Source organism: Bidens hawaiensis, unplaced genomic scaffold, assembly GCF_021521415.1.
Source record: "Bidens hawaiensis isolate Kalapana, Puna unplaced genomic scaffold, B.hawaiensis_p1.1 tig00040406_1, whole genome shotgun sequence".
Classification (NCBI taxonomy): domain Eukaryota; kingdom Viridiplantae; phylum Streptophyta; class Magnoliopsida; order Asterales; family Asteraceae; genus Bidens; species Bidens hawaiensis.
Window position 1 is genome coordinate 70,425 of NW_027497127.1, and position 66,524 is coordinate 136,948.

Below are 66,524 nucleotides of genomic sequence, written 5' to 3' on the forward strand. Positions count from 1 at the left end.
ATCTCATCTCTAACTTTAATTAATTCATCAATATCTGCAACATAACTATTGATAAGGTATTCACCGGCATACTTTATTTCTCTTGAAATTTCTTTTATCTTCCTATACTGATCATTACCAAACTCTGACATTGGAACTGTTCTGATATTCACCACAGCCTCCTTCCTCCATCGATCATTTTAAGGGAATTTCTTGACTTGATACATATTCATGACGTAGAAAATATGCCGACACAACAAACCATATTGTTCGAATCTTTTGCAGGAGCATATTGCAATAGACTCTTCCCCAAACTCACCATCCTTCTTAAACACAAACTAAAAAAGTAAACGCTTATTAAACGCTTGTTATTTAACTTAAGCTTAAACAACTTTAAACTAAACGCTTAATAAATGCTCATAATTACCTCCAAAATACCTGGAACATACGCATTAAAATCCATTATTTTACACCTCAAAAACCCTCATTCTTCTTCATAAGAACTGAATTGTGAACACCACCAACAATTTCATTCATTTCATCTTGAAGATCATTAAATATATCTCTTGTATATATCCTAATCGCTTCCCTTTCAAGATAACTTCTGGTTTCTAACTGTGGATACGTGTACCTACTGTCATGATCACACCGTCTGCCATTGTATCTCTGTATCTCCATACAAAAATCAAAATGGTTGAAAAACTCAAGTAATGTTAATTGAGAATTTGTAGCTTTTCCAAAAAAATGGTTTTCGCTCTCTGATCTTGATCTTGTACGCATCAATCCAAACAAAAGTTCATCTCTATAAAAAGCATGTATCCAGTCAAATCTGATTTCATACATATCAGTAAGCCATTTATTCTTGTCAAGCTCAAACTCAACCATTATAGCCTGCCATTTTTTCTCAACTTCTAAAGGACTAATTGAATCGGTCCACACAATGTTACATAGCCTACTCTTAAAATCTTCTTTGTTACATAAATCAGCCCCCACCTGATACACAAAAAACCATGTTAAGATGTCACACCCCGACTTAGGGCCTAGGCGTGTGACCACAAGTTGGTACCTATTTTGTAAATATATCAGAGTTTATGGGTTAATTTTAGCGGAAGACTTTAGGTTAAATATAATATTAATTTACATTGAAAATTTACTCGGTAATTAAATACCCGAGTATTGGTTTACAAAAGATATGTTTTCATATTACAAGGATTTTATATAAAAAACGGAGCCATCTTGTACGCACTTCTATCTTCAATAAGACTCCAATCCTTGTTAACGCTACTTATGCTTAATTACCTGCATTGGGTTGGAAAAATACGTCAGCTATATGCTGGTGAACACGTATGACTCAATAAAACATTTGAATGACAATATAATACAAATATAGTTTTCTCTACAAGCTCAGCAGAAACATTTCTACTTCTGGTCTATGTACCACTGCCTTACACACGCAATTGTTCCCGAGCCACGTAGCCCTTACTAGGAGACTAGTTATGACCATTAGCCCGCGGCCACGTAGCCTTAGAATGATTAGGCTAAACGGTTATGTTTGGATCCAGACACGTGTGTATTCGGTCTGAGTTGACTTTATTTTCTACTTTGTATTATATAGTTTTAGAGATTTCTCGATCTCATATAGACATTTGATTGACTCGTTAAGACATACACCTGTTCGTCTTATTGAGTATAAATATGTTTTGACTGATTTAAAAAGGTTAAAGTATTCACCTGTATCGTCGGTGTTGTAAACCTTGACTGATCGATTGATTGATTGTGAATGATATTAACCTATACACAATAGGTTTGTATAAATACTTGAATGATGTTTTGATTAAGCTATTATTGCTAAGCTTAACCTTGAAATCGTTGTGAATGAAAACACTTGTTTTATGTGACGTTTGATATAGCATGCTTTGGCCTAATAGGTTCTATCATGTTGGTAGTTTCTCCAGGTAAGTAAACAGGTCCCTCGGTTGATTGGGATTTATGCGAATTACTTTTCCTTAAGCAAGAAACTTACTACTAGTGATATCCCCCTTCCAGTTACTACATGCCCGTCAAAATATATCTTTGGTTTAACATTACTTAATCATGAAGTAACATTTTATGAAAAATTGATTGTGAATGAATGTTTGTAAAATAGGATCAAGGTTAAAGGCCATAGCCTCGATTGATAGTCTAAGCTATAATTCAAATAACTTAAACATAACTCCTACCTTTATTCGGATGCTTAGATTGATAGTAAGAAAAAGGCAGGATCTTGATCTACTCGCTTAAGCGATTGCTACTTGCTTATAACTTCGTTTCTTGCACAAAATACGAGAAATCAGCACGTCGGCTCGTTACGGCAACGGGGCACACTTTCCAATGCTATGTGTGTGTAAATAGAGGTGTAATTTGGGATGAATGGGTTCAATTCCGTAGCCCTCTATTTATAGGCTGGAATCGGACCCCGTCACTGTACGCGATGGGTTCCTTGGGACCCGTCGCGTACCGCGGCGCCGCACTTTTACGCCGCCATATGCGGTGGTGACACGTGGCCTGCCATATTGCGCCACGTGTTGACACGGTGTTGGACACGTGTCCAGTGACTCACCAAGCCCGTTGCGCTATGCGCTGGGTTGAGTGTTACCCCGTCGCGTACCGTGGTGGGATAATATTTTCAGAATTTACACTTTTGGTCCCTATACTTTCTAAGTTAGTATATTTAGGCTTAAATTAAAGAGGGTAAAAGACGCGGTGTTACATAAGACGCTTGTGTAAACGCTCGTTGACACAATATATAATCATGTCATGCTCATAAAGCGCTCACATATTAAACCACTCATTATTCAAACTGCCTAAAACATAATTAAGAAGTTACCTTGTCGGCAACTTTCTTCATGATATGCCACATACATAACATATGCCTTGTATTTGGAAACACAGCTGCAATATCTTGCTTCATAACAGGGTCTTGATCAGTAACAACAACCTTCGGTGCATGACAAACGACTTAGGTAACATTTGCAATAACCATGTGTACGATTCAATAGTTTCAGGAGCTAGTAATCCAGTACCGACAGTAACACTATGACAATGGTTATCAATTGCCGTGAACAGGACAAAAACTATCTTGTACCTGTACATAGAAAATCATATAAAATATACACAAAAACATATACATACAGACAATCCTACACATACACACAAACTTACTTGTTAGTCTTAAATGTAGCATCAAAAGATATAATATCCCCAAATGCAAGATAATTACTCTTTGAAGTCTCATCAGCTCAAAACATACGAATTAACTCACGATCATCATTGACATCATATTCAAAAGAACAATCAGATGAAAATGTTTTCTTCGCACACAATCTCTGAACAATCATTTCAGCATCATACTCTCCAATATAACAATTCAAACCTTGTTTAAAATTCTTAGAATCATCTTTAGTTGCACCTAGCTTTTCAAAACCACCGTACTGTGTTCTCATAAGGTTAAACGCTTTAACAGGTCCCAAGTTCATATTAGAAAGCTCATAAATAGCTTCCTCTTGGACATGTGTTAACTTCCTCACATAACGAACAAACTGCATATCAGAATCTGCAACCATTCTATGATTATGGCCTTCAACAAAATCATCTACCTCAAAAAAATCACCTTCAACAAATTTCAACTGTATATGTGCTCTACAACCACATCTGATTGTCGGTCTCTTCCTCCTTTTGTAATATGGTTTGCTTGATTCATTACAATAACCTTTTGAATCATACATTTTAGCTGGCTTGTGACCTTCTTTACAACATGTAAAGTACTTAGTCTTTAGTACACCACCATGCACGTAATATCCATCTTTACGAGCCCCAAATCCAGTTTTTTTAGCATATTCATAATAAAAATCAAATGCTTGATCAATTGACGAAAATCTCATTCCTTTAACAGGTTTGTATGAAGAAGCAACTTCAGGAATGATATCAACCCCTTGACCTTCAACCAAAACACTTGATACATCTACACAAAACATCAAAAAAAAATTATAATCCATACACACTCAAAAATTATAATCAAACCATTTTAACAATCCTAATAGTAACACGCTCATATGACGCTCATATTATACAACGTTATAATCAGCTCATAATCAAATATAGTAGCACGCTCATGATACGTTCATATTATGAAACATCACAAATCAAAGACAATCCTAATATGAACACGCTCACAAACTAGACTAATCAATTATCACATGATTCTCATAAGAACTAAAATACAGGTTTACTATTACGCTAATCCTAATAGTAAACACGCTCATGAGACGCTCAGATTATACAACAATATAATCAGCTCATAATCAGATATAGTAACACGCTCATGATACGTTCATATTATGAAACATCATAAAATCAAACTAGACTAATCAATTATCTACAGTTGATTAATTCAAACACAGCAAAAACTTACATTCGTGATCGTCTTCCATTTCAAACCTCCCCTAAAATCACAAAAATCGCTTGAAAACCTTATTCGTGTACTCAAGAGAGCTCAATTGATAGTTTTTGGTACAAAAATTGTTTCGTAAAAAAAAGAAATTGGTTTTGATTAAGCTAAATATCAGGATCGTAACCATTTATACGAAAATTACCAAATTTAAATGAGGAATCAAAAAGACAATCGTACCCTTCTCGCTTAAAAATACAAGGGATCTCCTCAACCGCTTTCAACTGAATGATAAGTGTAGATCGACGCTTGCTGTTGTCGCGTACGGTTTTGTACGATAGGTATTAGCGTATTCCATCTTTTCTCTCTCTCTCTCTTTCTCTATATATATATATATATATTAGTAAAGACTTCTTTTAGATTAATTCTGTAAATAATAAATAACAGGTGACAGATAATAACCCCCCTATATGATAAAAGAAAATCTCCACAGCCACGTGTCCCTTTAATATTCAACAAGATTACGTGTCAATCATATAACTCATTTGCTGATGTGTCAAATTTACATTCAACCTCCAAAAAAAACCCGGTTTACTATCATCTATCCAATTTTGAATAACCCTAAAACATATCAAACACATCCGCTCTCTTCCTCTTTTCTGCATCTTCTTCTTTCTTCTCAACCAACCCTAATCAGTTCGCCTTTCCCTACCACCTCCTTCCTATAATCGTTGACGACACATCGGAAACTCAATTTCAGATTCAGGTCCTATTTCCGGCGTTCCTCTTGCCTCCCGTAATCTCCGGCGGCACATCTCTATGCCTTCTCAATCGGCCAAAATCGGAAAGAGGTTCATTCCTTTTTCCGCTCCATCGTTCTTCAGGTGATTTGTGTTTAGATCTGTATTGTTTGTTTTTGGTATCTAAGGGTTTTTAGTTTTTTCTTTACTTGATTTTGATTTGTTATTGTGTTAGAATATTAAGACCGAAAGAAATGATAAAAGCAAGGCTTCTTTGGTTGATGTTAACCATGCTACTGCTGTACTTCTTTCTGTCAAATTAACCTAGCTTATTGAATAATCTACTATTGATTTACTTGACGAACCCCTAATTTTCAAGGTACAAGTCTTTCGTTAAACTTTAGATCTGGTTACTTTGTTCAATTTTGTTGAAATACATTAGTATAGTTACTTTGATTTTCTTATGAATTCCATTGGTTTTCCCTTTTTTTATAGGTTTGACAACAACTAAAGGCCATGCTCATCGAATCAATCGGTCAAACCTAACTAAGTGAACTTTATGAACCACTAATTTCAAGGTATGAGTATTTTGTCAAACTTTAGATCTGATTAATGATTGATGATGCTTCTAATTATGATATATGATGTGTATATATATGTGTTTGTTGATACGGATTTTAATATTGAGAGTTTGCTGTTAGTTTTTTTTGTTATTCGCTGACGAATTAATTGATACTTGTTGTCTTAATAAAATTAAGTTTTTTTTGTTATACACAAACTGGAGTTGTTAATTTTGTTGAAAACAAGATATTGTTTGATTGTTTTAGCCTACTTTTTGGAGGAAAACTTGTGAATCTTTACTTATAAGGCTTTCGTTAATTAATACAATTGTGGATCTTGTGTTATGTTTTTAGTATTGGTTGTATATTGATCAGGTAAGTGTAGAGATCTTATAAAAAGCTGATATTTAAAGTAATTTAGGAATTAGGATTCTTTGGTTTGTAAAAATTCGTGAGTTAACTAATTCAACCAAGTTATGGACTTCTTACATTTTTCATCATATGCATTTTTGTTTCTCATCTAATGTATTTATAATCTTAGGACTTGCTACTGAATGTGGTTTTGGTCACAAGGGTATGCTTCTCATGTTTATTTGTGAAATTTTCAGAATCCTAAAACCAAAACCATATGGAAGCTGATGTTTGGAATCACCAAAAACTGTTATAGATGCAGATTATGCTGCTATTTTAGCTATAATTGACCACAAGGTATGTATCTGTCTATTTTCTTATTTGATTTTGTATTGTTGTTTAAATTTTAATTACATTTAGTATTTGAGGTTTCTACTTCTATAAATTTCATATGGTCAACCATTTATTTATCTTGACACATTTCCATTTTTTAAACTTTTTCAAGACTTTACACCAAAAAAGTATAAAACTTTATACACTAAACACTTAAACTTTCTTCACGTGTTCAGTCCTCTTTAAAATAGCTTACACTATTTCTAGATTTAAAAAATAAAGTGGCAAAAAATTCCATCAAATTTGCATTCTTTCTTAAAGTTAGTTTTAAACACATATTTGAAATTTTCCATTTGTTCATTATATACAATTCAACTTTAGCATTAGTCTCAAAAGTTTACATAAATCTGAATCTGAATTGACCACACAAATAAGATTATCTTGAATTTCATCTTATACAAGATTATCTTTAAATTTCATCTTATATAAGATTATAATTTGAAATTTTCCTTACTTTTCATATGGTCAACGATTCACATATTCATCATTTTTCAAACTTTTTCAAGACTTTACACCAAAAAAGTATAAAAGGTTTTACCCTAAACGCTTAAACTTTCTTCATATGTTCAGTCCTTCTTAAAATAGCTTTAAAATTCAGCTTTTCAAAATCTGCCTTTTCTTTTGTTATACCCTATATTTTTTATTTGACCTTACATATTTTTATCGAGAACAAAGTTTTCAAACATTTTCACCAAACAATTAACTAGCACGGTTACCAACACAGATTCAACTTTTTGTATTTTTGTACATACCTAAAATAGATTTTTTGCTTTACTCTTCAACATTATAAATGCCGCCCATGCTCCAACAGATTTCCACACACCATCTGAACCCTTCTTTGTGTTTATTTAGTTCTTACACTAACAAATACCACTCAACTAATGTAATTCAAGTACTATCTTCTCTTCATATTTTGTTTTCTTTTTCATGTTTCATATCATCAACATAGTTCATACATTGTTAAACATTTATTGATAAACATTTATATTTGTTTACAGCTTGCCTGCACTCGGTAACATCACTTGCCTGAAGGATCTCGATTTTTCATGCCGTGATTATACGGTCAAGGTTCATGTAACAACCCGAGAACTACAATTCTCAAAAGTGGTACTCCATTGAAATGATCGTTGTTGACGAGCAGGTATATGTTTCTTCGTTACTTATATATTATAATTTACTAGATTTAATAAAACATGAAACCTTTTCATTTATCTTTACATCGTACGACTATGCAAGCAAATATTCTTCGTCGATGGTATACAAAGAAGTATTCAGAAATCTGTAATAAGTTTGTAATTAATTTAGCATCTTTTATGTAATATTTAACTCATAAGTTTGTAAATACTTTTTGATCATTTATGAATTATTAAATATACTTGGTTACATATTTAGTTGATACTCAATGTTGCATATTTATTTGATATCCAATTTTTCATATGTAATCTATATGAACATGGTACAAAAATAATTTTAAACATATATAACCAAAAACAACAAAAATATTTCGTGCTTTTCTTAATGTAGATCTTATCATTGTTATTTTTGCTTTTTTTAATGCATCTGCTTCAATGTTCACCTTCAAGTAAAACAAACGATTGCATTTTTAATAACAAAGGTAAAACGTAAACATAGCATTATTATACAACTTTGACGAATCTTCTTATTAGTGACTTCATTTATGATTTATTTATTGTCTTAACATAAACCCTTAGTAAAGTATAATATCAAGTTTAATGTATTATGTTATATTTTTATTTTTTTGCATTTTCTGTTTTTTACCCGTGTATCACACGGGCATTTAGCCTAGTATTTTTATAAATCAACATCTTTTATAAAGTACCTGACTTATTATATATTTCAATATAAATTAACGGGATATTCTAAATATATCTATTCTTTTTTATAAAATTAAAACATTTACTATTTAATACAAAATAAATAATCACATATATATACTTATATATATAGTTTTAACATAGATTCGGAAGAGTGATTCGTTAATTGTTGGGCCTAGTTTTGTATGGTTTGTACTTAGTCTATATATGTTTGATTTAAGCTTGTAATGTGGGCTGGGCTATGGGCTAATATGTAAACCGAGATCTCAAGGAGATCTCTCGGTGGGCTTTTGGCCAGTTTGGGCTTAGGTGTTTGGTTCCCTATATATAATGCATGTATTGTATAGGGTTTTGGTTGTTCATTCTTTTGTGTTTTGGTCGTCTACGAGTTACTAGACGTGCGAGTATTGTAAGTGCTTAAGCACCCGACGTATATTAATAATACGTGTGTTTTGAAGCAATCCCGGTGTTACGTTCTTGTGTTTACTTGTGTTCTTGATTCACCAAGTGTTGGTATTCCGCACCAATACTTGTTTGTTGATATCATAATTGTAGTGATCCAGATTCAGGACTTACAATTGGTATCAGAGCCTTAGACCTTATTCAGAACCAAAATAGGAGGAAAGGACAGATTCGTCTTCTTCCAAATCTAAAACACCGGAGGTTACGACAATCATTCGTACTTATAATGCCAAGTCATACAGACATAAATGGTTGCCTAAACCTCCGGCAAAAGCATCCACAAAATCTATGTTTGACGATCAAAAGGACATGTCATGGCAATCCGTGACAACTGTAGATGAGTCAGGGTCACCCAGTGTAACTATGGACTGGGTACCAAAATCTAACTAATCCCGCGCTTTATGCAGGGACAGCTATGGAGGAATATCATCAGACCTTGGTATGTTGATAGTGGCTGTTCCAGGCACATAACAGGGGACATTACCCAACTTCACGACATTCAGACATTTAATGGTGGGTATGTGTCCTTTGCGGGAGGAGAGAAAGGAAAGATCACTAAGAAGGGTACTGTAAGTAACGGTGTTCTAAAGTTTGAAAATGTTAATTTTGTTCCAGAATTGAAGCACAGTCTTTTGAGCGTGTCACAAATTTGTGACAAAAATTTCTCAACTCATTTTACTAAAAAGGAGTGTTTGATTCTGAAACCTGGTATAATCATACCAGAAGATTGGATTCTTATTCGATCACAACGAAAAGATAATGCTTATATGATCGACATGAATAAAAATGTTCCTGATGAAATAACTTGTTTGTTTTCAAAAGTGTTAGAACATAATGTCATGCTATGACATCGTCGTCTTGGTCATGCAAATTCTAAAAACCTTAATCGTCTTGCTAAAAATAATTTGGTACGTGGACTACCCATTAAGGATTTTGTGACTATTGAAAAATGTGTGGCTTGTGCTTTGGGTAAACATCATCGAAAATCTCACAAGCCAAAGTTGATTAATACCATATCATCAGTTTTTCAATTACTTCATATGGACCTTTTTGGACCAGCTCATGTTTTGAGTCTTTCTCGTATCTCTTATTGTCTTGTTATTACTGATGATTACTCACGTTTTACATGGGTATTTTTCTTGTCAAATAAGAGTGAAACTGCAGATTTAATTAAGTAGTTCGTAATACTCATGGAGAACCAACTGAACTTGAAGCTGAAGGGAATTCGTTGTGACAATGGAACGGAATTCAAGAATGCATCATTGAATCATTTTTGTTCAGAAAAGGGGGTACTACGTCAGTTTAGCGCCGTAAGAACACCACAGCAAAATGGTGTAGCTGAAAGGAGAAACAGAACTCTTATAGAGGCGGCAAGAACTATGTTGTGTGATTCTAAACTGCCCTTGTTCTTCTGGGAAGAAGCTATTAATACGACATGTTATGTTTAGAATAGGGTGATAATTAACAAGTCTAAAATGAAGACTCCATATGAGATTGTTTATGGTCACAAACCCACTGTTGCACATTTCAGAGCGTTTGGCTATCCCTGCACACTGTTAAATCTTGAGACTACTCCAAAATTCGGGGCCGCAGCCGATGAGTGCTATTTTGTTGGTTGCGCGGGTAATACAGCCTACAGGGTATACAACAAATCAACCAAACAGATTCTAGAGTCCTATGAAGTTCGTTGGTTAGAAGAAAATGAGACTGACGCTCGTGTTAGTCCCGATTGGTTATTTGACTACAACGAACTTTTCAAACCATTCAACGTGTTTCCAGTCATCAACACAGAACCTTTATGTGGTCCCACCGTGGAGGCTGCAAAAGATAATTCACAGGCAGTGTCTCACATATCTCCACTACTGGATAATGATGTCGCTGAGTTAAGTAATGATTCACCTGCAACTGACACTCAGCCCAAGGAAACCTCAGAAACTGATTGTTCGCCAAACACGTCTGAAGATGCTGGAACTGTTGAGGGGGAGATTTCCATCCGTCAGATCTTCGGGAGCATAATGTTTCCTGATGCCATTCCAAATGAATATGTTGTCGGCACTTCATACTCACAACGACATCTGGCTGGAAGAATCCCCTTGCTGATCTTAGTGAGAACTTGTCAAATCTGCAACCTAACGATGATGTTTCTGATCATTTAATTCCATCGAGAATCCAGAAGAATCATCCGATTGAGAATGTCATAGGTCCCATTGAAGCGGGAGTGTCCACCAGAAGTCATACAGGACACATTAACATCTGTATGTTTTCCTGCTTCATTTCTCAAATTGAACCAAAACCAGTAGAAATGGCTCTTCAAGAACCTAGTTGGGTTGATGCTATGCACGAAGAATTAAATCAGTTTGATAAGTTGAAGGTTTGGAGATTGGTTAAGTTACCGGATGGAAAGAAATCTCTTGACACAAGATGGGTTTTCCGAAAAAAGCAAGATGACACGGGGGTTATTGTTTGAAATAAGGCACGATTGGTAGTTCGTGGTTTTCGTCAGGTTGAGGGATTAGATTATACTAAAGTCTATGCCCCAGTGGCTAGACTTGAGGCCATTAGAATTTTTCTGGCCTATGCATCATACATGGGGTTCACAGTATATCAGATGGATGTTAAGACCGCATTTCTGTATGGGAAGTCAAGGAAGAGATTTATGTTGATCAGCCACCGGGTTTTGTTGATTCTAAGAATCCAAATCACGTCTACAAGCTAGACAAAGCATTATACGGGTTACATCAGGCTCCTCGAGCGTGGTAAGCTACATTGACTGCGCATCTTCTTGATCATGGCAATAAGTGTGGAACCATCGACCAAACCTTGTTCCGGAAAACTATCGGAAAAGATTTGATTCTCGTCCAGATCTATGTCGATGATATCATTTTTGGATCCACCAGCACTGAGTTGTGCACATAATTTGAAGGTGTAATGAAGAAGAGATTTGAGATGAGTTCGTTGGGTGAAAGGACAACGTTTCTGGGGCTACAGGTTTGCCAAAGCTCGACAGGAATTTTACTGCATCAAGGGAAGTATGTTGAAGATATGCTAGCAAAGTTTGAACTTCAAGATTCCAAGAGTGCCAACACTCCCATGGCATAAAGGCCACTTTTGTCATCTGATCCTGAAGGAAGTCCCGTAGATCAAACGTACTATCGATCGATGATCGGGTCTCTGATGTATCTCACAGCCAGTCGTCCTGACATCATGTTTGCAGTCTGCCAATGTGCTCGTTTCCAGGCTAATCCTAAACTTTCTCATTTAATTGATGTTAAACGTATCTTTAGATATCTGAAGGGACAACCAAAGTTAGGTCTTTGGTATCCCAAACTATCAGAATTTGATCTTTATGCTTTTGCTGATAGCAATTATGGTGGAGATGAAATTGACAGGAAATCCACGTCAGCTGGTTTCCAGTTCTTAGGAGAGCATCTCATTTCATGGCAGTGTAGGAAACAACAGACGGTGTCTACCTCGACCGCCGAAGCAGAGTATGTTGCCGCATCTGCTTGCTGCTCTCAGGTCATCTGGATGCAAAACCAATTGCTGGATTACGGTTTGGAATTTCTTGACACTCCTATTTTTTGTGATAATGATGCGGCCATTGCAATTGTGAAAAACCCTGTTCAACACTCTAAAACCAAGCACATCGATATTAAAATTCATTTTATTCATGACTGTTTCGATCGAAAATTGATTCATCTTGAACAAGTCCACACTGACAACAATGTGGCGGACTTATTTACAAAACCGGTCGGAACAACAAAATTTAATGTGCTTGTGGGTTTTCTTAAAATGCTTCGTTTCGAGGATTGAGTCTTTTTGGGTATAAATTTGTACATATTTGTTTATTTTTGCACAAATTTAGGGGAGAAAAATCAAAAAGACAATAATAGTGTGTGTGCGTTGTCTTTATTATTAAAAAAATTAAAAAAGTTGCTTCTCAAGATTCATTCTCGCTTAAAATTATGTCGGTTGCTCAAGTTTGATGAACATATACTTGTATATGGTTGGTCCGGTGTTCTACTTGTAGTTTCACAGGATAGCCATTTACCCAACGACTAAAAGCACTCGGGGCGATTATGATGTGTTTTGTGTTCTTTCACTTAAAACTATGTCGATAACTCTGAGCTGGAAGGACATGTATCTTCACACATGTTTGGTCCGGTTAACCACTTGTGGTCATAAAGGATAGCCATTTACCTAAAGCTTAACAGTGACCGGGGTGACTGAACTCTTAACATGTGTTTTTTTTTGTAACTCCCTGGGAAGTGATATTATTATTCAGTTAACAGCTTTTTAGAAGTTTCAAAATATTTTCAAATGAAAATTGATTCAACCTTTAGAAAATGATAGATAAATTATTTTTGTGTGCCTAACGGGTGAAGTTACTAAGCTTAAAAGGCTCTAGAACAGTCATTGATTTGTATGGTAGCTTTTCATGATGCGTAAAAGTTGAAGTGATATAAACTAAATTTGCTAAACTTACCGTGAAGAGTCATTTTGAAGAAATGTGTTTGTCTTCAAATACATCTCTCCGAAGGATAGGCGGAAAAGCAATTACCGAGTCATACACGAGCCCGTTAGTGTCTTGATCACCAAAAATATTGTGTTGATAAGTTATTATTTTTATTTAAAAAAAACTACAAAAGAGTTTATTTTATTCTATTAATTTTTGTGATAAAAGCTTAAAGGATCTAACTAGAACTACAGTGATGGGGGCACACAAGTAAGTCCTGTCATGTCTCGAATAAAAGGCCTGTAAGTCCGGATGGCTTGTAAGTCCAACGTTCAAACTTAAAGCTTAAATTTGATTTTATATAAAATCTTTTGATCAAGCACTAGGGGGTTGAAGTCAAATTGGGGTGATATGGGGAAAGCCAAATACGCTTTGAGAAGAGATAGGAGGCATCACAGGTCCATGAATGATGTCCATCTAAACTTTATGCCGAACTGAACCTTAACCATATCACTGATACAATGAAAATCATGCTAAGTATGTTATACCTGCTATCAACCTTTCTCTTTATGTCATAATAACGCTGAACATGAATCCCTGTGACATCCTCTTATACGATATGATTCCATGTTCGGATTTTTTCATAAAAATGCGGTATTTTTACAGAAACTGAAATTTGATCCCGATCTTACAAAATTCAAGGGAGTTTTATACATTGATTGGTTTTATTTTATTCAGTTTAATTATAATTTTACTTTTTATTTTGTTTTGTTTATTTTATCTCAAAACTACTCTCCTCGGAATGTTTGAATTAACTGAGTTTGTTCTTAATATGGGTTTTAGAAGGGTGTTGGGCTGCCTAATTTTTGGGTCATTTTGAATCTGGGCTGAATTCGTGTTTTTGAGCCCATTGTGGGTTCTCGGCTCATGTTGGGTGGGGTTTAAGTAAAACCCCAAAACCTTTTATCTTCTACCTTTCATTATTTCCTACTTCTTCATCTCTCTCAAACTACTCTGGCAACCGAAAGCTCTATTGCATAAGATTGATTAACCTTATTGATTTGTTGGTACTCATTGATTATTTCACAGGTAAATGGGTAAAAGGATTCGATCTAATCTTTATGAGGCTTGTGCTCTTCTAGGTTTTGACACATGAAATAGCCGAGTGCTATGGACTAATGGATGAATTGGAATCATGGACTATTAGGATCCGCGATTAATTTGTTGGTTGATTTCTTAGGGTTAATGGAAGTTTTCGGTTACAATCTTAATGGATTTTTGCAGGTTTAATGGAGATCTCGGCCACTTAAAGAAGATGACACTCTTTCCAAGAAGGAAATCAAAGGATTTTCTGTCAATAGCTGTCAAGGTGTTCTCGGTTGACTTTCGTTGACCGAGATCACATAGACTTGACCGAGAACTCCTGTTCTCAGTTAGGTGTTTACCGAGAACTCCTGTTCTCGGTTGATTTTTGTTGACTTTCGTTGACCGAAAACTCAGATATTGACCGAGAACCCACCTCATTGACCGAGATCTCTCCAGTTGGGCCTCAAGGTCACTGATTGGGCTTGACCAATACTGTTATTATTTTTAATGGGCCATATTTTGATTTTTTGGGCTAATTCTTGAATCTTAAAGCCCAAATCAACTAATGATTTCATTTTTACTAACTTGATTCATTTGGTGCAGTAATGGCTGATCAGACTCCATTAAAGTTTATTGATACGCACAATATTGCTGGACACCTATATGATCCACCACTGGCCCACAAAGAATTCAAGTCTATGATTGTCAGTCTCAACACGTGCATGATTTCTCACACACTACGAGAAAATCCTGTTATATGCAAGAAGATAATCACGGAGTTTTGGAACAATGCCTCAATCAACCAACGAGGGCAAGATGGAGTCATGTCTATAGACTTCAAAGTTCAAAAGAAGCCAGTTAGTATCACCAAGGCTATCATCAGAGAGGTGTTGCTGTTTGGTGATCAACCTGATTACTCGACTGAGTATTCCACTGCTGATGTTACTGAGATACTCACCAGAATGGGTTACGAGGGCACTTATCCTCCGGCAATCAAGAAGCTATTTCACCCGTACTGGAGATTCTTAATTCACACTTTCACTTGCGTGTCGGGTAGGAAAGGGGGCTCTGATGAGATAAGTCATATCCAGATGTCTGTTGTCACTGCTCTGATCATGGATTGGAATTACAATTATTCCAAGTTTGTTTTCAATGAAATGATGAGCAATCTGAAAGGGAAGAAGAAAGAGATGTTCCTTATGTATCCAACATTTTTGCATATGATCTTCGATTCTCATTACACCGATCTCGTCAAGTCTGTTGATACTTTGGATATGATGTCAATGGGACCCAACACCTTTGGGTTAATGAAACAGTCCCAGAAAAGGATCCAAGATTGTATATCATGGTCTCAATGCTTTGGTAAAATTCAGGCGATTTGCTGAAACATAGGTTGAACCAATTGTAGCTCAGGTTGCTGATGAGCATGTGGCACCAGCTCAACCACGTGTTGCGACCTTTGAGATCTCTGATGATGAAAATGAAGAGACAGAACATCGTAACTTGAAGACTGCTCCGAGTGCCCAACAGTTAGAAGATTTTGAAAGATTTAAAGAGCAACTTCAGTCAGCTGCTCTGACGCCTCCTCAGACAGCTGCTGAAATCATTAAAGAAGAGATTACTGAAGACCCAGCCGCCGACCTTGCTCCACGCAAACGAAGAAAGAAAGATCCGAGGCCTGGCGTGCTGGTTAGTGAAGATGAAACAACCACAACACCAACACCAACATATTTTGCTACCACTAGCCCACAACAACAAACTCACCAACAAGAATTTCAAGCTCCAGAAACCCATGTTGAACCAAGTGCACCCACTGCTGAGACACTGATTCAAGATCAGGCGTTTGATGACTTTGTTCGCAATTTTGACTTTGAGTCAGATATTCCTCACACCGGTGAGGCTGATGCACTGATCAATGTTGTTCCTCCAGTTCATCAGGCCCAAAAAAACAAGGTCAGTCAAGTTCAAGTGTTTCTAATAAAGTTTCCCAAATTCTTGCCATGCAAGAAAATTTTATGCAGAATAAAGGCAAGGGCATTGTGTTAGAAGATGCTCTGGTTGATGTGCAAGCTCTCCAACGTCGAGTTTTTGAGCTCGAACAAGATTCAGTTGTTAAAGATGTCTGTATTCAAGAGCTGGAAGTAGGTAACTCTGAAAAGATACCAAGATTAAAGAACTACAGTCCAACATTGGAGAATTAACGGCTTTGTATCTTGACCTCCAACAAAAACTGTTTCAGAAGTTTGGAGATGAGTTTAAAGGCAGTGATGATGTGGCCTCTAAAACTCCCAACGTTGATCAAGGTGGCAGCTCTACTACACGCCATGTAGAGAATATCGATGAGTCTGAGACACTTAAACAATATATGGACGCACCACAAATTTCCAAAGAAAAGTCCGATAGAATTCAGAAAAGGTTGCTGGTAATGAAGAACTCAAATCAAAATGTCCAATCATCAGATCATCCAGACAGATTCATTGTCACTTTCCCAAAAGGCTTCTCAGACAAATATGGTGATCGTTCGGGAGTTGTGTCATGGGGCTTCGATGCCGAAAAGAACATGTGGTGGGTTAAGAGGAAGACCGGGACCATCGAGTATTACAAGAAGATGAAAGATTTCAGTTCTTGGACTAAAGTAGGTCTAAGTGACTTGATAAATTCTCCTTTTACCAACCCAACCAATGATAAGCGTGGTACAAATTTTTGAAACTTTTTGAGAAGTCAGGTTGATAGAGGATTTCCTAATATGACAACTACCGAATCCTTTTTGAAGAAAGCTAAGGGGGTCAAGGATCCAAGGACAGGGAAGACAATGGTCAACGTTATGTGTGTCACACCCCGAATTAGGGCCTAGGCGTGTGACCAATAGTTGGTTCCTGTTTTGTAAATATATCAGAGTTGCGATTTGATTTAGCGGAAGCCTTTTAATATAAAATATTCATTTATAAATTTTGGATTAAAATATCCATTTAATGTTAACAAAGTATGTTTGAAAAAACAAGTTCTTTTCAACGGAAGTCTTTAAATATTATTATATTTGAAAACTCGGAATTTAATACCCGTTTGATATTTCAAATACATTTCATTTAGAAAACATAACTCTTTATAATATTTTGAAATAAAATACATGAGCCACCAGTTAGCATCTAATGACTATAACTCCAATCTTCTATTCCTTCTTGCTTGTCTATTCTAACCTTTCTTGTTTTCCTGTAAAATGGTTAGAAAATACGTCAGCACACAGCTGGTGAATGACGCTGACTCTTTGTAAAAATCTTTTCAATACCTTTGTGAAACCAACAATAATACCTTTGTGACTACTCATTAGGCACCCAACTAAATTGGGATCAAATTACCCTAAGTACCTTGTACAATCAATTATATACACAAATCATTTCTCATTAAGCTTCCGGAGACATGTTGATGATTTGCATGGCCTCGGGAAAATGCCGAGTCACCATGTATGATGGATCCAGACACATGTATACTCCTAATCAGAGTGTCCGTTTCTTATTATTGTAACACAAAGTTTTAAGGATTCGTAAATCCTATGCAAACATTCTGACTATAAAAGAGTTTGTAAAAGGTTTGGGGCGTATTCACCTTTTCTGTTTATAATCAGTTTCTGATTCTGATAATGATGTTTTCTGCTTCTTCTTCTTGTTTTGTTATCTCGGACCTATAGTACGAGAATAACCTTTGTATAAATAACTAGATCATCGATCTAGCTTCAGACCTTTAGTCCGTTTTGTATAGCTTTAACCTTGATAAAAACATTTGTTTGTATAAAACATTTGGACCTTTAGTCCTCTTGTTTATTTACCAATCATATACTACGTTTCTTCTTTAGGAAGAAACATCTATACTGAGTTTCTTCTTCAAGAAGAAACATTAATTTAACTATATTCTTTGAATATTATATTTCTTAGAGAAATACTATTTTAATTATACCCTTTGTATATACTTTCTTATGTTTCTTAATCAAGAAGAAACAATATTTTGACTATAACCTTTGCTTAATAAAAGTTATATAATATTGTAATCAAGGTTCGACTATATCTCCGACTATGGTCTAAGCCATTTATAACAATATAATAATAACTTAGGCAGAACCCCTACCTTGCACGGGTATTCGGAGTTAGATATTCCTAAGTTTATACGGGCAGCACTTCTACTCTATGCACGTTTATCGAGGCGTTATTGATCCACCTTTCTTGGCACGCAAATTGAGGCGATATTCAAGTGTCACCGGGTCATGCACGTACTACGAGACAGAATGTTGGGTTACTTTTGGGTGGCATGCACTTCGAGGAAAACAGCGGGTATTTGGCACGGATTACGAGGTGATGATTGTCAGGTCGGTGGCACGCAAAACGGTGCTTGTCACATAAAACGAGTTAGAGAGAGAATGGAATTCTATAGAGAAAGTGTGGGAGGTGTGAGGGGAATGACCGTGAGGCTCCCCTTTTATACTTGATTTTGAGTCACGTCGCGGTACGCGATGGGCTCCTCTTTTAGCTGCGTCGCGTATCGCGACGCCGCCATTTCTGCATGAATGCCACGTGTTGACATGTGGCCCGCCACGTGTCCTGCCCTGCTGCCACGTGTCACCAGAGTGTGGCACGTGTCCTTGTTGTCAGGCCACGTCATCGCGTATCACGATGACGTTGTGGCTTGGGTGATCGCGTATCGCCACATCGCCCAAACTTTGGGTTCTGTGAGGCTCCATCGCGTTACGTGATGGTTTCTTGGTCTTGCTGTCGCGTATCGCGATGGGTTAAATTATCAGATTTTTCACTTTTAGTCCTTTGTCTTTAGAAGCTTGTCAAATTTGGATCGAAATTTTGTGGATGTTACAATGTGGCTTGCTACTAACAAGGCCACTCACATTCTTGTACTTGATGCAATTCCAGATGGCACCTTAGACAACATGAAGTTCTGGATGTATGGCAGTGTAACTGCCACCGTGGTTGTCAAATTACAAGATGGTTAAGGGCAGTATAGATTTGTTGAGCCAAGAGATTTGTTGAAGTTTGGAGAAAGGGATATTAAGATTCTCAGCACGTTTCAGATAATCGCTGATCCAATTTTTGAAGTGGCTGCTAAGGAATACACGAGTATGGTTGCGTCTATTATCAGATGCAAGTTTTGGGTCGGTGCATTGAAAGATGCCGACATCGATTACATGGAGCATGATTAAAGACCAAGCTACAAACCAAGGGGGAGATTGTTGGGCCTAGTTTTGTATGGTTTGTACTTAGTCTATATATGTTTGATTTAAGCTTGTAATGTGGGCTGGGCTACGGGCTAATATGTAAGCCGAGATCTCCTTGAGATCTCGGTGGGCTTTTGGTCAGTTTGGGCTTAGGTGTTTGGTTCCCTATATATAGTGCCTGTATTGTATAGGGTTTTGGTTGTTCATTCTTTTGTGTTTTGGCCGTCTACGAGTTACTAGACGTGCGAGTATTGTAACTGCTTAAGCACCCGACGTATATTAATAATACGTGTGTTTAGAAGCAATCCCGGTGTTACGTTCTTGTGTTTACTTGTGTTCTTGATTCACCAAGTGTTGGTATTCCGCACCAATACTTGTTTCTTGATATCATAATTGTAGTGATCCAGATTCGAGACTTACATTAATATGTTGGTTTTAGCAAAAATATAAGTTATTTAATGTATTTATAATATAGCTTAAATACTAAATATATTAATAAAAATGATTAAATTCTTAATTACTAAAAACCGTTAAAAAAAGAAAACGGGCTGGGGTGAAACTTGAACTCGCGCCCCAACGTCTCAAACCTAAACCACCCATACAACAGCCAACTGGGCTGGTGTATTAAACATTATAAAACTCGTCCAGTTAATTTTATAAACAGAACAATCATAATCCCACAAAAACAAAAGAACCCTAATTATTAAATTGTTCAATCCGTAAAGTGTTAATCCAATTAACGTTAGGGTTAATGTAGAATGAAGGACGACGATTCTAGATATATAATCAATTACCTATTACGCGACTACTTTGGAGGTTAATCTGATCCTGTTCATTCGGCCAGAAACGAGATCCAGAAGAAACAGTTGCAGGTAGTTGGAATCAAATTAAAGATGGGGGAATTGAAGGCGATGCATAGGAGGTTATAAATCTCACTTTAATTGTACTAATATGATCCCTATCTTGAATAACACGTTTAGGTTAAGGTCGGCTCTTATAAAAGGAAGAACGGATCCAACATACTGATTTAGCATAATTAGATTGTCGGTTTGGCCGATCTTGGCTTGCACAATAAAGATTTTGATTCAATTTCCAATTTTATAGCGAGAATTTTGGTCCAAGCATCTTGATTATAACCGGTTATATGAAGAAACGGGTTTGGGTTAGGGACGCATATTGGGTTATCCAGGTTAGGAAATGGGTTATAAGTCAAAGTTACAAACCAGCCCCTGAAGTTTGAAAGTGGGTATATTACAAGTTAATAGTTCAAGTTTGGGTTGAATTTGCTAATTTATGAAAGTTATAAATATATAATATTAAATAATTAAAAAATAACATAATAATAATAATAATAATAATAATAATAATAATTAATCTTCTTGACACACGCGATACAAATAACCCAAACGTAAGAGCGGGTCGGGTTTAAGAGTCCGAGTTGTTACACGTGTGACCACAAGTTGGTACCTGTTTTGTAAATATATCAGAGTTATGGGTCAATTTTAACGGAAGACTTTATGTTTGAATATAATATTAATTTACATTGAAAATTTACTTAGGAATTAAATACCCAAGTATTAGTTTACAAAATATATGTTTCATATTACAAGGATTTTAGTTATAAAAAACGGAGCCATCTCGTATGCTTCTATCTTCATTAAGACTTCAATCCTTGCTAATGCTACTTATGCTTAATAACCTGCAATGGGTTGGAAAAATACGTCAGCTATATGCTAGTAAACACGTATGACTCTATAAAACATTTGAATGACATTACAATACAATTATAGTATTCTGTACACTCAGCAGAAGTATTACTACTTCTAGGTTTTGTACCACTACCCTACACACACACAAGTGTTACCCGAGCCATGGTAGCCCCTGAAAGAAGAACTAGTTATGATTGTTAGTCCGCGGCCACTTAGCCTTTGATTGTTTAGACTGAACAGTTATGTATGGATCCAGACACATGTGTAATTGGTCTGAGTTGCTTTTTATTTTCTATCTTGTATTATAATGTTTTAGAGATCACAATATCTCATGTAAACGTTGACTGACTCGTTAAGACAAATACCCGTTCATCTTATCGATTATAAATATGTTTTGACTGATTGAAAAGGTTAACGTATTCACCTGTACCGTCGGTGTTGGAAAACCTTGACTGTGATTGATTGAGAATGATATTTAACCTATACATAAATAGGTTTGTATAAATACCTGAATGGTGTTTTGATTAAGCTATACCTCTTAAGCTTAACCTTGAAATTGTTTGTCTTTGATTGTGAATGAAAACACTTTGTTTTTATGTGACGTTTGATGTAGCATGCTTTGGCTTAATAGGTTATAACACGTTGGTAAGTTTCTTCAGGTAAGTAAACGGGTCCTTCGGTTGATTGGGATTTGTACGAATTACTTTCCTTAGGCAAGAAACTTACTACTAGTGATATCGCCCTTACAGTTACTACATGCCCGTCAAAATATATCTTTGGTTAACATTACTTTGTTATGAAGTAACGTTTATAAAATACTCGTTTATGAATGTGAATGTTTAGAAAATACTTTCATGGTTAAAGGCCATAGCCTCGATTGATTGTCTAAGCTATAATTTGAATAACTTAAACACAAATCCTACCTTAGTATGGATACTTAGAATGATAATAAGAAAAAGGCAGGATCTTGATTTACTCGCTTATATGATTGCTACTCATTTATAACTTCAAAACTTGCATGAATTACTAGAAAAGAGGACGTCGGCTTGACACAGCAATAGGGCACGCCTTTCTAGGTTAAGTGTGTGAATGTGGAGGTGTTTTGGGATGAGAATAGCTCTAAAACCATCACCCCCTTTTATAGGCGATTTCTGGGACCTGCCGCGACACGCGGTGGGTTTTCTCACACCCGTCGCGTATCGCGACGCCGCATTTTGACAACACCTTTTCTGATCGTGACACGTGGCCTGTCATATCGTGCCACGTGTTGACACGTGGTTGGACACGTGTCCACGGTTACTTAACTTAGTCATCGCGCTACATTGTCCTATACGGTGTGTCATCGCGAATCGCTACGTCGCCCAAAACTGGGTTTGTGTGCAAGACCAGTGCGCTACGATGGGCTTCATGCCTGCCCCCATCACGTATCGCAATGGATGAAGGTTTCAGATTTTTACATTTTGGTCCCTATACTTTATAAGTTAGTTATTTTTGGTAAATTCTTATAGGGTTAAAGACGCGGTGTTACATCCTCCCCACCTTTTGAATGATCTCATCCTCGAGATTTATTGAAATAGATAAGGATACTTCTTCTTTATTTCTGACTCGAGCTCGCACGTATACTCGTGCCCTCGTCTTGAATCCCACTTGACTTTCACGAGCTTGAGTCGTTTATGCTTGAGGAAATTGATCATGCTATCTGCTATTTGAATCGGTTGTTCTACAAACTTAAGATTCTCATTGACTTTAACATCTTTCAATGGCATAGCAAGAGTTTCTTCGGCTAAACACTTGCGTAGGTTAGATACGTGAAACACATCATGAATACCTTTCATTTCATCGGGTAACTCTAGCCAGTAAGCAACTGGTTCGATTCTATCAAGTATCTTGAATGGTCCAACAAAGCGTGGACTCAGTTTTCCCTTCTTTCTTGTAAGGCCCCGTTACCGGTAGCCCTACTTTCGTGTTGGATTTACTCATAAAAGCAGTTCTAATATCAGAGTTAATTAAAAACATTCGCGGAATATAAAAACTTTAATAAAACATTTCATAACAATTCAAAACTTGTCTTAAACAACCAACTTGTCTTTCGAAAACTAAGTAATTAGAACATAACACGCCCTGAGCCTTCCGATGCCAGTCTCTTATTCAACGCCACGTGTCCCCTCAAGCGAGCTGCCTCATCCTACTCACCTGCGTGCATACTAAAAGTCAGCTACGCTGAGTGAGTTCTAGTTAAACATACATTATACAATACACACAAACTTATATTCTTTCATTCATACTTTCATACTTTCATACTTTCTTTTATACTAACTTGCTTTCATATCTTACGTTATAAAGAGCATTACGCCCTACATTCCTCGAGTATTATCAGGGCTCGGTACCCTCCTTCCTCGAGTATTATTAGGGCTCGGTACTCTCCCTCCTCGAGTATTATTAGGGCTCGGTACCCTCCTTCCTCGAGTATTATTAGGGCTCGGTACCCTCCTTCCTCGAGTATTATTAGGGCTCGGTACCCTCTTTCCTCGAATATTAGTAGGGTTCGGTTCCCTAGTTATCGAATATTAGTAGGGTTCGATTCCCTCTTCGTTACCATACAACCATACATCATACCTCGAGTATTATTAGGGCTTGGTACCCTTTTCGTAACCATACAACCATACAACCATCCTTTCCTTCTTTTATTAACTTTATCGCGTTCATACACATAAGCATACATATCATACTTACCTTATATATAGCGTTACAACCTGATAGTACGTGCAATATCCGAATATCGTTCACGTACCATCAAGCAATCATTCAGACATTTCACATTATTCACATAAGGCATACACTTATCGCTTAGGATAAGCGTATTAACAAACATATTGAGTATGCACACAGCCCCGAAAACATAACACATAAATGGGGCTAGAAACTCACCTGAATGCGGTTACGTTCACCGTTAATCGTAATCCCTTTCTTCAGTTGTGCACGGCTGACTGTATAATAAGTACACGTATCAATTAACTATCACTACTCATATCATCTTTCTAGTCTTAGCTACTACCCACAACGAACGGGGGTCCGGGGGCAGCGCCCCTGGCAGCGGGGTCTAGGGGCGGCAGCCCCTAGCAGGGTCCAAGGGGCAGAGCCCCTGGCTGGGGTCGAGCTGCCAGGTCAGCTTGGAAAAATTTTATTTACATTAACTGTCTTAACAATAAGCGAACTTAACATTAAGCGAATTTACTGTAAGCGAACTTAACGTCATGCGAACTTATCATCAGCGAACTTGTATTAGGCGAAGTTAGTGTTCGGCGAAGTTAACCCTAAGCGAACATATGCCAGGCGAAGTTGTTGCTAGGCGAAGTTATCATCCAGCGAACTTAGCTTTGCAGGCGAAGTTGCCTATCATGAACCTGCTTACAGCGAAGTTATCCAGTAACGGCCACTGGTTTGGTTTTAACTCCGCTAATCGGCTATATTTCAACGTATAAACCTTTTAACCGTCCTCGTAAACATTCCCATAGCCAACCTCGGACAAGACTTGACTCGGATAAGTGTAAAGTTTGGACCTTTAAGCTAGAACGTTTAACACTAGATCTTAGGGTTCCATTTTAACGAGCCGTTTATGTTCTTGGGTTCGTTCGGTTCGTTTTAACATCAAGTTTATAACTTTACATTTTGTTTACACTAGATCTATCTCTGCTCTAAGTTTCAAGGTTAAATGTTAATAAAAAAGTAATCTTTAAGGTAAAAGACGTACCTTTAATGCTCGTTTGGATTTCTAAGCTTGGTTATGAACTCTAGATCTTGTATATAGCTCGTGTGGTAAAGATCTACTACAAGCTAGCGTTCGTTTGGTCTCAAATCCCTCTCGTCTCTCTCTCGGCCGTAATATGGTGAAGAATGTGTGTGTTTTTGAGTGTGTAGAGATTAGGATGGAAAGAAATGAGGGTTTAGGGTTTTAGGTTGGTTTAAGGGATATTTATATCCCTTAAAGCCCATGGACCTAAGGCCCATTCCCTTTAATCCATCTTAATTAATCTAAGTCCATGATCCGTTCCTTACTCGATATTAATTAGTTAATAACGCGAAATCACTTAAACGTAACTTTCTTTATTTAACGTTATAATATTTTAGGATGTTACATTTCTGAATCTTACTACACCTTTCCAATGTGATACTTTCAACAAAACTCTATCACCTTCCTTAAACTCCAATGGCTAGCGACGAACATCCGCATAGCTCTTTTTTCTATCTCTAGCTGCCTTCAATTGTTCCCGGATTTGTATTACTTGATCAGTGGTTCTTTGAACAATTTCGGGTCCAGATAACTGACTATCACCTGTTTCAGACCAACATACAGGTGTCTTACACTTCCTTCCATATAATGCTTCAAATGGTGCCATTTGGATACTCATATGACAACTATTGTTGTACGAGAATTCCATTAAAGCAAGATGAGTGTCCCAACTTCCTCCCAAGTCGATGACACATGCACGAAGCATATCTTCTAAGGTTTGAATTGTGCGTTCACTTTGGCCATCAGTTTGGGGATGGTATGTGGTACTTAAGTTTAGTTGAGTCCCCATTGCTTTTTGAAAGCTTGACCAAAAATTTGAAGTGAAACGGCTATCTCTATCGGAAATGATGGATAATGGAACACCATGCAAAGATACTATGTTTTCAACGTATAATTGTACTAACTTATCCATGCTAAACGTTTCTTGTATCGGAATAAAATGGGCAAACTTGGTAAGTCTATCTACAATAACCCAGATTGCATCATTCTGGCGAGAAGTTTTAGGTAACTTCATGATGAAATCCATGGTTATCATATCCCACTTCCATATCAGTATTTCAGGTTGTTGTAGTAATCCTAACGGCTTTTGATGTTCGGCTTTTACTTTTGAACACGTCAAGCACTTAGCAACATACAGAGCAATATCTTTCTTCATACCGATCCACCAATAATCATCTTTCAAATTGTGATACATCTTTCGCTTCCTGGATGCATCATATACTTGGACTTATGAGCTTCTTCAAGTATCTTGTCTCTTAAATTTCCGACCATTGGTTCCCAAATCCTTGTACCAATTCTTAGTATCTCGTCATTTCCTTTAATCAGTTGATCGATTGTACCGTTCTCTTTTTTGGCTTTAATGTTTCCTGCTTCCAGTGCCAACTTCTGAGCTTCTTTAATCTGACTAGCTAAATCTACTTTAAGTTCCAATCTAAGAGCTCGGATTCTCTTTGGTTTCTCATGTTCTTTCCTACTTAAAGCGTCAGCCACAACGTTTTCCATTCCTTCATGGTATATGATCTCACAGCCATAATCATTAAGCATTTCCACCCAATGCCTTTGCCTCATGTTCAATTCCTTTTGGTCGAATATATGCTTCAAACTTTTATGATCAGTGTATACTATAAACTTTACACCATACAAGTAATGTCGCCATAATTTCAATGCGAAGATTATAGCGCCCAATTCAAGGTCGTGTGTGGTGTAATTTTTCTCGTGAACTTTTAATTGTCTTGAAGCATAAGCAATTACTTTTTTTCCTTGCATTAAAACACAACCTATTCCTATGTGCGAAGCGTCACAGTATATGGTAAAGTTATCTAATCCTTCTGGCAAAGCCAAGATAGGTGCATTTTTTAACTTTTGTTTCAGTGTTTCAAATGCTTCTTCTTTTTTCGGTCCCCATTCAAACTTAATTGATTTCCTTGTGAGTGAAGTTAATGGGACATCTATTCTAGAAAAGTCTTGTATGAATCTTCGATAATATCCAGCTAATCCTAGAAAACTTCTTACTTGAGTTGGCGTTTTGGGCTTCTTCCATTTGGTGATGGCTTCTGTTTTAGCTAGATCTACTTGAATACCCTTCTCATTTATAACATGATCAAGAAATTGAACTTCGGACAACCAAAATTCGCATTTGGAGAATTTGGCGTACAATTTCTCGTTTCTTAGGGGTTTCAAGTATGATTTTGAGGTGAAGGTGAACTTGATGATCGTCTTTAGATTTTGAATAAACAAGAATGTCATCAATGAAGACACGATAACAAACTTGTCTAGAAATGGTTTACAATATGATTCATCATGTCCATGAAAGCTACTGGAGCATTAGTGAGTCCGAAAGGCATAACAGTGAACTCATAATGTCTGTATCGGGTTCTAAAGGTTGTCTTTGGTATATCTTTCTCTTGTACTTTCAACTGATGGTAACCCGATCTAAGATCAATCTTTGAAAAACAACTTGCTCCTTGGAACTGATCAAACAAATCGTTGATTCTTGGAAGTGGATACTTGTTCTTGATTGTAACCTTATTAAGCTCTCTATAATCTATACACAATCTCATTGATCCGTCTTTCTTCTTTACAAACAAAATTGGAGCTCCCCAAGGTGACGAACTTGGTTGTATAAATCCTTTTTCCAAAAGCTCACCTAATTGCTTCTTCAGTTCTTTCATCTCTGTGGGTGCTAGTCTATAAGGAGACTTAGCTATCGGTGAAGATCCTGGTATAAGATCAATTTTAAGTTCTACCTCTTTATCTGGCGGGGCTCCTGGTAACTCGTCAGGAAACACATCTTGAAATTCGGATATGATTGGTACTTCTTCCACCTTCTTTGGTTTAGGTTCTTTAGTTACATAGGCCATGAATGCAAGGCATCCTTTACCTAAGCAACTACTTGCTTTTATCTTAGAAATTATTCCTATTTTTCCTATTTCCTTATCTCCAGTGATACGAATGGTTTTATTGTTTGATGTTCGAATGTCAATGGCTCTAACATTACATAAGATATGGGTTTGATTAGAGGATAACCAGTCCATACCTAGAAATACATCAAAACCTGCCAATGTCATAGGTAACAATCGTACATGTATGGCGTGATCGGCTAACGAAATAGTCGCGTTATTTAAGGCTTCGGTTATTCTACTTACATTTCCATCAACAGTCTCGACCTCATAATGTTTTTCTAGTTTAACTAAAGGTTCGTTTAATAGACTACAAAACTTATAATCTATAAAACTTTGATTCGCACCTGAGTCAAATAAAACCCTAGCATAAACATTATTAATAGGAAACGTACTGGTGATCACATCTGGTATGTCAGCTGCCTTCTGCGTATCCGGCATGAAGACCCTTGCGATTCCTCTCTTGGTATCGGTCTTGGTACCACTACCACTTGCACCAGCCGCTATTGTCATCGGCTTCCTCTTTGGACATTCCGTACTAAAATGCCCCTTTTCACCGCAATCGAAACACACCACTGCCTTTTTCTTGCAGTGAGCCTCTACATGACCCAGTTTTTACATACGATGGTGTTTAGGGGTCGTTGACATCTTCTGAAGTGTCTTCTACCACATGTCTTACAAACAGGGCGAGTATACACAAACGCCCCTTCCCTCTTTTTTTCAACCTTTCTAACTTTTCCCCCAACTGGCGCTTGCCCTCATCTCTCTTCTTTTCATTCCGGTTCCTAATCATCCCATCCATCAAATACCCGGCCAATTCCATAGCAGATTCCGTCGTGGATGGCATATGTGAACGGACTCACGGATTTCGATTGTAACCAGTAAATGTATCGCGTCACTTTATTAATTTCTGGAGTGACCAAGTGAGGTACAATTCTGCAGTACTCAAGAAACTTGGTGTTATATTCCTTGAGGTTTATTTCCACAACCTTTTGATTCCAAATTTTTGTTTGAATTTGATCCAATCCATTAATAGGGCAAAACTTCTTTAATATCATTGCTTTAAATGTTTCCCAGTCTAAATTGTACAGGTTTTCTCTACCCTTGATTCCAATCAGGGTATTCCACCATTCTAGGGCTTCCCCCTTGAACATCTGGGAGGTATATTGAACTTTCTCCCTTTCCGTACACTTGCTAATCAGCACAATCGATTCCATTTCCTCCAACCATCGAAGGGTAACGATTGCTCCTTTGTCTCCTTGAAACTCTTTGGGATTATAAACTTTGAAGTTCTTGAAATCACAACCTTCATGAATTCTTAGTTTCTTTGTTTTCTCATGCAAGTGATCTTCAGCAGTTGAGCCTTGATCACTCTCTTCTTTCTTTTTCTCACTTTCCTATTTCTTACTCTCTTTCTTTTCTGTTTCTCTTTTAGATTCTTTCTTTGAATTAATAGTTTCACTTTTGCTTCGACTCGCCCTTTTATTGGAGTGTGAGGCGGTTCGACTTGGGTCATTTTTCATTAATTCATAGAGTGGGGTTACAACTTCTTTTATAAAATCGCGAATACCGAGCATGTAATACTTCGGTATTGCTTGAATGTTCTCTTCAACAGTCTTTTCTTTATTGTTGTTTATTTGCATATCGAGATTACTGTTAACTTTATCTTGTCCTGACATACTGTTATATGAATAAGACAAGCTTTAGGAAAAGACAAACTTTCTTTATAATACATTATTTATTTACAAGAAAGAGTACATAACAGTCACAAAATAACGATTCATAGTCCTTAATCCACTTTTTAACAAGAGTTTTCATCTTGTCACATTTCTTAACTATTTTTTTTCCTATTATTTTCTTGTCCACTTTCTCGTTCCTCAGCTCGTCCATCACCGAGTTAGGCGGGTTAGGATATCCCGTAGGTGCAGATGCAACTGGGAAGAGATAAGCGTTCTCTCGTGGATAGAGGTGCATATTTGCAACGTATGCATTCATTTTCTCATTGGGGATATTAGTTGTGTAAAATTCCTCGATCAGGTTTGCCTCTTCACGGATTTCATTAGCTTGCTGGGAAATTGATGGTCTCGGTCCTACATATGGCGGAAAATAAGGATTCTCGTGTTCCTCATTTTCTTCCTCGGGGTCCTCCTCTTCCTCGGGATCTTCCTCCGATTCATAAGGATTTCTGAGTGGTGATTGAACTAATCTATTTTTGTAGGGTAAGATAACCCTCATCCTTGGTTTACGACTTGGTTCAGCAACAAATTGTGGAACTTGTTATGGGTAATCTGGTGGCAGTGATCCAAAATGCCATTTGCTTTGGTCTGAATGGCATTCCATCCAGCTTGACGAATCAGTTTCTTGTTTGATCTTACTCTGCATTTCATGCTCCTCGGAAGGATGGTAAGTTGGAATTTCAGATGGATAGTACAGGGTAATGTTGTCGGCAGTGTTGTCAGAGATTTCAATTAGGCATTGCTGACTTCCTAGGAGATACACGGGTTGGCTCCCATATGGTAACGTCGGAATGATCGGTTGATTGTGATTGAAAAAGCTAGTATAATAACTATTGCTGCTCTCCATATCGGATGGTTCGTAGTTGAATGTCGGTTTTGATCGAATGGCAAATCGGCGTCTATGACCAAGATAGTTAATGTAAGACATCTGCACTTAGTTAGGTTTAGGGATAGGAAGTTTACCAATCCTATATTATCCCTACGAATAATGACAATAATAGTAACTTTAAGGTTAAAGCTTAGGCACTAATGTTTTAAATACCTAATTCGCTGAAACCGATGGCTCCGATACCAACCTCTCACACCCCGACTTAGGGCCTAGGCGTGTGACCACAAGTTGGTACCTGTTTTGTAAATATATCAGAGTTATGGGTTAATTTTAGCGGAAGACTTTAGGTTTGAATATAATATTAATTTACATTGAAAATTTACTTGGAAATTAAATACCCAAGTATTAGTTTACAAAATATATATTTCATATTACAAGGATTTTAGTTATAAAAACGGAGTCATCTCATATGCTTCTATCTTCATTAAGACTCAAATCCTTGCTAATGCTACTTATGCTTAATTACCTGCAATGGGTTGGAAAAATATGTCAGCTATATGCTGGTGAACACGTATGACTCTATAAAACATTTTAATGACATTATAATACAATTATATTTTTCTGTACACTCAGCAGAAGTATTACTACTTCTAGGCTTTGTACCACTACCACACAAGTGTTCCCCGAGCCATGGTATCCCCTGAAAGGAGAACTAGTTATGACTGTTAGTCCGCGGCCACTTAGCCTTTGAATGTTTAGACTGAATAGTTATGTATGGATCCAAACACATGTGTAATTGGTCTGAGTTGCTTTTATTTTCTATCTTGTATTATAATGTTTTAGAGATCACAATATCTCATGTAAACATTGACTGACTCGTGAAGACAAACAACCGTTCATCTTATCGAGTATAAATATGTTTTGACTGATTGAAAAGGTTCACGTATTCACCTGTACCGTCGGTGTTGGAAAACCTTGACTGTGATTGATTGAGAATGATATTTAACCTATACATAAATAGGTTTGTATAAATACATGAATGGTGTTTTGATTAAGCTATACCTCTTAAGATTAACCTTGAAATTGTTTGTCTTTGATTGTGAATGATAACACTTTGTTTTTTGTGACGTTTGATGTAGCATGCTTTGGCTTAATAGGTTATAACACGTTGGTAAGTTTCTTCAGGTAAGTAAACGGGTCCCTCGGTTGATTGGGATTTGTACGAATTACTTTTCCTTAGGCAAGAAACTTACTACTAGTGATATCACCCTTACAGTTACTACATACCCGTCAAAATATATCTTTGGTTAACATTACTTTGTTATGAAGTAACGTTTATAAAATACTAGTTTATGAATGTGAATGTTTACAAAATACTTTCAAGGTTAAAGGCCATAGCCTCGATTGATTGTCTAAGCTATACTTTGGATAACTTAAACGTAACTCCTACCTTAGTACGAATACTTAGAATGATAATAAGAAAAAGGCAGGATCTTGATCTACTCGCTTATATGATTGCTACTCGTTTATAACTTCAAAACTTGCACGAATTACGAGAAAAACAGGATGTCGGCTTGACACAGCAATAGGGCACGCCTTTATAGGTTAAGTGTGTGAATGTGGAGGTGTTTTGGGATGAGAATAGCTCTAAACCCGTCATCCCTTTTTATTGGCGATTTCTGGGACCCGTCGCGATACGCGACGGGTCACCCGTCGCGTATCGCGACGCCGCATTTTGACACCAGCCTTATCTAATCATGACACGTGGCCTGTCATATCGTGTCACGTGGTTGGACACGTGTCCACGGTTACTTAACCTAGTCATAGCGGTACACGATTGTCCTATAGGGTGTGCCATCACGTATCGCTACGCCGCCCAAAACTGGGTTTGTGTGCAAGGCCATCGCGCTACGCGATGGGCTTCATGCTTGCCCCATCGCGTATCGCGATGGATGAAGGTTTCATACTTTTACATTTTGGTCCCTATACTTTATAAGTTAGTTATTTTTGGTAAATTCTTATAGGGTTAAAGACGTGGCATAAGCTCACAAAACCGGCTAATGTACGCAAACACGTGTCGCTAATGTTCACGTCATGCATGACAAGGGTGGCCTGATGGTGTTCACAGCGAATTAGTTTCCATTTTTTTTCCTTTTTTTGGGCTAGAGTGGTTTATACTTGGGAGGAAGAAGGGGTTATGGCTAAATACTTATATCAAGTTAAGAGTTAAGGATTTGAAGTGGGGAAGGCGAATTCGACAAATTAGGGGTTTTTTAGAAAAAGATAGCGCGGGGGGGGGGGGGGATTACCAGTGGGTGATGGTCGATTGGCAAATGTAAAGCCTTTAAACACCTTAGGTTGGAAGTGTTTGAAAGGTATTGGGTTCAAGTCTCATAGACGACAAAAGTTAGAAAAAAGTGTGGGGGGAGGTTAACGGGATAAATAGAAGTATTTATTTTTTATATATTATTTATATTTTTTTTTGGTGTCACCAGCATAGAAAGTATGTGGGGGTGGGGGGTTGGTCATACATTATTAATTAAACAATATATAAATAAAAACTCAAATTATTTATAGTGTAACATATTTTTTAAATATTAAATAAAAAATATGGATCGGAGAAGAATAGTGGAGAATGATGGAGAATTGTGTATAACATGGATTGAATGGTAGGAGTTAGATGATGAAGGCAAATATGTGATAACACTGATGTAACAAATTATGAAAAATGACAGTGAATGATGTATAATACATAGCCTAACTAGAGTCTAGTATTGACTCATTTTTGATTGTATTAAGGCAATAAATGTAATCTAATCTGATGACATGAATCCGTATTACCTTTTCAATAAATATCAGATATCGGTCAAGAACCGATATATGAGATATCGGTTATCGCAGTGAGATATCGGTGGGATATTGGTAATTTTAATATCATGTAAAATTCACATATATATATATATAGCAATTTGACACTAATAATTGAGTATAGTCTCCTACCATTAACAAATTAACCTTTTTGTAAATTGCAAAACACTTACAATCATAGCAAGTAAGAACTGAGTAAGACTTAAAACACTAATATTGAACACTAAAAGTTGATAATTAAAACTTAAAACACTAATATCAGGAATATTGGTGATATATCGGTCAAATATTAGTCTAATATCGGTCAATAATCATTGATATTATACTGATATTTCTGAACCGATATTTTGATTATATATCGTCAAGGGACCGATAACTGATATATCACTGATATATCGGCGATATCGACTGCATAGATCATGACTAGCGTAACCGAATTTAATCAATTCGAAAATTTATAAATTTGGTTAGATACTAAACAAAACTTGAATCCGTTATTCCTTTCGTGATTTGATATTTTTAAATTATTGTTTGAATTACAAACCTTAGGTTTTATACAAATTGAAACATCAACCACTTTTAGTTGTAGCAAGTAATAACCCAATGTTATAAAAACTAGTGCAAACCTATCAACATTAGCAGCTACTAGAGACAAAAATGGTCAAGTTCTTGTTGACGAGAATGCCTTTTTAAGAGACCGTGTTGAAGCTATATGTGGATAAGTAAACCGGTTAATCGGACCCGACCCAAAAATCGAACCAAAACTGTTTATATAGAAATCGGTTTGGAACTGATTGTAATCGTAGGTTTGGAAACGGTTTGTAATTTTCTCTACCAAAATCGGTTCCAAAACCGGTTAACCGAACCGAAACCGATCAGAACCTGAACCAAAACCGATCATAATTAAGTCAAGAAATCAGTTTCAAACCGAACTGGAACCGATCATAAACCGGTTTCAACTTTTGTTGACCAAACCAAACCGGTTTCAACCCAAAGCGGTTTTGAGTTTTAGACGCTTATTTAAGGAAAACTTGATTGGAAACCGGTTCAAAGTTCAAACCGGTGGGTATTACCGTTTCCCAGCCGGCCCGATACGGTATAAAAACCCCGGCAGCAGGATTTCCGATCATCAGATCTTCACAACCGGACTGATCGCCGGCTGTTGGATCTGGGTTTTACATAACACAAAGGTACGCAATTCACCAATTGATAATAATATTGTCATCCAAAAGTTACTTATGGAACCCAAATCCCCTTCAAAAGCCAAGCTTCCAATCTCCACATTTTAGACCATTGAAACTAGCGACCACCATATTAATAATCACCCTGTTGATATTAACTAGTTATTACCTTATTCATAATCCTGTGTTTCCTACAACCAGTTCATATTTCACCGTTGTGTTGGACTGTGGAAGCAGTGGAACAAGAGTAAATGTATACGAATGGATACCCAAAAACAAATTCACAACTAACAATAACAATAATAATATGAATTCAGAATTCCCAATCTTGTTACACACTTTTCCTGATAATTTAACAAAGTTAGATTACCGTAAAGACGGTTGCGAGTACCATTGTATGCAAACCGAGCCCGGTCTGGATAAATTTGTAGGAAATGCGTCCGGGGTTAAGGATTCTTTAGAGCCGTTGATTCGTCGGGCTGAAAAATGGGTAAAGATTGGATTCGGGTTTTGAGTGGGGAAGAAGAAGGTTATTATGGTTGGATTGCGTTAAACCATCATATGGGTGTGTTCGGGAATTCATCAAGATTGTCGCCTACTTTAGGGCTTCTTGATCTTGGTGGTTCTTCGTTGCAGGTAGCAACGGAAATTAATCAACCGATGGTGAGTAATCGTGGTGTTTTCGGGTCAAAGATCGGGTCTTTTGACCACCAGGTTGTTGCAGCCTCGTTACCGGCTTTTGGGTTGAATGAAGCGTTTGATAGAACTGTTGTTATGCTTACTTATTCACAAGGTTTTATAGAGCGCGATTTTGGAAGTTTTGAGATTTGGCATCCGTGTCTTGGTTATGAGTTTACACAAAACTATACTTGTCACGGGTGCTTTGAAGGAAATTTAACAAAAAGAATGAGGAAAAACGATAATTTTTTTATAAATTTAGTTGGAGAGCCGAATTGGGAGAAATGTAAGTTGCTAGCAAGAGCTGCAGCAGTTAATTTATGCAGTTCATCTGATTGGTCAAAGTTATCAGTTGACTCATACTGCATGGGATTTTCTTCGATAAATGGTCAGTTTTCAAACTATTTTGTTATGTTCTTTATTGTTTACTGTTTTGTTCTGTGTTAATTTATGTTTACAAAAACTATAATTATAAAATCATATTGTATAAGATAAAACAGTTTAAGAGGTTGTATTGATTGAAAATCGACCCATCATAAGTATATGGGTCACAATATACCCATTCATAGGTATATGGGTCAAAATCGCCACCTCTAATTTTATGGTTTCAATAAACCGATAGCACGCGATTGGAGATGGGACCAACGTAAGCTCACTTCCAAATTCTATTGCAGGTGAAAACATGCTCAACTTGGTCGGAAAAACTCACTCATCTGCACCTTTCCACGCGTTATCCAGATTCTTTGCGGTTTACAACCTGTTAAACATGAATCCATCAACAAATCTATCAAAGATTTGGGAAAAAGGCCAAGAACTATGTTCAAGATCATTATCTGGTTTGACCAAAATGCCAATAAGTCAAAAGTATGCTGATTTTCTCTGTTTTCGGGTCCAGTATGTGGTATCACTTCTTGAAAACACCCTTTGTGTTGGTGATCAAGATATTGTATTCGGTCCAAGTGACGTTTCTTGGACCTTAGGGGCGGCATTGGTTGAAGGAAAAGACTTATGGCTTAGTGATTCTTACACTTATAAAGATAGTATAGTTTCTTTTTTAAAATTTAAGAGGATGATATTTTCACCTCATTTTCTGTTTATTATTCTTGCTTTCCTTTTATTTGTTGTGTATTACAGCCAGATTAAGTTGCCCATGTTAGGAAGGAAGGTGGCATCTTTGCCGTCTTATATCGGGCCCAAGCGTCGGCCCACCTAGGGTCAGGGCTCGTGGAGGTTCGCTTATATAGTCATTATTTTGTAAGTTATAAAACTTCATTTTTTTTTTGGAAATTGTGAGTAATGTGTAGTTCTATTGTGTTTTGTAATCTTTGTATTAGAGGTGGCAAACAAAATGAACAGGTTGGCTGGGTTGGGTAACTAGTCAATAAGAATATTTCTTTTATTATGGTAAAAACATTTGTGTAAAGTGTGATTATAAAAACTTAATACTAGATAATTTAGAAGGTTGTATGACTAGTTAGTAATTACACTTTGGGTGACTTTCAACATGTTTCGTTTACAATCATTTTATTTAAATTTGGTTTACCGGTAATATGAGAGTTCAAATAACCAAGGGCATAGGGTGGGATTGCAAGTTTTGTTGTTTAAATCATTGTGTCCAGTGTCCACCTATGGTAGCATTACATGTATGGACAGTTTGGTAAGGTAGCATTACAATGTTGGTCCTAACTTTTCAGAAATTGCATCTTTATTGCTCATTGGTTAGTTAACACCTTTGGTCCTTTGAACTAACACAGTTGAGTTAATTAAACATCAGAACTTTTAAACTACAACTCTACAAGGTTTAGTTATTTTTTTTATATGGATACTTGAGAAGTTGGGATTAAGAAACAGGCTAAAACTTAGGTAAGCCCATGAAAAAAGGTCATCTGAACTTTAGAATAAAGGCCCAACCCAACTTCAATTTTCTCCACTCTTAAAAATATCAGGCTTTATCATCTTCAAATACAAACACCAACTAAACCTCTAATTAATCAAGTTTCTACCGGCAAGCAGAATCCAGTCTCTAAAGTTAAATGAGATCGAGCTTGGGCTCAACTCAGCTGACTCATTTACATCTCTAAAATATTAATTATATTATTTGAGTAATAATAATAAATGAATAAAGTAAACACGTTAATCAAACTAAATAAATAAATCATAAAAATATAACTTTTAAAGCATACTAGTTGGTTATTCAATTAATTATTTAAAAAAAACTTTATAAAAGTGATAAAAAGAATAAAAGAAAAAAATGAAAAGACATTAAAAGAAAAAAAAAAGGAATTGTGAGATTGTTAAAAAAAATCCTTAGTTATAATGGTAATATGGTTATTCTGTAAAATGTAGCAAAAAGAATTTTTACTGGTCAATATAAAAGTATAAAAAATATGAGAACATATTAAATGTGAAGAAATTTGTGGGATGGTAAGATATTTAGGGTGTAAAATAGGAGGTCAAAGGTTCAATATTTTAAAATATAACATTTAGTTGTTCGAAAACAAAAGGCGTAAAATTGCAATTTACCTTTCACAAAAGAGGAAAAACTTAAACTTACCCTATATTATATAAAAGAAATTGCAAATTTGAAGGATGATTTAATTTAGTGGGAACTTTTGTATAAAGCAATACAGCTTTTATATACCTTAGAGAACAATTCATCCAACAGCAACATGAAGATGACCACCCATTTCAAATCCTTAAAGCAGACACAATCTGAAGGTGGAACACATTCATATGGGCATGGTAAATTTTATACTTGATGCTTTTATGAATTTTTAAATTTTAAATTCAAAAATTTGACATGCATATATATTATATCCAGTTTAGGATAGTCCATGACACTAAGATCACCAATATAAGTTAGCGTTTGGTGTGAGATTACATACCTTAACAAATGAAGGAGTTGCTAGGTTTTGAAATGACAACCTTAGCAAGAAGAAGAAACCTGAAAGAAGAATATGTGGAAAAATTAAGCTAAAGAATGTAACATCTAACCCTTAATATTAACTAATATTGTTTGATTTACCCATAAAGAGGTCATATATACGTTGTTTCATCAAAGCATGCTTAATCGTTGAGCTATTATCTCATTTACAACTAATGCGCTCAAAATGCATTGCTGATATTTGAGGTCTGTAATTCTTATGACTTGTTATAATTAAAACTATGTGAGATTGCCCCAGTGTGCCACAAACACCTTCATCACGACTCTTCATTCTTGATAAGATGTGCTATGTCATCATAATCATGCCATGAGTGGTTCGGATACTGTTTGTAACATTCGACCACTCATAGCAATTATCATTGTCCTTTATGTATACAAGACGCTAATGAATTTGTTTTTGTTTACCCGATTGAAAAGCTTTAATATCTCTCTTGTTGACAATACTATATGAGACATGTCTAAGGTGTCATAAAGATGAAGAAGTATAACTCTCGTGTGGATCGTATTTTGTCATCATCAACACCTCCCTATTAAACACTATCCACGCCACATAAAGATAACCGATCGTTTTTTTTTTTTTTGTTTTTTTTGTTTTTTTTAACTTTCGAAGCCGAAGAATTCAAGAACACCAAATAATTATTGACGATAAGACAAATTGAAAATAAGAACGAGATAATATAAAAGATTAGACAGTAAATTATTGAATCATATTCTGTCAATATATTTGGTTGTTAAAAAAACATGCTAAACTAAGTGGATTAGTGGGGAGCATTTCTTGCCTAAAACCTTTTAGAGAAAAGAAGCTCAATGGCCCATACAAATTTGTCCTCTTTTTAAGCTAGTGGCAAACCACTGCCACATGGTTTTCTCAAGGGGTCCAAATGACCAAAAAGAAAGATAAGATCATAAGAGTATTCTATTATTTGCTTTATAAAGTAAGTTTCTTTTGACAATGTAATGTACAACTAACTATGCATAACGTTCAACTCTTAGAATAAGCATTTCTCTTGGAAAAAGCTACCACACAATAATGGGCACCTTCATTTTGCTATAGAAAAGGTAAAGGTGCTTTATGAAATATACAACTATGGACGTACATAAATATACAACTATGAGAAGCATGATGTTCGGAATAAGAGTAAACAACAGGATGACAAGCCAACACAAACTTGAATAGTAAGCTGTAGTACCATACGGGTACCCCGGTTATTCCATAAACACCGCCTGCCACCCCATATTATTTTAATTCGGCAACTCGCAACAACGGGTTATATAACTCATAATGTTTTACGTGAGAGAATGAATTGGGTACTTCTCTAATAACACTCCTTATAGTTTATGAACTTTTTTAAGAAATTGAGTAAAAGTGAGGTGTTTGTCTATTTGCTATTGATTAGTTAGTTGTGTTTGGGTAGTTTGATAAATCAGGTTGTGTGCCCACCTCCCAAACTCGAAACCAGAAACACTTAGGATGGATAATAAGAAGAGCATTCAAGTATAGAATATTTCAAAATTTTTACGGATATGATTTATATGATACCAAACTCCATTACCCGAAGTATATGCACCTTTTTACACATACCATAAACATGCATTTTTTTTCTTTATTTTTGTTTTACCTTGTCATTACCTCCTTGGTTAATATAAATCTATTATTAATTCCTTAGGTTAAAAAGTTATATAAAAATGAATTGTACGAATGCTAACAATTAAGTTTTAACAAAATAATGGGTATATATGATATTTGACATGTGGTAGGCAAACATGTACCTGGCAGACTGGTAAGTCACAAATAAGTAACAAAACTTGTAATCACTATTAAGAATGAAATTATAAATAAACAAGATGATTTTGTAAAAAGCTATTCTATCTTAGCTTCATGACTAATTTGTCTAAAATAGTTTGATTGTCATCCCTAGTAAACAACAATGATAACCGGATTATACTTAAAAAAAGAAGTATTAGGAAGAACTTAGAACTAATGCTTTTGGTTTCAAAAATTATTTCTTTAGATACATACATTAAAATAATAACTATTGTATTTCTTGTATTAACTCTTTTTCTACGCCGATTTTATTACGGTGCTTCCACTTGTGTTCAGGTCTCAAAATCAACTTCCATAAATCCTCTTTATATTGTTGTAATACAAATGGGGGGATCTGAGTTGCATGGCAGAAGTTCTTGGGTGCAAGGTTGGAACTCTTCTTTCTGTGCATCTTGGGATCTTGGTAGGAGCAGACATGAACAACTTTCATACTTGGAATGGGATCATTGACTTATTTGAAAGAAGGCTAGCCTTATGGAAGGCACATACCTTATCCAAGGCGGTAGAGTGGTGCTCATAAAATCGGTTCTAGAGAGTCTCCCAGTGTACTATTTCTCTCTGTTCCGCGCTCCTTGCAAAGTGGTGGATAAATTGGAAGGTATAATGAAAAGATTTCTTTGGAGTGGGTCTAGTAATGTTAATAAAATACATTGGGTGGCATGGGAGAGTCACTCTTCCAAAAAATAAAGGGGGTCTCGGTATCTCGAGGCTTAGAGACGTTAACAACGCCTTGTTAACTAAATGGTGTTGGCGTTACAAGACGGAAAAGGGGGGATTTTGGCACAAGGTTATTGAGGCGATCCATTGGCAAAGAGCGGGTTGGGAGCTTGTTCCGGTTAATAAAAAGTACAAAGGAGTGTGGAAGAATATAGCGAAGGTGGTGAACAAGCTTAAAGTGGCTGGCAGCAAAAAAGAGGACCTCATCATAGGAAATCTTGGTGACGGTAAGTCTTTGAGTTTTTGGTCCGATAACTGGCTGGGAAGTAGTCCTCTAAAATCAATTCTGCCTAATCTGTACAAGCTCGAGAAGAATAAAAGTTGCACGGTTAGTGAACGATTCTGGAAGGTGGGGCACAATTTTGGATGGGCTTGGGACTGGGTTAGAAACCCAACTACTCAGGTGGAAAGGTTAGAGTGGGAGAAGGTTTTTAAACTCCTGGTTGCTGCTGATCGTTGATGTGCGAAACACGGTCTATAAAAAAACTTAACTTAACTTAGACACTCTAGTTTTAAATTTATAAATCTATACTATCCTAATGCTAGACCACTAGACAAGCAAGTGTACCTATCAACTGTAGTAAAGCCTAATGAAGTCCGGATATCGAACCACAGGACACTAGCGACACCTAAACTAGACTCTGACTAAAAATTTAAATAAATTGATTTTATTGATTTTTTTGTCTTTTTTAATTATTAAATATTAAATAAATAATGTTTACTCTAAAACTGATACGAACAAATAGGGGTAAAACTCAAATATGGGAAACAACTACCTAGGTAAGGAATCCTACTAGTCAACTCGTAAATTCTCGGTAATGGATTAATGAATGGGTACCGTATTCTAAAAATATGAAATTTAAGGAATAACTATAGTAAGCTAGATCACCTCCCGGTCTCACCAACAGTACCTAAGAACCCTAAATATCATGTAAGCTCAACGGTTTAATAGTTCGGATCACCTCCCGGTCTCACCTTACCTAACTATGAGAAGGTACCCAAAGATTAAATCACCTCCCAGTCTCTCTAATCACAAAACACCCTAAGGCCTAAAGGGGTATTCTATTGATTCCGGTTATAATTCGGATCTGTAAGAATCTAAAGGAATCTAGGGTAACTCACTCCCGTGCAATCACTACCCAAACCCGCAAAAGACCAAAACAGACGACACTTAATTACCTCCCGGTCTCTCAAGTGACAGAATAAAAGGTATCTCTAAACTCTCAAATACCGTTCCTATGGAATATGTTAACTATAAACCATAAACTAGTTACAAACACACAGTAAGTAACCTAATATGCATCCATACATGAAAGACATTCACAAAGACGCATATGGAACAAAAATTGATAATAAATTAATACCAAATACGCATATGCATCATAACCAAATATAATAAAAACTTTACCAAAGCAAAAATCAATCAATAATAATCCAAGACCGAAAATAAAACGAGTCTAAAAAGCATTCATCCATACCCAGGCAGTTAAAGGTTTAGCCAACGACCATACTCAAGAACAAAATTAAATAATTAAATTCATACATTGAATCCTTAAAGATAATAATAAATTCAAACCGGATAATTAATATGTTTTGATGAGTAGGTGTCGAACCCAAACGTTCTCCGCTCGAACCAACAGCTTTCTTCTCTTGTAATTTTTTCTTAGCTTTGTGACGGAGAGTTCCTATCAAAACCTCATGTCGCCTGACTTGTGGCCTAAGCCACCCCCCCCCCCCCCCCCCCCAATTAATTTTACGGCCGCCTCTATTTAAATTGTGTGTAACCGACATGTCACAAAAAGGGTTCCATTCTTCGTTTCTTTAAACCTTGGGCTGCATTTTGATGGGCCATATATCATTCAATAATTAGATTATACAAATGGATGAATTTATTTGAGTTACTGCATACACACATAGATGGAATAATACTATAATACTTATTTTATAATTCTCATTTAAGCCTTTTGTTACAAATGATGTATATAGTTTATTATTATTTTGTGATTTACAAACATCACGTACATTAAAAGAAAACATGTTTTAGAGTTAGAACGAAAGAAAACTGATTATGAAAACATGTATATATATAGCTAACTCATATACTCTAATATAGCTCGTTGTCTCTTAAAATATTAAACACCAACATATGAACCAACTAAGAATAATATTCAATAAAAACCTAGCTCAAAAGTACCTAAAAGTATAGGAAATACTTATAATAATTAGATATAATTAAGCCCATATCAATCGTGTTGATGGGCCGGACTCTTGGGGGTGGCTCGGGGATAAGTCTGGAGTCTTTTCGGTAAATTCGGTTTAAAAACTTGCAGAGAAGGATAGAGATTCAAGTAATAATTATATTATGAAATGGAGTAAGTGGGTCCCGGATAAATGCAATATCCATGCTTGGAGGGCGGAGTTGAATCGAGTTCCAACTTGAGAGGCTTTAGACAGAAGGAAAATTCAAGGTGTGAGAAGATTATGTCCCTTTTGTGATATTGGGTTGGACACTATAGACCATTTAACAACTGGGTGCTCGGTTGCGTCGACTGTGTGGGATCACGTCACACGTTGGTGCAAAGTTCCGCCCTTTTTTAGGTTCTCGGTTAGAGATGTTCTGGAGCTGTCTAAGTCAGTGGGGTTACCGGAAAAGGAGAAGAAGGCGTTCCACGGGATTGTGATAGTAGCTTGTTGGAGTATTTGGAAAGCGCGAAATGAAAGAATTTTTGAAATGAAAAACATCAAGATCGAGTCGATAATTGGGGAGATCAAATCTCTAGGTTTCCTATGGTATAACAGTAGATCAAAAAAAGATAACATTGATTGGGTAAATTTACACTATATGTAGTTGTGCTTTTAGTGGGTTCGTGGCTGTCCTCCAGCTTGTGGAGGGAGCTGGCCCGGTGCCTTGCCGGTTGTTTTATAAAAGTCTTCTTTTCGAAAAAAAAAATCCTCTTTTTCTAGTTATTATAAATTAAGTGATTAGTTATTCATTTCACTTTGATATGACTGACAGTACACAACAAATTATTATTTAATAATACTGTAAGGATGAAAATAAACCTTGGATTGCTCCCTATTGCAATATTGGCCAGACCGCACCACCTACGAAACCAAACAACAATGTTGCGAATTGCGAGTAAGACGCTGCTTTTTAGGCACCTGCGAAGTTGGCTGCCACATGTCCCGGTCCCTTTTCCATCTTGTATTTTTCATTTTTTTTAACAACAAACAAATGAATTTTTTTTTTATCTCAAGTTACAATTTTTATTTTTCATTAAATAAAAACATAGATATTACATCAACATAGCAGGTAGGCGGGTAACAAGCTGCGCCGCCACCCCTTTTTGAATTGCAAACCCTAACCTGCTAAAGACATACCTCTGCCCCTTTTGAGTCGACACATTGCTATGCACAACCCGTTGGACCCTGGTTAGGAAACAGATAGCTTCCGGTGCCAAGGAGCCAAAGGTATCAAAAGCCAAAGGGACAAAAACATGTTGGTTCTCTTCGCAGGCTTTAGCATGTTTCTCCACCTTCTTCGTTTCAGCCATTTTCATTGCTTGCCCAGCTACAAACCCATTATCCCTCAAACCAACTAAGGGAGATACCCCTGTGAGGTCAACACAAGCGTGTTTTCCCTCGGCCCAACCAAAGACGAGCAAATCTGTCGGTTGTAGAGTGGATCTCCCTTCCGTGGGGTCTGTAAGGAAGTTTACGGGGGCTTCCTTTTTAGCTGATATCCCAGCTCGCCTTAAGATGTCCCAAAGAACGTCCCGCACCCAATCATGTCGGTATTTGAACCCAGGCATCTCCTTGCAATGTACCGCGTGCTCTTCGAATTTATCCAGGCAAGCCTTACGGCAGATCGGACATGTTTCGTCTTCTGGGTACATTGGGACCATCAAACGGTACTTAAGAATGACCCTATACTCGACCGCAGACATGCTTTGGCCCAAGCCATCAATCGGGATAACGGTCAGAAAATCTTGGGCATGAAGACCTTGTAAGCATTCAATAACCGCCTTATGTCAGGGGGACAATCCAAAAACTTTTCCCAGGCTCTGAGCGATTTTGCCAAAAAGGGCATTCGCCAAAGTTTTTTGAGACTTTGGTGGGGCGGTGTCCTTATTAGAGAAACCGCCAATGTCAAAGTTTGGGAGAGCGCCATTCAGGCGTTCCAGGACCTGCACGTAGTCTGAGTCCAGGTCGACAACTCCGCTATTCCTTAAGATGTGATTCTGTAGCTTCCAAGACTGAGCCCTCGACGCTACAAAAGCGTAAACCCCAACATCATGATCCGAAAGAAGGCCTAAACCCCCCAAGCGCATCGGTAAAGATGCAAGTCGCCACTGAAGATCACCAAAGAACGGGCCTCCACATACAACTATGTCTTCGATGGCTTCTCAAAGCCCCTTATCAAAACAAGATACCGCATCATCCATCATATGGGGGTGGCATGTTCGTAACCCAAAAAGCAACTTAGCAACCCCATGCAAGACCTAAGCAGGGGGAGTTCGATCTGGGGATCCCTAAGGCAAGGTAAGAGTTTCATAAGATCAACCGCACGAGATGCTCTCCGCCTCGCCAACTCCTTAATAAAGTAGGGATCTCGACTAACAGCCCCTCTAAGGAGCTTTACCCCTCTCTCTGGTCTACCAATCCCACTAGGGAAAAGCCCATCTTTAACTTTCACCCCATTACACGCTGGCCAAAAAACCTCGGTTTTCTTAATATTAAGTTGCAGCCCCAATGATGGCCCTTCCGAGCTGATAATGTCTAGGGCTTTAGCGACTTCGTTGGCACCACCAATAATAGTCCCATCATCCAAGTACCAAGCATGAAATGGGAGGTTACAGTCATTTTGTACCTGGAGAACAAGAGGGTGTAATGCTAAGGTAAAGAGGAGGGGCCCAAGGGGGTCTCCCTGCTGAACCCCAGTAGTAGCCCCTATACAGTCATCATCAACGTACAACCTAGCCTGCTGGGCATAAAGGAAGAAAATATAAAAAATCAACTGTAATTAAACAATTGTACACATTTATATAATTTGGTTTATTATCATAAAAACCAATCCAGTCTTTGTTTAAGTTTCTTTTTAATAATACATCAACTGCCGAACCTAATGACGGAGAGTTGTTGACATATTAATAACGTTCATGTAACAGATGAAAATGTGACATAGATAAAAACGAAGATCGGTCAATTAATATAATTTTAAAGCTTGGAGAATATATATACATACAACAAAAAGAAAATAATAATCATAATAAAACAATTAAAAAAATAATTGTGAATTTTAGTCTCACTTGAGACAATTGAGACAAGTGGTAAAATAGGTGAAAAAATTTAGGTGTTCAAAATAATAATAATAATAATAATAATAATAATAATAATAATAATATATCTAACATGGACCATAAGGAAAACGTAAAACCAAAGCGTCTTTGTTGGTGGGGTTTGAAATGATGAATGGAAGTAAGAGTTATTTTTGTTTAGTTAACCATCACGATTAAAATTTGGGTGTAGAAATCATAAATTTTCAAGTGAGTACAGGATTTTCCTATGTGTTTGTATTGGACAATAATTTTAATATTAATACCTATATAGACCAATAATATTTTAAATATAATCAAACATTTTCTGTCTTTTCTTTTCAAATACATGCGTATTTTCAGTCTTATTTACAAGCCAAAATTCTGCCTTTCCTTTTCAAATATATCATTTTCAAATCATTTAACAAATATCTACTTTTAGAATTCATTTTTTTCAAAAGGACCAGCCTTTGTCACCTTTAACTTTTTTAAATGTAACAAGTATCCGATTTCTCTTACATTTTATTTTTTTATGTATAATAAAACCCAACTTTTATATGAATTGAGTTATATTAATTACCCATAATTTTGTCCACCGAAATTTTGTGATGGTGTAGTACTAACACGTTTCTTCTCTAGATATCCAAAAGATGAAGAATTCAAATTATACTATAAGAGTAGGCCGGCTAGTTTCCCATGTAAGAAAATAGTTTTTTTTGAATATTTGAATAGCTATTTTGTTTAAACATTTTCATACACCCTTAACCTATTTGTTGTTTTTTTTTCAAACGGTGACTTTCACAGTTAAGCTATCTCACTGCGCGAACACGTCGCGCCCCACCACCCCACTCAGGCCAACTATGCTGACATGATCGGGATCCACGCCGGCATCCGAGTTTGACAGGTTTTAACCTATTTGTTGTTAATTATACTTTTTCAGAGATTTATTTTTTTAATATATATGAAAACTTGTTTTATATATTACTTTTACTTTTATATAAAACCGTATTATATTATTCAGATTATTCAACTATCTTAGCCCATAATTACTGACTTTATTTTTGTAATGTATTTCAAATGAAAAAAAAAAACTCATCAAAACACGTATTTTTTTAAGTAAACCCTGATCAATCATGAGTAAAGCTCTAATTTTGGTTATAGATAATTACCATTTATTTTACACATTATAATTAAGTCGTGGTTTTAGACTTTTTGCCAATTATTAATTAAAATTTTAGGGAATATATATATATATAGGGTGCAGTTACTGTACGAAAATGCTTAACGTACATTAACGTACGCGAGATGCTCAAAGGCAAAAAACAAAGGAAAAAACCTAAAACGCTCACAAAACCTTGAACGCTCATTAAACGCTCAAAAACCGTCTTTATGAAAAAAGTGAAAAATTGATCGATTAACCATCTAAAACTGTTTTTTCGGTGAAGCAATGATTGATTGGATATGTATTGACGATTCCGAGATGTTTGGATGTGATTTCGTGGATCGATTCGCGAAAAACGGTATTCACGTACGTATTTATATCGTATTGTATCTTTTCAATATATATATATATATATATATATATATATATATATATATATATATATATATATATATAGAAATGGCTTTCTAAAAGTAATAATTTAATTATGTTAGTACATATATAATAAAGTAGTTAATGGAGTGTTGGGAGTACTTCCTTTTCTTGTTGTTAAGTGAGATAAATGATTTGAGTTGTTTTAAAACTCACAATCTCTTTGTCTTTTGAAGGGAGGACTGCAGCTTCAAGTTTCTTCTGTCTTGTATGCATCTGCATTTTCTTCCATGTGACAAAGTTTTATAATAAAACCAAAAACTGTTTCTTGCTCTTGTTATCTTGATCATAAAATCTCAGTTTAATTTATAGGAAGCTAGGAGACAACTCCAACTACATAATTAAACACACCAACATATATTAGCTAGAGCCAGTTTCTCCTTTGAATACATCCAAATACCAAAAAAACAAATATGGCTTCTTCTTCTACTTCCATTTTCTTCATATTTGTTTGTATACTACTCATGTTTGTCCCCGTTGCACCGAAGAACGAAACCGATTTCAAGCCAATGCAAGAGTTAAAGAAGCTTAAAAGAATCAAAAGTCATCTTAAGAAGATCAACAAGCCTTCAATCAAGACCATTCAGGCAAAAAAAAATTTGTTTTTAATTTTTTTTCGTTTCTATAGTTTCTTGAATGTTAACTAATTATTGATATTTTTTTTGGAAGCAGAGCCCTGATGGAGATTTGATAGATTGTGTTCTTTCTCATCTTCAGCCTGCATTTGATCATCCTAACCTCAAAGGACAAAAACCATTGGTACTATTTTTACCTTTTATAGATATATCACATGTCATCATGATCTTCATTAATGTTTTATATTTTTTGATACAATATTAGGAACCACCTATGGAGAGGCCAAAGGGACACAACTCCACTGATGAAAATATTGACACCTTTCAGTTATGGGACTGCCCAGCAGGCACTGTTCCAATAAGAAGAACTACACAAGATGATGTTTTACGAGCGAGTTCTCTAAAGCGATTCGGACGAAAGATCATTAGGCGTGTGAGGCACGACACCGCGAGCGGTGGTCATGAGGTAAGTATATATATATATATATATGATCTAGTAACATTTTAACAATTAATGCACATAAGACTTATATATAGGTGATTTATAATATTGTAGCATGCGGTTGCTTTTGTGAATGGAGATCAATATTATGGAGCTAAGGCAAGTATAAATGTATGGACACCAGCAGTTACAGATCCATATGAATTTAGTCTGTCGCAGCTATGGGTTATATCTGGTTCATTTGGCAATGATCTGAATACAGTAGAAGCTGGTTGGCAGGTATATAATATAATTTCTAGATCTAGGGTTTTTAACTAATATAGGGTTGTATGCATTAGTGTTACCAAAACTATATATGTTCATCAGAAATATTGTATTAATTACTATACATAAATCAATATGCTTACTATATCACTTTTTCCATAAAGTTTACAATAAAGATTCAAAGGAATAAGTTCTAGCTACTTATTTCAATCACCAAGTTTGTGACGAATTTGTCGATAGCATGGTTTTTTCACTAACGCCTATACATTTGTATTACTATAGATCACAAGCATATTTAACTTATTTACACCATAAAATTAAAAAAAAAAAAAGGAAGTGTTCAAGGTTCATGTTCAAGATATATATATAATGAACGTTTATTGATGATTGTTCAGGTAAGCCCGGAGTTATATGGAGATGGTTACCCAAGATTTTTCACTTACTGGACGGTAAGTATATGTATCATCATTCATCAACATTGTTCTTACATTATGTTAGTAAGGACTAAGGAAAGCTGGTCAACGGTCAATGCAAAGCTCCTAATTAATTTTCACAAGTTAAAATTATTAATTTAAGATGATAAATTATATCTGCAGTGACTAGTCATGACCATTGATGTAGAATATTAGATGATAATTAATGTTTTAATGAAAAACTAATAATATTTGTTAATTATTTACAGACTGATGCATACCAAACCACTGGATGCTACAACTTACTATGCTCAGGGTTTGTTCAGACCAACAACAGGATTGCTATAGGTGCAGCAATATCTCCAAGATCATCTTACAGTGGCAAACAGTTTGATATTGCCATTATGATATGGAAGGTAATTAAATTCCTTATTATTATTATTTCTTTTTAATAACATCTTTACATTCAATCTGTGGGTACCATATTAAGGTGTTCATGCATATATATAACCTAGCTTCTCTTAACATTACTATAGGTGGACCTACATATAGATACTTATAGTTTTTTAACCTTTGTATATATGGACCAAAACTCCCCAAACAGTTATATCTGGTTATGACAGTAATTTTATTAATATTAAATTATAAGATTCGCTTCTTTTCTTCGAGGAAGTGGTCTCCCATGTGTAGACTTTTTCCTAGATAATTTGTTGACGTATGATATTTAACTAATGTTGAATATTAGTTTTTTGTTTTAACAACCAACAAAACTTAATATACTAATTAAGGTGTACCAAGATTTGTTATTATTATTTATTTATAGTTTGCCCATCCCAAGATTTGTTATTTTCAAGTTTAGTTGAACCTAGTATGAAACTAAATTATAATCCTTTTGTGTACTCAAACATCATTTAAAACATTAATGTTTTTTTTTTATCGATTTAGGACCCTAAACACGGATACTGGTGGCTCCAATTCGGCTCGGGACTACTCATAGGGTACTGGCCGTCTTTCTTGTTTACTCATCTACAAAGACACGCAAGTATGATACAGTTTGGAGGGGAGATAGTGAACTCAAGGTCAAGGGGTTATCACACTTCAACACAAATGGGCAGTGGTCATTTCGCCGACGAAGGGTTTGGAAAAGCTTCCTATTTTAGAAACTTGAAGGTTGTTGATTGGGACAATAGTTTGCTTCCTCTAAGAAATCTCCGTTTATTGGCTGATCATCCAAATTGTTATGATATAAAAGCAGGAAAAAACAATGTTTGGGGGGATTATATTTATTATGGAGGTCCTGGAAGGAATGAAAGGTGTCAATAAGAAAAAAAAAATTGGTCTATAATGTTGGTTTTTTTTGGCATATGGTTAATTCTTTCCCTATATAGTAATTTCAGTTTGTTAGTTTTGGATATCAGTTTCTTGTATATTAGTGTTTGTTATTGAGTGTTTTGACCTTGATTTTTATAATATGTATTAATTCATATGGTACGTGTACAATTGTGTGAAATCATAGGTGGAAACAAAAGTTTGGCACATACATTACAAATGAAGTCAATTGTTTGTATATCTACTTTTGCTCTTTCCTATTTGTTGGTATTGAAAGGTACTTCCACCAATGTTACCTAATATATTGGTGTACCAAATACCCTTCTACCACCATCATATTCATATATAACCTTATTCAATCCATATTTGGTAGTATGAAAATGACTTACCATACAAAGGGTTGTTCACGAGCTGAGTCAAGCAAGCTCGGGCTCAATCGGCTCGGTTTCAAAAAGGCTGAAAATTTGAGCTTGAGTTCGACTAGGTTGTAGAAAGGAAATTTAATCGACCCTTTTCAAGTTAACATTAGTTCTTGTCATTCCCACATTAGTGGGGTGGTAATGTGGTTATGGTATAAAATAAGAGGTCAATAGTTTAATCCCTATAGAGTTAAAAAAATATTGTTGTTCAAAATTAAACATTCAATAGTTCAAAATTCATTGTGTATGTGTGTACATGCACGCGCGCGTGTGTGTATATATAAAGTAAATGCAATATAATTCGAGCCAAACTGAGTGAGCTATACCCTTGGCTCAGGCTCGGCTAGGTTTCAAGCTAAGCCAATTCAATCAAGCGATGAGCCACAACCGTTTTTGAGAGCCCTAACCATGCATGCAATTACTTCAACTAGTTTGAATCATCCTTAAATAATTAATTAATTAATTAAAGAGCAGCACAATGCTAAAATTTCTTTAAGATTATACAATTACATAGCCATCCATGTGAACATGTGATCGATATGCCGGTTAACAACCACACTACACGCTCTTAACCACGGTATGGGTTCAAAAGATTTCCTTATAATGGTGGAGTGGACAGTATGATAGACAATAGTTGTGCATATTCAAAATTAAGGACAAAAACTGAAATTTTAACAAACCACTGGAATGAAACGTGTTTTTTTAACCGAACGTCCTTTTATGTTCGCGCCAACTAAATTTTTGTTTAGTTAGACAAGGATCAGGATGACAGGATTATAATTACTTTTAGTAGGGGCCAATTATATGGATTATTGCAAAGGAATATATATGTTAAAATATGTATAATTAGGAGAAAGTTTTTTGTTTTTTTGAATTTGATTTAATGAAGTGTATTAAGTTAATATCATCGATGAACCAATGGACTTATCTTTAGAGAAACCGATCAAACCAATTTGCTATTCTTTTCGTGTGTTTTTGTCCTTTAATTATAACGGGATCTTATCACTATACTAGCTACTAATTGATATATATAGCTTAGCAAACCCTTGCATATATGATTTTAGTCTAAGTTACACTAATTTTGAGATGTGAGTTGCATATATATATATATATATATATATATATATATATATATATATATATATATAATATACACCACAGTCAACCCGGCACATTTGATGGAGATAAGACAAGCTTATTTCTACACCCAAGTGCCCAACCCATCTTGTGCGTCGATCGAGCATATATTTAAGAAATAATATTATTGAACACCATGCATATATGCAGGGTATAATTCCAAGATCTTGTTTTGTCTTTATTAATTGTAGCACAAAATTCAAATCCTGCATTTCTTAATTAATTACTATGCCATTTTTATCAAGTCAATGGAAGCACCAACGAGGAGGGTACAATCACCAGCAAAAAAGTTGGCGATAAATGCAAATCACTATGTTTAATTAACTTGGTAATAATATAAGATTTCCCAAGGTGTTATATATATGTAACAATATTTAGTTTCAAGATTACAATTAATCACACCGATGAAAAGTTTAATATAAAAGAAAGGTGAATATAGTGTTGTTAAGCGTGTTATTTTACGCACCTAATAGGTTTGATTAAAACCCCGCTTATTTATTTTAAGTTATTTCCTTGTTTATAATAATTCCTTGCCTTGTATAACAGCGACCTTAAAACAAAATAAGGGTCATTTTCCTGTTTTAAAATGCGAAAAAAAAAATGTCAACCTTTTATTTTATCAGAATATTTGGATATATAATCTATTAACCTCAATAAGATTTAATAAATAACTTAAAATCCAAACTAATAACTAAAACAATCCAAGAAGTCGAAAGCCATCTATATATTTAAAGAGTCATTGAGATTAACACTAAACTTAAAATTCAAAGAATAAAATAAAATAATTCAATAAATCTTAAGCTAATGATCTAGGAGCAAGATCAAAAGGCTGAAAATTGAAGTTTTGTTCTTGAGTGGAATTTGGGGGAAAGGTGCACCTGCAACTTGAAAAAAAATAAAATAATTACTGTTTAATAAGATTACTAAATTTAGATTGTTATAAGATTGGAAAGGATTTTAATACATGATCAGGTGGTTTTTAATCAAATTATGTGGTTTTATGTGTAAGGTTATACGAGTAAAAACGTTGTGTTCACTTTTTCTAATATAATATGTCCAGTGTGTTGTTTGCTAATTAAATTGTTCATTAAATATTCCGATCACTAGTTGGGGGCATGTTGAGCATCATGTATGAAAGCATATGTTGTTATTTCAGTCTTGGTTACATGGTAAAGACTCTTGTCTTTAAAGAGAAAACCAATATTCAAATCCTGACATATATAGCTTAGATTATTATCTAGTTTTAGGAGTAGGGAGTAGATATCTGAATTTTGCTCCGCCCGGGCAGCTGGAGCTTATGATTCTTAATAAACATGTGAATAAGTTTAAGTCAGTTTTGGGCTGGGTCTTAGAAAAAAAAATATAAGTTTGGTTGCATTATTATAACGGCGGCTCATGCTCATTGGGTTGGCTCTTGCTGGACTGGATATCTGAAATGGGCTTTTTTAATCACAGTCTCATGAAAATTGGGTTGGGTCAAATTTGAACGACTCAAGGGTCCGGTTAGAAAAAGGACTTCCCTTAAATTTTTATCTTTTATAGCTTTAATAGAATAGTTAATACAAACAAGAAATGAATAATTAAATGAACATAAACTAAAATCTATAAATAAAAGAAAATACATTTAAACAAGGTAAATATTGTGAAGATTTTAGGATTACCAAAATGATGATTAGCTTCTACTTTCTATGCGTGATCCTCGCTTATTATTTCCATGTTTCCGGCCCAAATATACTTGAAAAAACTAGACTTTTTATTGTTCATAAGAAGGCCTAGTCCCTCATCCTATAAGGTTAGACCCGCCCATGAACCGATAGTTCTGACATAATGGAGACTTACAATCTAGGAATGTGATGATTCACAAGAACGAGTCTGATCATCATCAGAGATGTAGACACAACTGGTGATGAAAAGCGAAGCAATTGTTTTGTTTTTATCTTTCAAATGACATCTCAAATTTACGTTCCGTTCTGGAATCATTGTTTTGATATATTATCAAGAACGAAACATAACTTTGAGACAATATAGAAAAGAAAACTCAATGTTTGTTAGTAATGCTATAACAATTGCGACTGATTTTAGGTACGAGGGTTTAAACGATGTACGTATGTTGATACATTTGTTTTCACTTTTATTATATGGCACATGCGTTTCAAATTCACATGGAATGGGTCCTGTTGATAAGTTCGGTGCATGAAGCTAAGGAAGGTCTCATGCCACTTTTAGACAGAAATATTTTTCTTTTTTGAACAGCAACTTTCAATAAAAAGCCACAGCTAGCAAGACGTTAGAGGCCAAAACAACATACAAGACTAAAACGAAAAGTTACACCAATTTTTCCAAGACAAAGATTTGAAAGGAGACCTATTTTTAATCCATAGAAAAGCTAAAGACTTGATCATCTCCAACACTTCAGGGGGCTTGTATGACTTTTCATTGAATATAGCTTCGTTCCTCGTCTTCCAGATGCACCAACAAGTCATTAAAATAATTCCGAACAAGATTTTTCTCTTTTTATTATCAAGCGGTGTCGAAAGATGAAGAGTGAGTAAATCCCGAACAGAAAATGCATAAATCGGGGGAATACGACACCATGCACTTATCGCGTTCCAAACCGAGGTTGCAAGAGAACATGAAATAAGGAGGTGACCAGAAGTTTCAAAGCCCTCGCCGCACAAGCTGCAAGAACTCGAACTTACATGAATAGAACGGGCCAAAAGAGCTTCACTAGTCGCCAACCTATCCATTTTCGCCTTCCACGCAAATATATTTACTTTCTTTGGCACCCAATTATTCCAAGACATAACGAAAGGAGCTAAGGACCCGTATGAGTTAAACAATACTTTCTTCATAGAGGCAACCGTAAACCTTCCGGATGGGTCTGCACTCCAAAGCCAATCATCCTTATTTTGTCCCAACTTCACTTGCAACAGAAGGTTACACAGGTCTGCAAATTCAGCCTCCTCCAAGTGAGCCAGATTTCTCCTCTTCCAATTCCAAACCCACACGTGTTGCTGCCCATCGAAGCACTCCACGACTAAATTGTTTTTACGTTTCTCATTAATAAACAAGTTTGGAAACTGGTCTTTGAGAGGTTGGCACGATATCCAAACGTCTAACCAGAATCGAATACTCTCCCCATTTCCAATTTTACCCTTTAACAAGTTTGACATCTTCAAAGTTGATATTGCGAGATGATTCTCCAAAGTTGCTATCGAGTGCCAAACGCCAGTTAAACGTTTAGAATGAGGTAAAATAGGCCACGTACGTCTCGACTCATGTAAAGCACAAATTACTTTATGCCATAAAGCGTTTGGCTCAATTTTAAACCTCCACCACCACTTCGTAAGAAGTGCGATATTCGCGTCTCTTAAGGGTGTGAGCCCCAAACCACCAGCCTCAATTGGAGTGGTGATTCTATTCCAACTAACCCAACATATTTTATTATTTTCCGAGTTTCCACCCCAAAAAAACTTCCTTCGTTTTGCTTCAAGATGATCGATAATTTTAATCGGTACTTTGTAGAGCGAGAAAAAATAATCTGGAAGAGATTCCATAACCGACTTCAGCAAGGTGAGACGACCCCCTACTGACAATATTGAGGACTTCCATTTAGACAGACGTGCTTCAAACGTATCCAAGATTGTATCCCAACTGGATATTCTTTTCATGTTAGCAGCCACCAATAAACCAAGATACTTAAACGGCATCGAAGCATGGGTGCAACCAAGAAAACCCGCCAACGAATCCAAATCGTCCCGGTCCACCTTAATTCCATAAATATTGGATTTATTGAAATTGATTTTCAGCCCCGAGACCAAGTAAAAACACCGTAACAGCCTGCCTATGTTTTGAACATTCGCTTGCGACCACGTGCCAATAACAAGAGCATCGTCCGCATAAAATAAATGTGAAAGAATCGGAAGTTGGATCCCTTGAAAAATTCCTTTGTCACATGCACACGAAATCATACACGAGAGGGCTTCCATATCTATAATAAAGAGGAACGGGGATAGTGGATCTCCCTGTTGAAACTCAAAAGTCGGCGACCCGTTAACCAAAACAGAGGACCGAGCCGACGATAGAATACCCCAAACCCATCTGCACCATTTATCCGGAAAATTCATCTGGAGTTGGACCGAGTCAAGGAAGCTCCAACTAATGTGGTCGAACGCTTTTTCAAAGTCAATTTTGAAAAGAAAAGCAGTCATTTTCTTCTTCTTAAGCCATGAACTCACTTCGTTGATTATTAACGGTCCATCAATGATATTTCGGTCTTTCAAGAAAGCCGATTGGGTGTCTGAGATCAACGAGCCAATCACCACTTTTAACCGGTTAGCTAAGACTTTGGAAATGACTTTACTTAAAGACCCAATGAGGTTGATAGGCCGAAAATCGTTAAAATTGGAAGGATCAGGGACTTTAGGAATTAGAGAAATAAAAGAGGCCCCGCACCCTGGAGACAACCTCTCTGAGCTAAAAAAGAATTTCACCGCATTACAAAAATCCGAGCCAATAATATCCCAAAAATGTTTAATGAAACTAAAATTAAAGCCATCTCGCCCCGGGGCCCGGTCAATCCCACAACCCCACATAGCCGACTTTATCTCGGTGCAAGTAACCGGAGATATCAGGAAGGAAGCATCTGAGTTTGATATTTTCTTTATGTTGTAGCAGTTCAACGTGGGCCTATCATAGTTGGTCTCTTTGAAACGGTTGGAGAAAAATTTGAGCGCCTCTCTTTTAAACCATTTTAGGATTATTGCACCAAACCCCGTTTAGATTTAGACCATGAAATTTGTTTTTTAGATTCTTGGCCTTAATTATCCCATGAAAGTAGGCAGAATTATCATCGCCAAACGAGGCCCATTTCACCCGAGACTTTTGCTTCGCATCTTTTACCTTTTGCGAATTAAGTTTCACTCAATCGAGCCATACATTCTTCATGAATCCATTGCTCTTCTTCGGATAAAGGAGTGGATTCTAGACAGAAATATATGAATGTCAATCAATACACTACAGAGGGTCACATGCCCAAATTCCCAAAAGCGTTTTGTGAATAGAAAAAAAATCGAAAAGAAAAAAAATGGTCCTTCGATTAAAACAAATCAATAGAGTCAGTCATGTATTAACTTTGACCTCTTTGTTCGTTTTTTATTCTTTGTTTTAAAAGCAAGACCAATGTTTGTTACACAACTGAGCATTAGAAATACAGTAGAAACTCTATAAAATAATACACTTTGGACCATCAAAATTTATTAATTAAAAAAGTTATTAATTAATTGATAAATTAATAATTATTAATTTATATATTAATTAATATTTTATTAATTTATAGTAGAATACTTAGTTTACAAACACCTTTTAAGCTTCCACTTAATTATTGTATACAATGCATGTATATCAAATGAACGGCCCAATTTGAAAGAAACTTTCAATCTCCCACCTTATTATGCTTCTTGTGTTCAATGTATCACTTTATGGACATTAAAAATATTTTCTATATAAATACAAGATCAAAATAGGTTAACACAAACAAATCATACACACAACATGGCTTCCCATCTTTAAAGGTGTGAAAAAAACAACAATGACAGACGAGATTCGAAGAGCATTATGCAAGCACAATAAGGATAATTCAAGTCTCACTCTAAACAACACCAAAAGTTCTTACCATGCTAAGGAAAATTAGAGACGATATTCAGGGGGAAATTGATTTCAACAAAAAACAAAAGACAATTGAGTCATTTTTCAAGAAAACCTTCATAAATCATTCATGTAATATGCTATATATAAGGAATTATTAATTTATATTTTATATGGGGTCTAAAGAAATTATCAAAAATGTATTATCTTATAATTTTAGCGAATTATTAATTTAGCACCCTATCCCCGAGTCGGGTACGGCAAAAAATATTATCTTAGAGAGTTTATTAAATAATCGAGTATTAATTTATCGAGTTTCTACTGTAATAATTGTACATTTTATGACGCTATGGGGGTGTTTGGGATTCCTTATTTTGTTTCCTTATAACTTTTCATTAAGTTTATAAGTTATAAAAGTGTAATTTATGAAACTTTTTCTCTTACAATATAAGCAATCCCAAACACCCGTTATATGTATAAAAGAATCACCAACATTGATGAAGAAACATTCAAAATTTTGAAAGACATCCGTATCTTAACTACATTTCAAGCCCAAATGTGTTGTAAGTCATTGTGTTCTTAAGATCCCATATTTGAAACTCAGAGAACAAAGGGTAACGAATTACGCCGGAAAACCTAGTGATAAGTCAGTGTGAGTGTAACACCCCAGCCCGTTTAGGGCCGACGTGTCACTCAATACGATAAATAAAATCCAAATTTAAAAGTTTAAAATCATTCAAAACCCAAAAAGGTTCAATATCATTGACAACGAAACTAAATAAAGTTGTTTCACTCAAAATAAATTATTTAAGTTCCTCATTTTCCAACTTCTAGACTTTTACTTTTACTCTCTTATCACACATTCCCCTGATTCCCTTGAGTACTTGTAACAAGTTAAAGAAAACACAAAACAAAGAAACACGGATGAGCCAAAAATTGCCCAGTAACGGAGGAAACAATAGCAGTAAAAATATACAATTAAAAACGATACGATGAACAATCAAAGAAGAAGATATTTTCAGTTTGCGGGCCGATAACAGTAACAATACGGGGAACTATCAGTTATGAAGCAGTACGATAACAATATATCTATGGAAATACCCATGTGAGCCAGTAACAGTAACAGTAACAATAACAATAACAGTATGTACATTAGCTGCAAACTAATGCACCAATATTTAAGTGAGATAGGAATGTGGGCACACACACCTAACCATCTCACTCCAGTAACAGTTTACCTAGGATAGATCCATACGTCTCTCAGTAATCAGTTCATGCTCTCATCGCACAATAAAATAGAGACGCTGTGGATTAATCGCTCTGCCACAGATAGAGCACGTCAAAGGTGCCTCGATTGACGCCCTACGTCCCCATAGGTGGATAAATGCTCGGGTATTGAGGTCAAATAAAGAGAATAACAATTGCCAATATCAATATAATGTCTCAATAACAGTCAGTCATTGTACAATGGTCATTTAGGAACATGCGATAATGAGTGCAATAAAATCTATTCTATCGCATGTATGTTAACTTCACTTATCAATTGAACAATAACAATATGCAATAAATAAAGAACGAAACTACTTAATAACGGTGACACGATACTATGAATCAACTCAATCATTATAACACGATTAACGACTCAATAACCCATATACTATGAAAGCGAAGACACGGTATGACGCTACAAGTGCAAGACCACAAAGTCCATACACTATGAGATCGATGGAAACCAATATTTACGCTACAAGTAAAAGACCACAGAATCTGTACCTTAACCGATGAGCGAAATCACGCTAATTATGAAAGTCTTTAAGTCGCACGAGAACCTCCGACTATGGCTACGGCTACGGGTATAGCGGGGGCGAGTCTTGATTTCCAGCAAGCGGCGTTGACGGTGGCTAACTTAGCGAGTTCCAATGGCAGCGGCTTAATGCAGAAACACAGAGAGCGGAGGCGAGAGCTCGTGTAGCGGTGGCTGTGGTTTCTCCGGCGATTCGTAGGCGGCTGCGGTGGTGGGGTATACGACAGAGAGAGGATGCGATTTGGGGTTTGATGAATCGATATCATTGGAATTTTATCGTTTATATATATTAAACAAGTTATAAACACAATCAACTTCCGAAATATTTGTTGTTTTTTACTCTGTTTTCGCTGGAATGACACAATCTGATTACAACTCCACCTTTATTATTATCTTAATTTCATTCATATGCACATATTATCTTATTTATTCCTTATAGGTTGATTTTATTCCTTATAGGTTGATTAGATAATATTTATTTTATATATCACTTTCGGTTACTCGATATTATTATTTGATCGGTTTTACCAGTTATCAACTCGTTTAAAATTCGACAAATTAATTGGTATTTATATATTTTTGGTTTTCGATTTTTTTGTATATTATAGTGAGTATCCACCATTATCAACATAATATTATTAGCTGCATTCATTTGCCAATAATTCAAGAATGTTACAATCATTGGTGTTAATAATCATCAATAATGCCCATACAAATTAAAAATAAAAACAAAGTATAAAAAAAAGAAGCAACTAAAATATAAGCCAAACTGATAATGCCTTAAATAATATTTGATTTAAAAGCGTAATTCAATACGATAGGGTTTAATGGTGTTGTAGCCCCCCTCTCTCATATATATATATATATATATATATATATATATATATATATATATATATATATATAAGAGAGAGAGAGAGAGAGAAAATAGTTCAAATAAAAAACAATTGTTTTGTGAGAAGTGTAAGAAAGCTTTAGAATAAAGTACATCACCCAAATAAGACATTATACCATGTAAATAGGAAACTATACAACTTTTAGAAACTATCAATCTCAACCACTACATCCTATATCCAATGGTCTACATCTATTCTTATGTTTCTCACAAAACCATTGTTTTTTACGTTAACCCTTCCATATATATATATATATATATAGGATGGCTATTTTGAGAACCATGGTGAGTTTTAAGAACTTTAAGAACTCAATTTTGACCACATATTTAATTAAATGATATGAAACATGTGGCTGAGATTAAATTTAATTAAAAAATGAAGCAGGAGAGAGAGTAAGTATTTTTGATAATTACACAAGTTTAAACGTTAGTTACACATGTGTAAAAAGTCGATTCGGTGTGTAAAAAATACCGTAATTTTTTGTACATCACTTACACTTACGTATTACACATGTGTAAAAAAAATTCGAAAAAAAAATTTGTTACGTTAAGTTCTTTCGAGTTCTTAAAACTCAAAGTGGTTCTCAAAAGAAATCAATCCTATATATATATATATAGGATCATGATCTGGAAAAGGATCATTTGAGAACTATTTGAATATTGAGAACCATGAGAACCATTTTGTACAAAAAAAAACGCAAAAATGAAAAAAGTAAAAAAAAAACAAAATTCTAATTTATCATATCGGTTTCACTAAAAAGAAAGTCGCGATTTAGCTAAATTATACATATATGTATAATATGTATATATATGTGCATACATGTTTCATTATACGCATATATGTACAATTTAAGGTAACTAATAATGTACATATGTGTATATGACGTAACTAGAGATTAAATGAAATTATACACATGTGTATAATACGAAGTTGTTTTTTTTAAACCAAAATAAAATATAAGAATTTTGGTTTATTTTTACTTTTTAAAAAATTTTGTTTTTGTTTTTAACCTTTTTAAATGTTTTTTAGAGGATTTTTAGTGGTCCAAAATAGTTCTCAAAGTTCTCAATTTTCAAATGTTTCTCTTAGGATCCTTATATATATATATATATATATATATATATATATATATATATATATATATATATATATATATATTGTCACACCCCGACCAAAGGCGGCGGAACATGCCGAGATGCAACGGATTGCCCAAAACACAAGACATTGTTTAAGTGACAATATTTAATTAACTCATTTATTTCATAAATCAATAAACAACACATCTTGTTCATACAAACAAATTGAATACAAGTAAACAAATAGATTGTTCGTTTTTCTAATATCCTAATAGTCTAAATAACGTTTTTCATCAAGTTCTCAAGTCAACCAAAGTCAAACCTGTAACATTTCATAAATAAAGTTTATCAACACAAAGGTTGGTGAGCAATTCATAACTTTGTGCATATAGTATATAGTAAGGAAAAGCCACAAAACTAGTATACGAAACAATAAACAAAAGTAATAACTTGGATAAATAGATATCGCTAATAGAATTACGTTAACAACACCTACCTATAAGGGGATGTCAGATAGTCTAGGATTTTATAGTTATCGTTAATTGCATTACGTTAATGACATCTTGCTACAAGGGGATGCCAAGTAGTCTAGGATTTATAGATCAATCAACAAAAAGCGATAAACACATAGGCATAGAATCATAGAATACCAAATCGAGCAATTATTCAAGTAAAGTATACAATAACGTTTGTGGTTTAAGATTCAAGTATAAAACATTTAGTTTAATAAGTATAAAATGTCACCCCCAAAATAAAAGATAGAAAACGGGGTATGAAAGTACTCACATTCAAGTTATAAACTTGGTCGATAAAATAACGAGTAACCGGAAGGATAAGGTTTAATGGGCAAGGTTTAGGTGAAATGAAGTCTTGTATTTGAAAGGTTGTCTTAGAAGTCTTTAAATGGAATAAATGATAAGAAATGCAACAATTTAAAGTTTAAGGTTTAAAATGTAAATATTTACGAATTTATAATAATAACCCTATAAAAATGTAAGTTTGCTCGAAACCGGGTTAAAGTATATAACCTTAATATTTACCCAACCAATGTTGAGTAATAAGGTGGGTAAAAATGCAAGAATGCAAGTCCCTTTGGAATAAAGATACTAAAACGGGTTTTAACGAGTGTTTCGGGTTGTTGGTTCGGGTCTTGATAATTGGTCAAAACCCAAAGTCAACTTTCCAAAATAATGAATGTTAAGAGATAACGTAATAAAACTTAATAAGACTTAACAAAGTATGTAGATCTATTGTTTTAGAACTATCAACGTACGTTAAGCGAGTGTTCGATTTTGTCGGTCCAAACTTTGTTATGAGAGCAAGTTGGATCCAATATTTCCAAGTACTTAAAAAAATAATTAAAATCAGTTTGTAAACCATTTTTAAAGAAATATACAAGTCTTGATAGCTAAAAACACACTTGTGTGTCTTAAGCGAGTGAAAATCGGTTTAGTTCGGTTTCCATCTCACAAATAGTTCATTGATGGTTTCCACATGCCCAAATATCCAAGAACTTGTATAATAGTTTATAATTGAAGAAACTTAAGTTTTACAACCAAAAAGTTAACAATAAAGTCTTTAAACAAGAGTTCGGTTTTGGTTCGGTTTCCATCTCCCAATAAGTTCATAGATGGTTTCCACATGCCCAATATCAAGAAACTTGTAAAAATGATTTTAGAAACTCAAATCTAACATTAAACATGTTTAAACAACTATTTTAACAAAACTAATAAGCAAAAGTTCGGTTTACAGTTTAGAGCTATTTACGGTTAAACCGAAGCATAGACCCTCAAACTCATAACTATGGAACTTGTAAATAAACTAAAATGATCATAATTTAAGTATGGTTAGTATGTATCAACAAGTTATATAAGTATATATGTATCTAGAACACGAAGTTCTCCATGAAGCTTTGCCTTACAAGGTCCGAAACCTCACCGACCGGAGCCGGAGAAGCAACTACCAAAGGTAACAAGGAGTATAATATTATATATATATATATATATATATATATGTTGTACCACCATAATCAAGTGTTAGTAGGTTAGATGAACAAGTTAGAATGAAAGACTATGGTTAGTTTGACTTGAGAAGTCAAACTACTAATAATATGAAGAACAACCCTTGAATCTTAAGAATTGAGAGAGAATTTGGAGTAAGGATTAAGTGAGAGCAAGGATGAATGAAGGAAAAGGTATTGATAATAGAGGATAAGGTTGAGAGGATAAGCAAGAGGTATAAAGGGTAGAAAATTCGGATTGGGTAAAGTGATATAAACCACAAACCACAACAAACAAATATATGCTACAGACATGAGGCCGCCACCCGTGACCCCCTTGCCCCTTGGTGGCTGCCCTGCGCGGCGCCGCCCTGGGGTGGGGTTGGTCCAGCTCGTCTAGTGTGGTTCGTTTTGCGTCCCGGAAGCTCGTTTTTGATGTAATTTGATCGTTTTAAAGCCGTTTTTAAATCCGTAAAAAGGATTTTTCAAATTGAACAAGTGAGAATGATTTTGTAACATAAAATCCAATATTTTATATATTTGAAATGTTCGAGATATAAATCGGGTCGGTTTACGTGACAAACGAATACAAATAGAACCTGAAATTGACGAATGTCACATACACACACACACACATATATATATATTACACACACGTTCTATATAATAAATTTATATCAATAACAAGAACAGCGACAAAAAGTAGTCCCCCCCCCCAAATCGCCCCAAAATCACCTTGGGGGGGGGGGTGTTTCACATATTTGTCGCCCTTTTTCGCCCCAATTTATCACCCATTGCACATGGCCTTAGAGCATTCTTAGCTTATCCTTCAAAATTATATGAGGAAATTTTGCTAATTATAGGATGAGGTTTTGAGTGGTTGTAACTTGTGAGTGTAAATTATAGGATGAAGATAGAAAAGGTAATGACTTTTGTAAATTTGAGGAAACAAAGTTTGTCCATATTTATTTTTTAAAGTTTGTTGAATTGGTTGTGAGTAGAGGGGAGAGAAAATTGTAGTGATAAAAGTATAAAAAATATTATTTAATTGAATATGATTAAAAAATGCAGTGTATTTTAGTGTAAATATACAGATGAGGATGGGGGATAGGTTCTCATCTTATACCCCAAATTTATGTGAGAAAAGTTTGCAGTTTGCAAATTATAGAATGAGGTTTTGAGTGGTTGTGATTGTAAATTATATGGTGAAAAGATAAACTGTAGTATTTTTTTTGTAAATTGAGGGAAACAAATTTTGTCATTATTTATTTTTTAATATTTGTTGAGTTGGTTGTAAGCAAATAAGAGAGAAATCTGTAATGATAAAGTTATAAAGAAATATCAGTTTATTGAAAATAAGAGAGAAATGTAATATTTTTTTAGTTTAATTATAGATATGAGAATGAATGATAGATTGAGAATGTTTTTATAGAGACGTTGAAAATGAAAATAAAAATAATAATTAAATGATCATTAAATATTAATCGATCATTTAGGTAATTTAGCTAATCAAATTGCACTTGTGTGATTTTCACTTTTATGAAAATATCTATATATATTTTAAAGCAACAGGCTTTAACTCAACTTTCCCTCTTTCTATTGGTTGTTTCCTAAACTTTCCATATATATCTACCATCTTTCTAATTTTCATTTGAATAAAATAAATCAAAATTAAATTAAAGTAAGATACAATCAATTCTCTTTAATGATTCTCTTTAACTTTAATTTAATAATGATCAACCAATTTATTTATTAATTAATTATGATTTTTATTGTTTATGTTATTTTTATTATTATGTATCTAACTAATATAACTTAATTAACCTAGAAACTCAAAACAATTTTCCTCTTTCACGCCTCCATTTTCATTGATGGTTCTATCCTGTTCCACCTATCACTTTCTTCAATTCATTTATCTGTCAAATTCACGGTCCACCATCCATGAAGGTGCTCACCATCAACATTACCTCAAGTCAGTTTAATCATCAGACTTCCTTCCAAGTTTAACTTATTTGAGATAATTAATTGATATTTCATCCATTGGATTCAATATAAAACAACCTAATATACAGAGATTACGGATTTAACTATACTATAATTGTGTGTAATTTGATATTTATGAAATATCAATTTCTGTAATCAATTTCTGTAAATTAGGGATAAATTTTCCATTTGATTAAGGAATTATTTAATTACGAAATTTCTATATTTTAATAAATTATGATATATCATTTGATCATTTTATTAAGGTTTTGATTAAGCATTCTTAAGGGTTACTATAAATACGGATTTTGACCGATTGACTGATTCAAAATTAGTCAATCAAAGATTTTAATATATGAGGCTGATTCTAATTTGAAATATATGTTAATTTATAATTATTATTACTACTTACCATATGTTATATCAATGACTCAATTTTTAAATTGTTGTTTATTATAATAAAATTGTGTTATTGTTAATACATAAAAAAAACAGAAATTACTTAGTTATTTTTACATAGCTTATATCAGTTACTTAATTATTCAAATGCTTATTAATTATATTATGTTGACTATTTTTATAAATTTCAACCATATGATTCACAATTTAAATATATCATAATTGATTATAATTTTAGATAATAGATATACGGTAATTGATAATCATTCAAGATATACGATAATTATTTAATTGATTGAATTGATGATTAATTATATTCATGTAAATAAAAAAAGTAGTAACTTATTTTTCCATATTAAAAAGTTAATTCCGTATGTTTAAATATAGTCTAGAATTAAAGATTTGAATTGAATTATTTTTTATTTAACAACATTACATTTTAGTAATTCAAATTTTGAAAATCCCTTAGTCCTCATTCCCTAATTTTCGTCCATGATTTAATGTAATTGAAGTTCCCTAATTTTATGTTTTTAATTAATTCCATATACATTCT

At 35.2% G+C, this 66,524-nt stretch overlaps 2 protein-coding genes and 1 pseudogene across 3 annotated transcripts; 2 read left to right on the plus strand and 1 right to left on the minus strand.

Annotated features, from left to right (window-relative positions):
* Positions 1-453: 453 nt before the first annotated feature.
* On the minus strand, positions 454-4,448 carry LOC143592051 (protein FAR1-RELATED SEQUENCE 5-like). The gene is made up of 6 exons (XM_077072070.1): positions 4,430-4,448; positions 3,269-3,979; positions 3,155-3,158; positions 3,046-3,103; positions 2,846-2,956; positions 454-972 (listed from the first exon to the last, which is right to left on the minus strand). The coding sequence occupies exons 1-6, from the start codon at positions 4,446-4,448 to the stop codon at positions 454-456; spliced, it is 1,422 nt and encodes a 473-aa protein (XP_076928185.1).
* A 29,963-nt stretch (positions 4,449-34,411) lies between these two features.
* Positions 34,412-36,614, plus strand: LOC143592052 (putative apyrase 7; annotated as a pseudogene). The gene is made up of 2 exons (XR_013145840.1): positions 34,412-35,582; positions 35,869-36,614. The product of XR_013145840.1 is annotated as a putative apyrase 7 (transcript).
* An 11,033-nt stretch (positions 36,615-47,647) lies between these two features.
* On the plus strand, positions 47,648-50,609 carry LOC143592053 (protein neprosin-like). Its single transcript, XM_077072071.1, has 7 exons — positions 47,648-48,176; positions 48,262-48,348; positions 48,430-48,630; positions 48,721-48,885; positions 49,266-49,319; positions 49,553-49,699; positions 50,229-50,609. The coding sequence occupies exons 1-7, from the start codon at positions 48,003-48,005 to the stop codon at positions 50,604-50,606; spliced, it is 1,206 nt and encodes a 401-aa protein (XP_076928186.1). The 5' UTR covers positions 47,648-48,002; the 3' UTR covers positions 50,607-50,609.
* Positions 50,610-66,524: the final 15,915 nt, after the last annotated feature.

Coding starts and splice junctions, on each gene's coding strand:
- LOC143592051 (XM_077072070.1), bottom strand. Junction 2,957..3,045: donor ACCATTGTCATAGTGTTACT/GTCGGTACTGGA, acceptor CATGCACCGAAG/GTTGTTGTTACTGATCAAGA. Junction 973..2,845: donor TGAAGAAAGTTGCCGACAAG/GTAACTTCTTAA, acceptor TTTGTGTATCAG/GTGGGGGCTGATTTATGTAA.
- LOC143592053 (XM_077072071.1), top strand. CDS start 48,003: ATGGCTTCTTCTTCTACTTCCATTTTCTTCATATTTGTTTGTATACTA. Junction 48,177..48,261: donor CTTCAATCAAGACCATTCAG/GCAAAAAAAAAT, acceptor TTTTGGAAGCAG/AGCCCTGATGGAGATTTGAT. Junction 49,320..49,552: donor GATTTTTCACTTACTGGACG/GTAAGTATATGT, acceptor AATTATTTACAG/ACTGATGCATACCAAACCAC.